The 60,948-nt window shown below is 38.2% G+C and overlaps 4 protein-coding genes across 5 annotated transcripts; 1 reads left to right on the forward strand and 3 right to left on the reverse strand.

The window, feature by feature from the left end:
- Window positions 1–2,539: 2,539 nt before the first annotated feature.
- LOC149753040 (uncharacterized) lies at window positions 2,540–7,438 on the forward strand. Its single transcript, XM_089924985.1, has 2 exons — window positions 2,540–2,817; window positions 3,410–7,438. The coding sequence occupies exon 2, from the start codon at window positions 6,136–6,138 to the stop codon at window positions 7,048–7,050; it is 915 nt and encodes a 304-aa protein (XP_089781111.1). The 5' UTR covers window positions 2,540–2,817; window positions 3,410–6,135; the 3' UTR covers window positions 7,051–7,438.
- A 5,366-nt stretch (window positions 7,439–12,804) lies between these two features.
- LOC103708037 (aluminum-activated malate transporter 2-like) lies at window positions 12,805–16,913 on the reverse strand. Its single transcript, XM_026805000.4, has 6 exons — window positions 16,514–16,913; window positions 14,791–14,931; window positions 14,382–14,654; window positions 13,905–14,017; window positions 13,566–13,709; window positions 12,805–13,408 (listed from the first exon to the last, which is right to left on the reverse strand). Exons 1-6 carry the CDS (start codon window positions 16,821–16,823, stop codon window positions 13,067–13,069), a joined length of 1,323 nt encoding a protein of 440 aa, XP_026660801.4. The 5' UTR covers window positions 16,824–16,913; the 3' UTR covers window positions 12,805–13,066.
- Window positions 16,914–33,190: 16,277 nt separating this feature from the next.
- Window positions 33,191–40,106, reverse strand: LOC103708012 (RING/U-box superfamily protein). Of its 2 annotated transcripts, XM_089924986.1 has the most exons (8): window positions 39,912–40,106; window positions 37,008–37,102; window positions 36,483–36,562; window positions 36,313–36,365; window positions 36,030–36,142; window positions 35,656–35,751; window positions 34,797–34,858; window positions 33,191–33,510 (listed from the first exon to the last, which is right to left on the reverse strand). In XM_089924986.1, exons 1-8 carry the CDS (start codon window positions 39,994–39,996, stop codon window positions 33,228–33,230), a joined length of 867 nt encoding a protein of 288 aa, XP_089781112.1. In that variant the 5' UTR covers window positions 39,997–40,106; the 3' UTR covers window positions 33,191–33,227. The 2 variants fall into 2 exon arrangements, with proteins under 2 accessions (XP_089781112.1, XP_008790986.3); XM_008792764.5 differs by lacking the exon at window positions 35,656–35,751 and having other exon boundaries at window positions 39,912–40,103.
- Window positions 40,107–42,859: 2,753 nt separating this feature from the next.
- On the reverse strand, window positions 42,860–47,848 carry LOC103708010 (protein trichome birefringence-like 11). The gene is made up of 4 exons (XM_008792762.5): window positions 46,917–47,848; window positions 44,652–45,041; window positions 44,205–44,363; window positions 42,860–43,737 (listed from the first exon to the last, which is right to left on the reverse strand). The coding sequence occupies exons 1-4, from the start codon at window positions 47,435–47,437 to the stop codon at window positions 43,347–43,349; spliced, it is 1,461 nt and encodes a 486-aa protein (XP_008790984.1). The 5' UTR covers window positions 47,438–47,848; the 3' UTR covers window positions 42,860–43,346.
- Window positions 47,849–60,948: the final 13,100 nt, after the last annotated feature.

Raw genomic sequence — 60,948 nt, forward strand, 5'->3', positions numbered from 1 at the left:
TGTTGAGAGAATATTTAAGTGTGTGCAGAGAAGACTTAAAAGAAAAAGGAAGAAAAAGAAAGAAAAAGAAGAAAAAGAAAACAGTAAGTGGCAGTTAGGTTAGTAAGCTTGGTACACATGTAATATAGTATGGCACATATTTAATTAGGTTAGGAAAGAAAAAGAAAGAAAAAGAAGAAACGAAAAGAAGAAAAAAAGGAAAATAATGAGTAAGTGGCAATTAGGTTAATAGGCTTGGTACACAAGTAATATAGTATAGCACATATTTAAGTAAGCTTGGCACACAATTAATCAATGTTTTAACACTTAATATAGCCTGGCACAGTTTTCTGTTTTGTGCACACAGTTTACTATTCCCTGCACATAGATATAGTTTTTGTACACAGTTTAGTTAAGCTATTTGATTTTGGTAGAATATTTCGAATCAGTTACGACGACGTGGTAGACACTTAATATAGGTTGTTCTTGTGAGCCAAAACTTATCCTAACATAGTGCATAATCGATTAAGCTTGAAACACACTTAATTAACTAATACACACACTTAATTAACCCCAAAACACAATTTTCTGTTCTATGCACATAGTTTACCGTTTCCTGCACACATGTATAGTTTCTCTGCGCACAGTTAAGTTAAACAATTTGATTTTTATAGAATATTTCGAATCAATTACAATGATGTGGTAAACACTTAATATAGGTTGTTCTTGTGAGCCAAGTCTTACCTTAGCGTGGCGCATAATCGATTAAACTTGAAACACACTTAACTAACGATGGTACATACTTAATTAACCTCGAAATACAGTTTTCTGTTATGTGCACACAGATTACTGTTTCCTATATATAGGTATGGTTTCTCTGCACACAGTTAAGTTAACTATGCTATATTACTTGTATACCAAGCTTACTAACCTAACTGTCACTCACTCATTATTTTCTTTCTTCTTTTCTTTCTTCTTCTTTTCTTCTCTTCTTTTTATTTCCTTCTCTTCTTTTTCTTTTCTTTTTATTCTTTTTTTTCCTTTTCTTTTCTTGATATTGATAGATACAGTGGAAAAAAGGATAAAAAAAAGAAGAAAAAGAAAAGAAAAAGAAGAAAAGAAAAAAAGAAGAAAAAGGAAAAAAAGAAGAAAAGAAAAAAAAGAAGAAAAAGGAAAAAAAGAAGAAAAAGGAAAGAAAAAGAAGAAAAAGAAGAAAAAGGAAAAAAAGAAGAAAAAGGAAAGACAAAGAAGAAAAAGGAAAGAAAAAGAAGAAAAGAAAAGAAAAAGAAAGAAAAGGAAAGAAAAAAAAGAAAAAGGAAAGAAAAAAGAACATAATTAAGTATTCTATGTGCACAATTAAGTCTTCCCTGCATACAGACTTAATTATATACAGAGAATACTTAACTGCGTACAGATAGCACTTAACCGTGTGCATCACACCGTTAAGTATTCTCTGTACAGAATTAAATCTTCTCTGCACACAGTTAAGTGTTCTCTGCATCACACAGTTAAGTGTGTACAGAGAATATTTAACTGTATGCATCATACAGTTAGGTGTTCTCTGTACACAATTAAATCTTATCTGTACACACTAAAATCTTCTTTGTACACAGTTAAGTGTTCTCTACATCACACAATTAAGTATGTGCAGAGAAGACTTAATTGTATACGAACAACATTTAATTGTGTGCATCACACAGTTAGGTGTTCTCTATACATAATTAAATCTTCTCTGCACATATTTAAATTTTCTCTGCATACAGTTAAGTGTTCTATACATTACACAGTTAAGTTAAATATTCTCCGTACACAATTAAGTCTTCTCTGCATATACACTTAAATCTTCTCTGCACACAGTTAACTGTTCTATGCATCACACAGTTAAGTTTTTTTTTCCTTTCCTTTTTCTTCTTCTTTTTTTCTTTTCTTTTTTTTCCTTTTTTTCTTTTTCTTTCCTTCTCTTCTTTTTCTTTCTTTTTCTTTTTCTTTCCTTTTTCTTCTTCTTGTTTCATTTCTTTTGCTTTCCTTTTTTTCTTTTTCTTTTCTTCTCTTCTTTTTCTTTCCTTTCCTTTTTCTTTCCTTCTCTGCACAGAATTAAGTATTCTCTGCATCACATAGTTAAGTATGTGCAGAAAAAACTTAATTGTATACAGAGAATACTTAATTGTGTGCATCATACAGTTAAGTGTTCTCTGCACACAATTAAGTCTTCTCTACACACATTTAAATCTTCTTTTTCTTTCTTTTTCTTTTGTTTTTTCTTTTTTTTCTTTTTTTCTTTTTTTTTTCTACTTTCTCCTCTCGTGAGCCCTACGACACCAAAATGGGGCTGTGCCATGGCGGCAGCGGGAGGGGGCCCGGCCGCAGTGTAATAACCCCAAATTTTTTTTTTTTATATATAAAAAGGGATAGAATAGTCCTTTAAAATTGATATAAGGGGTAAAATTGGAAGGAATCAAAAGATAATGGCATAGTTGTAGATGCATTGAAGTGGTAAGGGTAAAATTGGAAGGAATCAAAAGTTAATGGCATAACGGTAGATATGTTGAAGTGTTAGGGGCAAAATGGGAATTTAATAATATTAAACAAAGGGTGAATAGTGTTTTGATGTGATTTAATTGGAGGGTTTGAGCTGGTGAAACCGAGAGAAAGAGGGAGGGGGTTCTCAGGCGTGAAACAGAGGAAAGAAAGAAAGAAAAAGAGAAGAAGAAGAAGAAGAAAGAAGAAGAGGAAGGGGATTCAAGGAGGAAAGGGATCCCGGTTGCACTTCCAGCTGAAAGGAAAAACGTAGATCTCCTTCCCCTCTACGCAAGGACCTCGATTTCCAAAAAGAAAAAGGTAAATATCCATCTCTATCTAGTCTTTTGATGACATTAGGCTATACAAAGGGTGGATATAGTCTAGAGGGGTCGGATAAGGGTTGTAGAGGTGGTTAAAAGAAGAAGAATCGGATTTTGACAAATTTTTCCGGCACTACGGAAAAACTGTGTCGAAGTCCCAACTTCGGCAAATTATTTAGGGGGTCAAACGGCCTCCGATGATGATGCATGTTATCTCTTTGGAATCCTCTGTGAGTGTAGAATGTTAGGTAAAAATTTCATCAAATTTGGAGTCCTGAAAGTGGATCAAAACCGGGATGAAGTAACCCACTGTCAGTTCGGGTTACTGTTCATCCGGGTGGAAAATAAGGGATTTCATGCCATAATAGGGTATTAAGCCTAGATTAGGCTAAGGGAGACCTTGTACTCGTGCAAGGGAGTCCCTAATACACATAAATGATGAGTTAATTAATAGAAAAAGAAAAAGAGAAAGAAAAGAAAAGATTTAGGAAACGGGGGAGTTGAATCAATTAAAGTTCCCTATATTATAATTGGCACGTAGATTATAGCCCTTGATACAAGACTAAATGTATTGTAAATGCATGTCACAGTTGGGCAAGAAGCTAGGAAACAAGAGGAAGAAGTTCCCCACTGCCAGCTGTAGATTTTTGGAGGCGTATCAGGGCTGTGCCAGATTGACAGGTGAGTGGGAGTCATGTACTTTGCACCATGAGCATCCTTAATTCATTTTCATGAATGTCGCCAAGTGTGAATTGATTCCACTTGAGCATATTGATTGATATTGTAGTAGATTCCTCTATAATTTTGTTTCTCCATACTTGATTATCTTGTGCACGCATTTGAGGGAATATTGAGAGAAATTACGAGGGGTTGATGAGTAATCAAATTGATTCCGAATTGTGAAATGATTTCTTTTGTAAATTGATTTCATTTCCTCTATTTTAAAGACTTGTGAGTCGTAGCTTGATTATACTCCTTTATGAGTAATGAAATTGGATCTGAATTGTGAAATGATTTCTTTTGTAAATTGATTTCATTTCCTCTATTTCAAAGACTTGTACAACCCTTCTCATGGTATATTGAGTTGCATTGTACTCCCGTGATTCCTCACTCCCAACCCTAATGTTAGTTTATGATTGGGTCATGATCGAGTGAGTGGTAATCTTGATTATACTCCTTTTTAGTAGAGTATTGGGAGGGTGCATTATGGCATTTATGCATGGCTTGGCAGTATCTGCAGGACACCTATAGTCGATGGGGGTTGAACATCGGCCTTTGTGCACATAGTAGCCTTCTGGGTGGGCGGAGCCCAGTCCCTTCCTAGGGGGGGGACACGGCCCTAGGCGTAGGATCGGCCGGTCCTACGACTTATATTCTGCTTGCCGCCGGGCATAGTAAGACCCCGCGAGGTGCAGTATGGCTTTCCGCGGATGTAGAATTCCCGCGAGGTGCCGTTTAGTATGTAGATGTGAGATGGATTTCTGTTCTGGATACTGGCCAGCATTTATATGATCAGTGTGGTGTCTTATCCTGCATATGCATGTGACAGTAGGGAGTTGTTGCTGGTTCGCCTGGGGCGTAAAACCCACCTCCCGATAGCTGTCTAGCATTTATGTTATCAGTATGGTGTCTTATCCTGCATATGCATGTGACAGTAGGGAGTTGTTGCTGGTTCGCCTGGGGCGTAAAACCCACCTTCCGACAGCTGTCTAGTGATGATTTACATATTGGTGTGGTGTCATATTCGATGTATGCATATGGCAGTAGGGAGTTGTTGCTGGTTCGCCTGGGGCGTAAAACCCACCTCCCGATAGCTGTCTTGTTGATGATTCAGCCTATTGACACCTGATTTATATGATTCAGTACTATGACCTGTTGAACATATTCATGAGTAGCATATATGTTGACTTGATTATTCCATATATGCTTCAGATGAGTTGATATTGATTGTGGTGATATTGATGATTTACTCCATATTCTTTATGTTGAGTTCATGTTCATCTTGTTATTGATCTTGAGATTTCATCTCGAGCCATGATTATATTCTGTCTCATGTGCATAGTACTCTCTACTCCACTCACTGAGTATTTATATACTCACTCCCCAGTTTGGTGTTTTTGATTGCAGGGCAGGTATTGTATAGAGAAGAGCAGGATTAGTGGTTGCCTGCTAGCTGTGCCGCTCCATAGTATAGTATAGTATAATGTAGATAGAGGTTTATACCCTTTTGGTGTATTATAAACCTTCTATTGTATATAGTGTATAGTTACAGTCATAGATCCTGTTGTGGATATGGGTTTGACCATGGATGGAATTGGAACCAGATTTTTATACATATTAGTTATATGCCTGAGATAATGTATTGATATATATTGTCCAAGTTCATTATGTGACAGATTATGTGATTGCTGCTCTGACAGGTAGTGTTGTTGTATGTATTGAGATAATCCCGACAGGTCACTATAGAAAAAGTGATCATTTTGTGCATGTATCATGCCAAATTTTTCAAGATTTATTGATGATTGATAGGTAGTAGGGTTCTACGTGGTGGCTGGTGGCCTTATGCCTACCCGCACCCTAGGACCGTCGCGGCGGCCCGCCGGGAACGGGGCGGGGGTCGTGACAAAGCTTGGTATCAGAGCAAAGGTTAAGAAGAGTCCTGTCAGAGCAATAGGGTGAGTCAGGATTAAGTATAGGATTATACTATGGAGCATAGGATTTTTCTGTATATTAATTTATGAGTCATTTACAATTCAGTAAAATATATTATGACTCAGTGTGTAACGACCGTCCTTTCTTTTTAACTCTTTTAGAGACATATAAAGAATACCTCCAAGGAGAGGACCTACTCGTCCTGGAAAGAGGATGGAGCCAGATATAGCATTGGATGCGGGTTCCGCACATGTCGAGCCCCAAAGAGAAAAACCTCCTCCTGCTGATAGACGGAGGGTTGATGATCAAGGAGAGGTAGGAAGTAGAGATGCATTAATGGAACAGTTACTGGCGGAGAATCAGGCTCTGAGGGAGCAGATTGCTCGGGAGAAATCTCCTGCCCCGTCAGTAGTATCCATCCCACCTCCTGTACCTGTGCCAAGAAGTTTGGCCAGGCGAGCTCTAGATGATGAGGGGATTACTGTACAGGAATTTCTGAGGCTCAGAACCCCGGAGTTTAAGGGAGGAAGAAGGTGAAGAGCCTCAGAGATTCCTGGAGGAGACTGAAAAGATGATACGGAGACTGCCCTGTTTTGATGCAAGAGCTATAGAACTTGTAGGGCTTATAATGAAGGAAGATGCCTAGGACTGGTACCAGAGGCATATGGAGGACAGATTGTACAGTAGGAATCCTCCAACCTGGGAAGAGTTCAGGCAAGCAGTGATGGATGAGTTCTTGTCTCCAGCTGAGAGGCAGAATCGGGCTCTTCAGTTTGAGAGGCTGAAGCAGATGCCCGGAATGAGCGTATCTAAGTACGCTCGTGAGTTCACTAGATTGGGGAAGTATGCTCCTTACATCATCCCCACTGAAGCTGCCAGGATAGAAAGATTCAGGCGGGGTCTGATTTCCCCGCTTTATAATGCAGTACTGGCAGTAGAGGTCCCCACCTTATCTAGGCTGATTGATAAAGCAAAACAGTGGGAGACCAGAAACAAAGAGGAAAGAGCTGAAAGAGAACAGAGGAAAATGAGTATGGGGAAAGGGCAAAGCAGTAGAGATAGATCTGAGGGAGTAGATCTCTCGGAGGGCCCGATGGAGCAGTCTGTACGCTTAGCTCCACCTGTCCCACGTAAGAGGAAATGGAGGAAAAGAGGTCAATCACAAGATACTTTTCTACCATCAGTACCTCGTCCTCCAGTCACTATGGCCAGAACTGAATCTAGGTTCCAATCATGGCCAGTATGTGGCATATGTGGGAAGCAGCACCCTGGCAGATGCAGAATGGGTCAGGGAGTGTGCTACAGATGTGGACAGCCGGGTCATTTTGTCAGAGAATGCCCGCAGGGTGCCACCCAGCAGTTTGTGCCTTTGGCATCCTATCCTTCTGTGCAGATGGACAGGCCTAGTAGTAGGGAGCCTGTAGGCAGAGGTAGAGGTCAAGCACAAACATCACAGCAGAGTGCTGGACCATCTCAACTGTCAGCTCCAGTAGGCAGAGGGCAAGGAAGGGTGTTCACGGTAAATCCACAGGAGGCACAGACATCGAATGCAGCTATGACAGGTAATTTACTCTTTTAAATTCGAGGACGAATTTTATATAAGGGGGGGAGGATGTAATAACCCCAAATTTTTTTTTTTTATATATAAAAAGGGATAGAATAGTCCTTTAAAATTGATATAAGGGGTAAAATTGGAAGGAATCAAAAGATAATGGCATAGTTGTAGATGCATTGAAGTGGTAAGGGTAAAATTGGAAGGAATCAAAAGTTAATGGCATAACGGTAGATATGTTGAAGTGTTAGGGGCAAAATGGGAATTTAATAATATTAAACAAAGGGTGAATAGTGTTTTGATGTGATTTAATTGGAGGGTTTGAGCTGGTGAAACCGAGAGAAAGAGGGAGGGGGTTCTCAGGCGTGAAACAGAGGAAAGAAAGAAAGAAAAAGAGAAGAAGAAGAAGAAGAAAGAAGAAGAGGAAGGGGATTCAAGGAGGAAAGGGATCCCGGTTGCACTTCCAGCTGAAAGGAAAAACGTAGATCTCCTTCCCCTCTACGCAAGGACCTCGATTTCCAAAAAGAAAAAGGTAAATATCCATCCCTATCTAGTCTTTTGATGACATTAGGCTATACAAAGGGTGGATATAGTCTAGAGGGGTCGGATAAGGGTTGTAGAGGTGGTTAAAAGAAGAAGAATCGGATTTTGACAAATTTTTCCGGCACTACGGAAAAACTGTGTCGAAGTCCCAACTTCGGCAAATTATTTAGGGGGTCAAACGGCCTCCGATGATGATGCATGTTATCTCTTTGGAATCCTCTGTGAGTGTAGAATGTTAGGTAAAAATTTCATCAAATTTGGAGTCCTGAAAGTGGATCAAAACCGGGATGAAGTAACCCACTGTCAGTTCGGGTTACTGTTCATCCGGGTGGAAAATAAGGGATTTCATGCCATAATAGGGTATTAAGCCTAGATTAGGCTAAGGGAGACCTTGTACTCGTGCAAGGGAGTCCCTAATACACATAAATGATGAGTTAATTAATAGAAAAAGAAAAAGAGAAAGAAAAGAAAAGATTTAGGAAACGGGGGAGTTGAATCAATTAAAGTTCCCTATATTATAATTGGCACGTAGATTATAGCCCTTGATACAAGACTAAATGTATTGTAAATGCATGTCACAGTTGGGCAAGAAGCTAGGAAACAAGAGGAAGAAGTTCCCCACTGCCAGCTGTAGATTTTTGGAGGCGTATCAGGGCTGTGCCAGATTGACAGGTGAGTGGGAGTCATGTACTTTGCACCATGAGCATCCTTAATTCATTTTCATGAATGTCGCCAAGTGTGAATTGATTCCACTTGAGCATATTGATTGATATTGTAGTAGATTCCTCTATAATTTTGTTTCTCCATACTTGATTATCTTGTGCACGCATTTGAGGGAACATTGAGAGAAATTACGAGGGGTTGATGAGTAATCAAATTGATTCCGAATTATGAAATGATTTCTTTTGTAAATTGATTTCATTTCCTCTATTTTAAAGACTTGTGAGTCGTAGCTTGATTATACTCCTTTATGAGTAATGAAATTGGATCTGAATTGTGAAATGATTTCTTTTGTAAATTGATTTCATTTCCTCTATTTCAAAGACTTGTACAACCCTTCTCATGGTATATTGAGTTGCATTGTACTCCCGTGATTTCTCACTCCCAACCCTAATGTTAGTTTATGATTGGGTCATGATCGAGTGAGTGGTAATCTTGATTATACTCCTTTTTAGTAGAGTATTGGGAGGGTGCATTATGGCATTTATGCATGGCTTGGCAGTATCTGCAGGACACCTATAGTCGATGGGGGTTGAACATCGGCCTTTGTGCACATAGTAGCCTTCTGGGTGGGCGGAGCCCAGTCCCTTCCTAGGGGGGGGACACGGCCCTAGGCGTAGGATCGGCCGGTCCTACGACTTATATTCTGCTTGCCGCCGGGCATAGTAAGACCCCGCGAGGTGCAGTATGGCTTTCCGCGGATGTAGAATTCCCGCGAGGTGCCGTTTAGTATGTAGATGTGAGATGGATTTCTGTTCTGGATACTGGCCAGCATTTATATGATCAGTGTGGTGTCTTATCCTGCATATGCATGTGACAGTAGGGAGTTGTTGCTGGTTCGCCTGGGGCGTAAAACCCACCTCCCGATAGCTGTCTAGCATTTATGTTATCAGTATGGTGTCTTATCCTGCATATGCATGTGACAGTAGGGAGTTGTTGCTGGTTCGCCTGGGGCGTAAAACCCACCTTCCGACAGCTGTCTAGTGATGATTTACATATTGGTGTGGTGTCATATTCGATGTATGCATATGGCAGTAGGGAGTTGTTGCTGGTTCGCCTGGGGCGTAAAACCCACCTCCCGATAGCTGTCTTGTTGATGATTCAGCCTATTGACACCTGATTTATATGATTCAGTACTATGACCTGTTGAACATATTCATGAGTAGCATATATGTTGACTTGATTATTCCATATATGCTTCAGATGAGTTGATATTGATTGTGGTGATATTGATGATTTACTCCATATTCTTTATGTTGAGTTCATGTTCATCTTGTTATTGATCTTGAGATTTCATCTCGAGCCATGATTATATTCTGTCTCATGTGCATAGTACTCTCTACTCCACTCACTGAGTATTTATATACTCACTCCCCAGTTTGGTGTTTTTGATTGCAGGGCAGGTATTGTATAGAGAAGAGCAGGATTAGTGGTTGCCTGCTAGCTGTGCCGCTCCATAGTATAGTATAGTATAATGTAGATAGAGGTTTATACCCTTTTGGTGTATTATAAACCTTCTATTGTATATAGTGTATAGTTACAGTCATAGATCCTGTTGTGGATATGGGTTTGACCATGGATGGAATTGGAACCAGATTTTTATACATATTAGTTATATGCCTGAGATAATGTATTGATATATATTGTCCAAGTTCATTATGTGACAGATTATGTGATTGCTGCTCTGACAGGTAGTGTTGTTGTATGTATTGAGATAATCCCGACAGGTCACTATAGAAAAAGTGATCATTTTGTGCATGTATCATGCCAAATTTTTCAAGATTTATTGATGATTGATAGGTAGTAGGGTTCTACGTGGTGGCTGGTGGCCTTATGCCTACCCGCACCCTAGGACCGTCGCGGCGGCCCGCCGGGAACGGGGCGGGGGTCGTGACACGCAGCCACTTTATTTATTTATTTATTATTTATTACAATATATTATTTATTTATTTATTTATTTATTCGTTCATCACATATATATATATGTATTTATTTATTTATGGATTTATTTATCTATTTATTTTTTTTCTTTCTTTCTTTTTATTTTTTAATTTTCTTCTTTTTCTTTCCTTTTCTTCTTCTTTTTTCTTTCCTTTTCTTCTTTTTTCTTTTTTTCTTCTATATTTTCCTCCCGTGAGGCCGGTGGCGCCAAAAGGGGGCCGGGCCGTGGCGGCCGCGGAGGGGGTCCAGCCGCAGCAGCTTTATTTATTTATAATTATTTTATTTCATTAAAATATATTATTTATTTATTTATTTGTTCATTCATATATATATATATATATTGATGCATTTATTTATTTATTTATTTTTCTTTTCTTTCTTTTTTTCTTTTCTTTTTTCTTTTCTTTTCTTCTTTTTCTTTCCTTTTCTTTCCTTTTCTTCTTTTTTTTTCTTTTTTTTTTTTTTCTTCTCTTCTTCCCTTCTTCTTCTTTCTTCTTTCTTCTCCTCCCGCGAGCCGACGACGCCGGAAGGGGGGCCGGGGCGCAGCGGCCGCAGGAGGGGGCCGCGGGAGGCGAGGTCGCCGGCGGCGGCAGCCGCGGCTGGCCAGAGGAGAACACCTCTCCCCCCGCTAGGCCGGCGACTTCGGAAAGGGGCCGGGCCGTGGCGGACGTGGGAGGAGGGCGGGTTGCGGCCGGCGACGGCCGCAGGAGGGGGCTCGTAAGGGGCAGGGGCGGGGCCAATCCTAGCGGCGCGGCCGCGGGAGAGGGCTTGGGAGGGGGCGGGGCCGTGGGAGGGAGCGGGGCTGCAGGAGGGAGCTCGGGAGGGGGCGGGGCCGTGGGAGGGAGCGGGGCTGCAGGAGGGAGCTCGGGAGGGGGCGGGGTCGCAGGAGGGGGCTCGGGAGGAGGCGAGCCGGGACCGGCGGCGGCCGCAGGAGGAAGCTCGGGCGGCGGCGGGCCGTGGTCGGCGGTGGGGGGTCTTTTTCTTCTCCTTCTGGGAATGGGAGATGAGGAGGGCAGGGGCATTTTTGGCCTTTTTTAAAAAAATAAAAGGGGCTCAAGGACCGGAAATTAAACTTGGTAAAGATATTGGATGGAAAATTTTAAGACTGGTCAACCGGGACTTTTTGTTATAGCGGGGTCTTTTGGAGGGTGGGGAATTAATTACCCCCTTAAAATATTTACAAACATTTTGAGGGTTGCAGTGAAACTCGGCAACCCTATTCTTTGTGGGTGAGTTTGGATATTTCGATCAAAAAACATTGCTTGTGATGTAGACAATGATAGTTTCAGCATGAAATGTACATGATTTAGCTTTATTCAATTATGGGCATATGGTTTGCCTGAGTATTCAGTCCATAGTGTCTGAAATTGTGCAGTTCGATTCAGAGAACAAGGGTTAGCATAATTATGCACAAGTATAGCATGATTCAAGAGTAGTCTATGCGACAGCCTGCCATGATTTGAGTGCAGTATATCACTGGTTTAGGCTTAATATGACCATATAATATTATACACCTCTAACCTACACTCTTGGTGAATGTTGTAGTTTCACCACATCCAAAAGAAATATTATTAAAATAGATGAACTTTAATTGTTACTTATCAATAAAGCTTGTTTCTGCTTTCAATGATTGTCCAGTAGTTCATGAACTAATCATCAAACATAAAACCACTTGTCCCTAGATCTTGATCTCCTAGACCCTTGTTCATCTTTACATACTTGTCAATTTATTAGTCATGTACCAGTTTAGTTAACATGTTATCTTTTTTACAGGAGCTAAGCAAGGACCAACAAAACCACCCCACAGGCTTGATTTATTAGCATGTTATCTGTCTCAGACGTGCGTCTGGTTTTCATTATAGTATCATCATTCTGAAGCCCTTTACTAATTTCATTAGCCTCCTATCATGCACCATTTAACTGCAATATTTAAGATGCCTCTGTACGATCTAATTATTATGATGATCCATGTGTGAGCGTATATTTAATTCCACATCGGTTATTCGCCGAAAAAATTTTGAGTACTCATACGGAGCAAAAAAATTATTATATTTATATTCTTGCAAGGAAAGGAGGAAGATTTTTTCCCCCTCTTCTTTTTTTCTTTTTAAGAAGACGAGAGGGTAAGTGTGTCCGCAATAACAATAATAATAATAATAACAATAACAATAACAATAATAATAATAATAATGATAATAATAATAATAATAAGAAGAAGAAGAAGCAGAAGAAATTCCCTAAAGTGCCTGCTTCGGGCTTGTCACTCTTCCATACCAGCAGCCCCTCCCCCTCCACCTTTTTTTATCCCCTGCGCTTGAGCAAATTTATGCTTCCAATTACTCTTCCTTTCTTTCTATATCAAAATGCTTTAGTAACTCAAAAAGGCAGCTGAGTGACTTTTTCCGAGTCATTTTTGTGGGTCTCCATGTATTCTTGACTTCAGCTGGAAAAATAATCAGCTGTGGTCTCGGGGTCCATAAAACATTCTCATCTAGGTATGCACTGGTTTTCTTGAAAACAAAAAATGGAGAGAGACAGAGAGAGAGAGAGAGAGAGAGAGAGAGAGAGGGAGGGAGGAAGGGAGGAGAAAAAAAAATACACATTATATGTGGATTTTATTAATTATCATGTTACAAGTTTATTATAGAGTAGTTTTTGTAAATGTGAAGCTCGTTGATCCTTAAAAGTTCATCATATACTTGGAACAACAAAAAGTCGTCATACCAATATACTTTTACTGGCACCCGGTCTCGTTTATGTTTGGATGATAACTATATTAAACCTTGGGTATCATGGACTCATGTAATTCAAAATTAACTCCCCTTATACAATATATGAGTTATGTGTGAGAAAAACATGCAAGTTTTTCTAATTCATCTGCTTCTTTAACAATTTCCTCTATCTTGTCAGTAATCTCCAACAACAGAAACAAAATGCTTGTGCTTGAAATTCCACCACCCATACTGCCACTTCGGTTCATAAGATTTGCTAGCTTTGACACCAGCACAGTTGAGCATAATTCCGACCTTGTCATCTCAAATTTTGCTAAGATTGAGTCCCTTTGCTGACTCCGCTTCATATCGTAGATGTTGTGCCCAAGTTCTCTCAATGTGCTTGCAAGCAGTACACACGTCGCTTTGTAATAATCTCCGATGTCCATCATCGCACATGATTTTAAAGGCTAACACCAAAAATGAGATTAGTAAGTCACACTAGCATTTATTCTTCATGTAAGATTTAGGTGACCCATGAATAGGTAGTTTACTTGAAAACGGATGATAGAATTACATCAATTGGTCTACTAAATATGAATGAAGTAAAACTATATAACTTCTTACTTGTTGTTTAGATCGTAGACATCCTCTTAGTGATAGGATATAAGCTGCCAATTCCCGCAGCAACTCCCCAATTTGTAGGTACTTGTTCCAAGGATAGTAGAATCCAAACCGCCCGTGCCATGGTTCCCATTTTGCAAAATTGGCCTAAAACAAGATAAAACTATCGCAATTTAGAGTTGGAGAAATGTTTCGGTGCATGCTTTATGATCCTTATTTGTTGTCGTGACTTCGATTATCAAACACTTTTCGATCAAAACATAAAAGATGATTGTAGCGGAGAAACATTATGGGAAAAGACTAGGGGATTACTGTAATAGTCAATGGTTAGAAGTTGCTTACCAAAGTCTCATCACTAGACTTGGTGGATAGAACTGCTATGCAACTACTGTGAGGATTGGCCAGTTGAGTCCCCTTTTTCTCATCCAAGGGTTTTATGTTATCCTCCAAGCACTCTACATTAAAATAATAAATCTATAATCAGGGAATAAATTTTAAAATAGTATTTCTTTCTTCACAATGCAAAATCTTGATGCAACATAAACTGAAGAAGAGCAAAAAAATTGCAGACCAAATGACGAAACAAAAAAATTCTATATCGATCTACTTGGAATGTTAAAAAATGGAGAATCTTAAAGAAAAACCAGTATTTTAAAAAAATTTAAACATTAGTACTGATTCTCAAACAATTAGATATTGATTGCTGAAGTTTTTTTTTGCACACAGTTTTTGTATGTGATGATAATGAAATAACCATGCTTCATAATGTGATTATTTTTTAGGTAAGTCCTGTTAACAGGTCAGAGTCTGGTGACAAACCTTCTATTGAGCATGCAAGCTTATCAAACTTGGATGCCAATGAATTATGGAGCTCATCACCAGCCCAAATGGGAAAGATGAATAAGCCTATGACTATGCATATGGCAAAGCCCATGCATATCGACGAAAGCCGGTCGCTTGCTATTTTAAGGATTTGATCGCCTCTAATTCCAGTAACAGCAATCAAACTGAATGTAAGGATAAAAATCAATGCCCCATAGTCATACTTCTTCTTAAAGCTAGGAATCATCCGAGAATATGTGGCCATTCCACCTGAAACATGAAGACAAGGCTGTGATTCATATAGATCTCAAATGCTTAGACATATGCTTTGAAATGACATCATATAAAGGTTTGTAAATGATATGAATATGAGGTCTTTCAAAAATTCAAGAAAGAGGTTGCATACAGAAGATGAATACGGAGATCCCGATGACCATAGGTTTGCCAATTCCACCAATCTCTTGAGCCAAAAGAGCCACCAAAGAGCCAAGCCCTCCTCCTAGGGTAGTGCCTATCCCACGATTAATTCCCTTACCAATGGTCGCACCTGAAAAAAAAATGTAATCCTTTGGTTAGATTAGAAATTAATATTGCACCAACACTATGAATACAATGCTTTTAGCCATGGTGCAAAAAGTATTATTAATCGCCAAAAATTGTTCAATCTTAGATTGAATTTTTATTTCTAATTAATGGATAAATTTGTTATAATCATTGTTCAGGAGCAGCATTAATTAAACCAAATGAGCCAAAGGTGAGCACTGAGCACCATGCATCCCCCCACCCTGCTGCATAGCTACTGAACATCATACATCGATCCATATTTGAAGGAACATTTAGCAATATTAGGAGAGAGCTGGAAAAAGGATAATGTCTTTCTACTAAATGAAATGCTTCTTTCAGCCCTCGCTATCATTTTATCGAGACAAGAGCTCATGGTAGGCATAAAATTGAGGAGTGACAAGGTCTGGTTCTACTGTGTAGTGGAAACCTTTTCTCTGCTGCAGGAACTAGTGCAACCACAGCTGACTGGGATTCATATATAAGTGGGTTAGGATCACTTCAACCTCAAATGCACTAGCGGACTGCTTCAACCCACGTCAACTATCAAACACGAATTCTGAAGTCCACCTTCCATTGCACACTAAACTTATTTTTTCTACTTTCTAGTAATAAATTAATAAGAACCTTTTTACCCAGAGGAGAAAGGACAGTGTTTTGCTCGAAGGGTGCAGGAGAGGACAGTGATAGAGGCAAGAATAAAGTTAGGTTGGCATTATCAGAATGATGACAGAACATAATGAATTAGAAAACTCTCTTTCTCAAAAAAAAAAAAAAAAAGGAACCTAACATATTCATGATTCCAGTATCAGGTTCTTTGGTGTCAATATGTAGTGACCTCCACTATCTTATTTTGGGATTGTTGTCATCTAGGTCTAAGTTGGGATCATGAATGATTCACAGCAAGGAACGTTATTGTCTGATGATGCTGGATAGCCTCAATTCCTCTCCGACCCTTGTACAAAATCTTAACGACAGCGGTACATGTTTGGCTGAAATTGATAGATGGTAGTGATGGCAAGGGCGATGCATTTTAGCCCCACTAGCCAGCAAGAATAAAAGTTTCCACCAAATACACTTGCATGCCGCAAGCATGGGGTCTTCATGACGTGGATGGCATATCAAAGTTCAAAGCCACTGAACATGCATCCTACTCGATCAAACATTAGCTAGGATCTTTTGGTGATGTTCTCATTTCTTGTTTTTGTTGGCAGTAATGTTCAACGAGTAACAAATCAACTAGACTAAGCAGTAGATTCGATGCCAACTTATTATTCTTGCAATTGTTTTACAAGTTTTGGTAGCAAGACTTTTTTCGCTTTCCAAGTAGTGAAAGCAAAAGAGAATAGATAGAGGACGGGTTTTATATGTGCTCTTTTATTCATTTGTTTGTTTGAGGTTTTATGCAAACATATATATATGTTACCATCAAAATCCATCTCGGTGCGAAAATCTCATAGAGCTATAATTTGTCATCGTAAATGACAAGATTTCAGTATGAACCATATGTATGATACCAAATGATAATGCTCTTCCTAGAAGGCTACAGATTTCTTTGGCCAGTTTACCTGCTGTGAACTCAAAGACGACGACTACAGTCATGACCGCCCACATCGAATTGTCGCCGAGCCGATCATGGACGACCTCAAGCATGTAGAGGAGCGAGACCAGGACCAGGGCTAATCCAACCTTGGCGCCGTGTATCAGCCATCGAGCGTTTACTTGTGGAAGGAGAGGAAGAAGAGAGTGAAGCAAACTAACGAAGGAATAGTCCTGCCGTTGCTCGGGCTGCTGCTTTTGCTCATCGTGGGGAGGTGTTTCATCTTCGGCAATGGGGATCACAACTGAATTAGCTTTGGAGTCTGCTGGTGGAGACATCTTTGGACCAGTGCTTAATTTGTATCTTCTAGGGAACACATGGTGCTGGTTAAAGGAGTATTTATAGATGCGATGGGACTAGTTTTGAAGCCCTATTAAGTGAAGTCGACATCATAGCTTCTTGGCCCGCCACCTTTTTGGTCCACAGAATCAATGAGATATACAAAACCTTTTTGAACAATTGAAAGGGGATACCATAGTGGCTGCTACGAGAGAGCATGCTGCAAGGAAGGCCCGCACGCATGAGATTTCCACCTACATAAGTGCATTTGATGTGGGATCCATTTCTTGATCGCTTGCTTACTAAGTATATTGGCTGCAACGACAAAATGACCACTTTACTATTTTTATTTAGCAAAGGTAGGCAGGAAACATGCAGCAGATCATCCGTGCTCCATCTTACTGCAAAACCTCTGCAACCAGTTTGCAGCCATGCAGCCAAGATTGTCCTTGGCATACAGGAATGTGTTGAGAAAAATGTCATCAAGAAAGAAATAATGATGCCGTAAATTTATTTTCTCTCTTGATGTAATTAAATAGGATATCACACACTAAACAATAATAATCTCTGCAATCTACTCAAACAATTAACAGGCAAAATAATCAAGCAATCCACACACAAAAGGTAACACAATTTTTTGAACATAAAAAATCCTTCAGTGTGAAAAAAAAACTATGAAACCTAGTCCAACCAGAAACTTCCACTATTCTATGGAATTACATTAAATCCTCTCTAATTGAATTAAAGGCTGCACAAATATCAACAAAATTTAATCTTGGCTTCCACAATAAGAACATTCATCACTAATAAGCCGACAGTTTTCTTCTTATCCTTTTTTTTTAATTCAAATGAGGTGGGTCCTAAATGAGGAGGGACCGCACCAATAAATCTCTGCCTCTCAACTCATATGAGGGGTTCCACTATGCCTGCTTTCTCTCTACAAGCAATAATTTTTTTCATGGGCAAAGTTTTAGTCGTCATATCTGACCCATTATCGTCAGTATAATTTTTTTCAAGACACAGTAACTTCATTTCCAAAGCATCCCGAACCCAATGATATCTCACAATAATGTGTTTGGATCTCGAATGAAATGTTGGATGGCATTTTGACTGTCACAATAAAGTATATATTTCTCTTGCATGTGGCCCAACTCTTCTAGAAAATTTTTTATTCACAAAAATTCTTTACAAGCTTCTGTAACTGCAATATACTCGGCCTCTGTAGTAGACAAAGCGATACACTTTTGTAGCTTAAATTGCCATGACATTGCTCCCCCTGAAAAAATTATCAAGTACCCTAATGTAGACTTTCTAGAATCTATATAATATATGCATCTGTGTAACCATCTAACACAGGTTTACCATTACCAAAACATAAACAGACTCTAAAAGTGCCTATGAGATACTTGAGAATTCATTTAACAGTTGTCCAATACTTCTTACCAGGATTAGAAATAAAACCGACTTACAACCCCAATTGCATGAGCAATATTCGGCCTTGTGCAAACCAAAGCATACATCAAACTGCCAACTGCGGATGTATAAGGAATCTTTTTCATTTTTTCTTTATCTTTCTAACTTGTAGGATACTGCTTGTAACTTAACTTGAAGTGATCTGCAAGTAGAGAACAAGCTAGTTTGGACTTGCTCATTTTGAATCTTTCTAATACTTTTTTGATATATCTCTCTTGAGATAACCAAATCTTTTTTTTCTTCCTATCTGAGTAATTCTCATGCCAAGAATTTGTTTAGCTGGCCCCAAATCCTTCATGATAAAAAACTTATTTAACTTTCTTTTCAAGCTTTCAATATTCTTAGCATCATGGGCAACAATCAACATGTCATCCACATAAAGCAAGAGAATAATAAAATCTTCATTAGAGAATCTCTTTTTTGCTAAAGATCTCTTTATAATTAACACACAATGATCAGAAGCGATTTTACTATACCCATGGTCCATCATAAATAAATCAAACTTTTTATACCATTGCTGAGATGCCTGTTTGAGCCCATACAAACTCTTTTTTAATCTGCACACAAGATGCTCTTTGGCTTTAACTATGAACCGTTCTTGCTGCTCCATATAAATTTTTCATAAAAACTTTTATTTAATCTACACACGAGATACTCTTTGCCTTTAACTATGAACCCTTCTCGCTGCTCCATGTAAATTTCTTTCTCTAAATCACCATAGAGAAAGGCATTTTTTACGTCAAATTGTTCAATCTTCAAATTCATGCTTGCAGATAAACCAAGAATAACTCGGACTGAAGACATCTTGACCACAAGTGAGAAAATTTCTTCAATGTCTACCCTTTTTCTGACTAAAATTTTTATAACCAACCGTGCCTTGTACCTTAATTGTGAGCTCTTCTCTTCGGTCTTCATCTTGAATGCTTTCTTACCCTTAGGTAGTTCCATCAACTCAAATGTGCGGTTCTCATGCAAAGATTTTATCTCCTCCTACATAGCTTTTAACCACTTTCTTTTTTGTTTATGATTTAAAAACTCTTGGTAGCATTCTGGTTCTCTCCCATTAATAATCATCACATACTCATGAGCAAAATATCTCTGAGAAGTTTGGTGCTCTCTAGTAGATTTTCTCAACTGAAGCTCAATTGGTGGTTCTGGAGGGTCTTGCTAATTAATATACTCATCTGGCACATCATTGACAGGTGTGAGCTTATCAATTGTGTTACCATCATCTTCTTGTACATCTTTTCTAATGTTATCATCATCCATCACTGCACAAACATCAACAAAATTTAATATTAGCTTCCACAATAAAAAAACATTCATCATCAATAAGATGGATTTTAATAATAAATAGTAAAATAGAGGATGAATCTCACCACATCCAAACCATTCAATCTATAACTTTCAATGTCGGAAATAATATACTAAAATTTTAGCCAGATCTAAATAAAATCAACCATCCAATTGTCCAACAAAGTAGCACTTTTTCTTTTTCTTCTTCTCTATTTTTCTTTTCTTTCTCCCTCTTTCGTAGAACCCAGATTCCCGGTTTCTTTGCGATCACCTCACCCAAGCTGGCGGTTTCTTTCTTATCCTTTTTTTTAAAAATTCAAATGACGTGGGTCCCACATAAGAAGGGACCACACCAAGAGCGCATGATAAGGTTGCTATAGTGAGCACGTGATAGATCTTAAAACATGATTACATGGTTTGCGATAGCAATTGAAATCTAATCAGTCTGAATCCTTTGCAGGCCTGGCTGCAACAAGTTTTTACAACTTGAGTATGGAAGGCGGATAGCGTGAAGTCCCTGCTATCAGCCTGTTCGGTTCATCAAGGTCAGTGGTTTGGGAAGAAAACATAGCTAGTTATTAGGAGTGCAAACCAGTTGAGCAAAGTCTAGTAGCAGGCTGCTTAAAACTGGCCTACGATACGCATGATAATTAAGGATAATAGTTGAGCTCAATGTGCGCTCAAGCAAAGCTTCATATAGAGTATGCTCAAGTTTGGCTTATTTATTGTTTCAAACGAGCTTGGACAAGCTTCTTGTCAAACCAATGTAAGTTTTTATTCAATATTGCGTGCTCAAGATGTTCAAACTCGATCGGCTTGTTTATGAGCCAAGTCTTAGTACACGTTCGAGCTTAGATCATTTTCTGGCTGAATCGAATAAGAGTAAGACAATATACTGGGCAGTTTTGGGTGTTAAAACTAAGAGTTTACCCCTTTTGTAGCCTTGCTGCGCTGCAGGGCGTTCGCTCTTAAATAAAGTCTTTTAACTCTCAAAGTTAAGCTAGGTGGTGGGTTCTCTGCGAACCTAAAATGTGGGGCCGTCCTCTCTTGGAAATTAATTAGTTTCCAGCCACTTCGTCAAGATGCAATGATCTAGACCGAACTTTATATTGGTTTTTTATGTCTAGATGCAATGCTCCTCAAATCTTTCTGGTTCCTAGTATAGTGCCGTTAAAGGTTAAAAGGTTTGTGGTTCGTACATGACGCGATCACTAGCTAAAAATATAAATTTGCTCAAATCTAATTACAGACATCATGATCGGCTCATGTTTGGCTATAATAGAGTCGCGTTGTGGTGTCCCCTAGTCCATATAGACCATAAAATGGATCCGCTTGATATCATTTGTAACAATCCAGAACTCTAATTAAAAAAGCTAGCCGAAAGATATTTTTTGCATTCCTTAGCCCTATATAAGTATCCAAAATTGGCCCATAGCCGATGTGGAACAAAACATATGCCCACATGGGTGCTCACATATTCTTCGTCGCTTAAGTCCTAGATCCTTGCTAAGCTCAAGGTTCAAATCTATTCAAATCCAATCTCAAATACCACGATCAACCTGTAGTTAACTCAAACAGGCCGTATTGCAGTATCCTCTAATCAACATAGGCAATGAGCTGGGTCTGCTTTGATACCATTTGTAACAACTCAAGACCTCATCCAAAAGAGCTAGCCAAGAGTTATTATTTAGCTTTAAGTAGCAACATATATCCTCCATTTTTTGAAAGCGAAACTAATAGTTGGTTGTATGATTTTTAAGGATCCAACATATCAATAGTTGGCTATGATTTAGCTATTCTTTAATTTCCTTCTGTATGTAATAGAAGTTGTAGTTGTAAGTAGAAATTATGTTTGCAATTGTCTATTTAGTTAATTGACTTGCTATTGTGATTGTAATTGCAAAAAATACTATTTTCTATTTGGATATTAATAAGAGACAATCGTAGATATAGTTGACCAAGTAAGTGGTGTCCATGGACGCATGCATGTGTGATTAATTTGTGATAATAGCAGTTGCATGATAATTTGATGTTATATCATCCAATTATTATGCATTTTATAGTATGATATCTTAATCTTATCTTATAAAAACGATGGCGCCTGTCGTAGTATTGCTATAATACATATCATGGCATCTTTGGTTATGACATCAAATGATTTTATCTAATTGTTATTATAATATTGTAATACTTTAGAGTTCATGGTAGAATCAATACTATATGCTATACATATCGCCAATATTGTACTTACCATCATATTATATTAGAATATATTGTATCATAGGTTGTATAGTGTTATTATAGTTGCATTATATAATGATGTAATATGATGGCAGCAACATGTCGTTTATCATTATATTTTTACATTAAATTATAGATATGTGATCATATTATAATTTTACATAATTTGTGGTATATATTTTTATATTATATTAATATTCAACTCAATTCCAATAGAAATTATAGTGGATGGTTAGCTAGTACTCACTTGCAGCCAACTTTAGTCGCGAACAATGATGCAGCAAAAGATCAAAAATTTTAATTTAGCTATCTGCAGCTGAAATGACTTTGAGCCAGGCAATCAAATATCCACGAATACTTGTACCATACAAGTCACTCATAGCAAATTAGCTTGCAACTCGTTTAGTTACCGTCAACCAAATTGCCCCTAAAAATATTAGCAGCAACATGCAGCGAATCCAATTGCAACTGATGTGCTCACATCTTGCCCTTCTTTTTGAAGGTCTAGTGCGATACTTAGAATGCATCACATACTTGGTGGTGAACTACGTTCCGTGTAAGGCACAAAAATGGACCGGAAACAAGGCATATTAATTCCTACACTCCTACTACTCCCACAAAGGATATCTTTTAGAAAAACCACTCCCCGTTATCTTAGAAAAAACCAGCAATGGCAATGATGGTAAGCAACCATTCCATTTCTGTGGAGATGAAGATAAGATAAGCAGTCAGAGACCACAGCACGAAGAAAAAGCAGGATGATAAAAATATGATAACCGAGCAATATAATGGAAGGTCTGAAAGGGAATGACACCACCTACCCTTCCTTCGCGTGGGAAAGTGCGTGGTGACGCTCCAGCTTAGCCAGTTAATGAGACCTTCCTCAGATCTTGGCCAACACCCAACCAATCTCACCACCTTCTCCTGTCGGTCCATGGAAGCCCCACTCTTTGCCTTTGGCCATCCTTGCACCAACGCCAGAATAACTCATAAATGACGCCAAAGTAGAGGTGGCGACATACGGTCGTTTTGGTGGCCATCCAAGTGGAGCGTATCATGGATTGAGTGGGTAGGAGGCCACCAGAACGGACGAAATGGCCGTGGTACGAAGACCACTAGAGAGAGACAGAGAGAGAGAGAGCAAGGATCCGTGTCACGGAAGGAATCCGTACGCGTTCTTTTCTTCTCACTTTTCTTAATGCTGCTATTTATTTGTTTTGGCTAATCACCACCACCTTGTGGGCGTTATTGCGTCCACTGTGGCCTGTTCGGTCAGCGGAAATGCAATATAGTCTTATGTATTCTTTAATTCGAAGCCACAAGGGAATCATGTTTAATCCTTCGCAGTCATTCATCTGCTTAATTTCTTGTTAGTTTATATTAAGATATTCTACAAGAGAGTTGATAGTGGAGAGTTTTTACTTTTAGATTAAATTGTTAGTGGAGTAGGATAGAAATTTTTCTTTCAGAGCACTCCTCGATCGTAAGGATCTTTTTGGAAGGGCACTAGCATGTAGAAAAATATGAACTAATTAATGTTTCATATAAAACACGGCCAATACAGAAGAGAACCAGTAACAGAAGGTCTTTTTGGTGCTAAATGGCGAAATGCAGGAGGAAGAGAGAGAATGGGAGTTCAAGGATATCGGTTTATCTTTTAATATGTGCAGACTGCTTTACAAAGCTCCATACTGAATAAAACCACTCACATCAGTCACTACAGAAGCCTCCTACAGTAGGACATCAAGGTTTTTAGCACCAAACCTTTGATGTTGAAGTGGTGGTGGAGACTGCTACTGGAAGGAAGTTTATCTTGGAAATGTTTTGTCGAACTTAAATACTATATAGAAAAAGAGTTGGATGGTCAAGCTCTTCCCCAAGCAACATTGCTTCACCTGCATGGAAGAGTGTTCTGAAGGCAAAAGAGATTTTTTTTTTCACCAAGCATAAATGTGAAGGTTGGGTATGGGGCTGACGCTATATTTTGGACAGATTCTTGTGGCTAGGGAATCAACTCCTCCTACTATTAAGCTCCATCAGTTAGTAGAGAATTATGCAAGGGATGAGAACAGTCAGCTTTCTATTTGGCCCAAGTTGAGGAGGAGCAAGATGAGGCTGCTGATTTGGTTAGCATCCAACAGCCTGTGCTTCTGAATGAGGGAATAGACAGGGTGACTAGGATATGGGATCTTCCATGTGAAAGGTTTCTATGATTTTTTTTTTTTTCCCCCCACTGCGGAGGGATCCGTTCCTCCTATTTTTTATGCTACTTGGAGGAGTGCAATTCTGAAGAAGCTTAGAGATATTGGGAGGCTGTTGTTGATTAAAAAGCTATTAACAGTGGAGAATCAAACAAAGAGGAACTGGAACTTGCCTTTGAGATGTGCTCTGTGCTGAGCATTAGAAAATCGTGGGCTATTTGTTCATCAGTTGGAGAATGATGGCAGGTTCTAAGCATTTCTGGCATTTGCTTAGGATTGTCCAAGAGACTAAAGGAAACCTGTGAACTATGGCAAATTTGGAGCCTGAAGGATGTTAAAAAGGTCAAGGGGAAGGATGTGTGTCACGCTCCGGTCCAACAGCACGAGCTGAGCATGTGATGAACAGCCACATATCTCATAGTACTTAGCACCTTGAGACATGCAAGACCTACCTGAAATTCTTAAGTCAAGAATATAGAACTTCCAAGCAAGAGTTACTACAATCACAAACAACTAGTGATAAAATTTATGGTGGCGATAAACCTAAGCACAATAAGCCTAATGGCAACATCCTGTAATTTCAAAAGAATCAAAGTGAGATTAACCATCTACAATATACTCATTAAACATTGTCTCCAAATTAACCTATACTCCTAGCTACTTCTTCACACTTGAAAGATAACAAAAAAATAAATAAATAAAGTAATAAGCTAATAGCCCAGTAAGGTGCCTCTTAACACTTCTAGCTGAGTCAAGCATATAAATAAAATACTTAGATAAATACCTATCTCTATGATACTATCTCATAAAAAAAATAGTTTGGAATAAAAATAATCCGATCAAGGAGAAGAAAGATTTTCTTCAACCCGCTCCACTCGAATCTCTCTAAAACTAACTAGAAGAAGATAGAAGAATTTCAAAAGTAGAGCTTTTGTTCTATTTTCTTTCATTAATCATTAAAAAAATGAGGTACATAGCCTCTATTTATGATGTAAGGTCTGTTCTAACACAATTTGAGTCGGATTCTTCTTTCTAAACCTAGTAGGACTCTGTAAGACTCTTTTTTCTAAAATAGACATCTCTCTTAAAAATATTTTAGAAAACGCAAAAAGCCTCGAGAAGGTAGATCTCGACTTTTACATTAACTCTATCTTCTATCGCTCCGTCTGATTTTTCTCGGATAGAGAACTATGCCCAGTCAAAGTCTTACCCAAAAAAAAAAACTTTTAGTTTGATCATATTCAACCTTCTAGATAGTTGGCCCAAAATTATAGATCTCGAAAAGATACCTAATTTTTTTAAAAAAAATATCTTAATCGGGCATCGTATGACCAAATTATAGCCTCTGGAAGTTTGGCTTGCGACTCGGCTTCTCGATGTGATTAGAGGTGCAAATAGGTCAGGTTATGAGTAACCCAACCCAACTCGGTTTCTTGTTTGAGTCCTAATTTTTCGGGTCTACCGCTACAATTTTTGACCCAATGGGTCATTCAGGTTGGGTGGGTTCATGTATAACCTAGACCGAACCCAAAAAATTTGGATCCAGTTTGGGTCTGGATCGGTTCCGGTTCGGATCAACTCATCTATAGCTTTCGAACTTATTTGCACTCCTGTGGGCCCAAATAATGTTACACATTCGGATCGGATCGGGTCGGATCAGGTCGTCGTATTGAAAATATAAAATTATCCAAATTTCAAATAGGTCGAGTCAGAATTCAGTAAATTCGGACCCAACCCAAAGAATGAAACATGTCCAATTTTAGGATGGAACCTGACCTAGCCCCACAGGTCCTCCAAAATAGGTCGGGTCAGGTCAAGTGGGTCAGGTCGGCTCAGGTCATAGGCCAACCCGACCCATTTGCAGCCTTAGATATGGCAAATTTCGCTCCTGAATCCTATCTTGCCCCGCTCTTAATGGTTAAAGTGGTCCACATCAAGTTTGAGTATCCTCCTAGATCAAAGATCCCCCTATTTAGGAGATTTAGCGCTCACTAAATTAGAACTTAATGTGAGAAGACACCTGCTTCAGTGACTCGGGGTTGAACCTCCTAGCTTTTCTTAAAGATGGTTTTAGCCCGGCTCTTCTTCTCTCTCGAGTCTCGGCGAACCACTTACCCTGCTCCTACATCTGGAATTTATAGTAGGGTTGCTCTTTGCTGTCATTTCTTGTCGATGATGACTATGGCGACTCCTCGATCTTGATCTTAGTAGATCGATCAATAGAACCAAAGAATGAGAGCTTGGTTTCTCATAAATAACATCAGATTTTTGTACCTCTATCACAAACTTGTTGCAGGTATTAACAAGTCGTTTCGCTTAGGCAGCAATTGCATGGTCAATGTTACCTTGTGTTTTGGAGGCATTGATCATGAAATTTGTTGCCCAAGATGGCAATCCAAGAGGAAAAGTGAATTGAATTTTTTAAAACTTTTTATAAACTTAAACAATTCTTAATTAAAACTAATCTATAATTTATGCACAGCAAAATGAATGATAAATAAATACAGAAGATAAGAACAAGCACAAACAAAGCAAACACCAAGATTTTATAGTAGTTTATAGCCAAACTCAGGTCCTACATCCACTTCTCAAGGCTTTCCCCTTGGAAATTTTACTATAATCTATAAACAAGATTATAGCTTAGTTATTTTTTGGGCTCACAATCAAACCCAGCTGATTTTCTCTGACAATCAACCAAAATCAAGTTGTTTTGCTGGTACAACTAAACAAATCCCAAGTTCCAACCCTTAGGAACTCCATGCTGATTTTCAAGCTCAGCAAAACTTAGTCGATTTTCTAGGGCAGTCGGCCGCAACCTAGCTGTTTCATAGGTACAGCCAAACCTTACAAGCCAACTGATTTTTCACAGTGTCAGCTATACCTTAGACGAGATTTTCTAATCTCATGTAAAAAAAAAGGATAGAAAATACATACAATATAACCTCTGCAAAGGTTGGATTGATATCGTTGAAGTTCAAGTTTGATTGCTTTGAAAGTTGGGATCTTGGTGAGTAGAGTTCAACACTTCCCTTTTCCCTTTCTCGCTTGCTCTTGAAGTTGCGATGAAACTTGAAGATTGGAAGTTAGCTTTCTCTCAATACTTAAAAGTTCTCTTTAAAATGGATGGAGGAGTTAAATGGTCACGTCTTAGATTGATCCTCAAGTTGAAGCTCAAGATGTGGTAATAGACTTGTATTCCTTTTCTTTTACTTATCCACTCACTTTTCTTGATCCCCTCTCTTCTTCTTATCTTCTTTGGGTGTTTCCATGCATTTATATCCTCAACAACTGGTTGAAAGATGTTTTTAGCCATTAGAGAAGCTAAAATAGATGGTGGGAGTGAATATAAACGTACTGATTTCGCAAAAAACTTGTTGTTAATATTGTCAGGCACAGACGAGTTGACTTAATTCTTTTAGGGATCGACTCGTGATCGTCAGGGGTCGACTTGTGAAAGGACTATTTTAAACTACTTTCTATTTCCTTTCTGTGATATTCAGGGATCGACTCGTTTATGCTGGGGCGACTCGTCCATTATTGAAACTCTCAAAAACTCTTCAAAAAATTTTGCCATGCTTCTCTAACATCTCAAACTCATTGAGCTCCCTATACAATAAATTAACCACTCCGAAAATACAAAATCATTAGTATCATAATCAAATAATTTGTCCTCATCAAAATCAATCTATTGGATCAACAAAGTTTTTTCCATCCTTTGCAAGATGATACTTCTTGAAATTCTAGTAAAAGAATATATCTCGATCCCAAAGGACGGGCTCTCAAGGATAACCTGGCAAACATCTAAAAAAACTACTTCAAAAAATACCTCATCAATATACCTCTCGATTATGGCGAATTTGAGGTACACTACTTAATGATCCTCAATTCAACGTCCTTCTAAATCCAACCAAAAAAGTAGGGACATGGATAAGGCTTAATCTACAACCCCAGCTTTTAAATCAGATTTTTAGAGATGAGGTTCTTCTAGCTTCCAAGATCTATAATAGCCTCAATGATGCTCTGCTTCAACTGGATCTTCAGGCGGAAGAATTTCTCTCACACCTCTAAATCTACTTCAATTGTTATCTCGGTTTTCTCGCCATCAAGCTTAATTTAAAGTCTGCTTGCTCAAGCTTGGGCAAGCTCAACTTCTACAATATTGAGAAGTGAATTTTTCTTCTTTTTAGAATCCTTATCCTTCTACGTCTTCCTCTTCGACTGCAGCTCGGGATGAAGTTTCCAACACTTCTTCTTGGTATGTCCACGGAGGTTACAATGATTACAATAAATTTTTTGACACGTATTGGCATGCTTCTTACCTTGCTTCTTCTCTTGGCATGGATTTTTACCATTTTTCTAAACTTATCACCCTTTTTGCCTTCCCTAGGCCGATTCTTCTCCTCAATCACCATGGCCTTTATGCTGGCTTCGCTGATGTCTTCAAGTTTAAAGAGTTTCAGTGCCTTTCATATGCCCTCGTGGAGACCTCCAACATACTTCATAAAAATTGCATGATCGTCGATGGAGATTTCGAAAAAGATTACTTGCTTATGAAACTCGATAGTGTAGTCTTGGACAGACTGATCAGACATCTATCGCAGGTACTCTTATATAATCCACAGATCCTTCTCATGGTCAATTAGGTAGAATTACTTTTTGATTAAGCTCTTGAATTTATTCCATATTAGATTTAAAACATCCTTGTTCCTCATGTACGAATTCCACCAAATAAAAGTATGGCTAGAAAGCTTGAGATGAGCAAAAGGTACCTTCTGAATATTGTGTATCCATAAATAGTAAGGTATGTCTCTAAATGGTCTAGCCAGTTATCTGGCTTTTCCACATCAACAACCCCATCATATACAGAAATCTCAATTCGAGACTCAACTCTAAACGGTTGAAGAGAGAAATTTTTTGTACCCGTAGGTTGCTTATCCTCATCCTCCTTGCTTAATGGTGGATCTTCATCTTAAGCCATAGGAGATAACTTTGCAATAAAAGTTACTAGTACTTCTGCTAAAAGTATTGCTAATCTCGGGACAATCTCAGTGAGTTGGGCAATCTTCTTCTCTAGTTGTATGAGACATTTTTTCGTCTCATCATCACCCATTAAGGAAGAACTAGCAGTCATACTCGCCTTTTTCCTTCGATGTACTTGAAGTATGGATAGTTCTTCTCCTAATTGCTTGTATTGCTCACGTATCTGGACCATGAGAATTAAAACAAACCACTAAACTGCCAGGGAAGAAAGCAAATTAAGGATATTGAGAGGAGAAAGCACACAAGTGGATTAGTATTTCTACAAATTGAACTTTGAAATAGAATTTAAAAAAAAAAAATCTTCAGGGTCCTCCTACCAAGAAAATACTCTCATTGCCACCTATCATAAAAAGATTGATCCTTCATGCTACAAACTTGTTATATACTTGACTAATTCCTAAGTCACACCAATCCTTTCTTGCCCATATGGCATAGTTTTCTTCCTTTTTCTTTTCCTAGTGCCATTGCTAGATGTGTAGCATTACTCTTTAACAAAGCAAAAGGTACGAGAAATTGGAGCTACCAATGTGACAATAGATCTTGGTATTCTTCATAAGCACAAAATTTATCATCATTCATAAGAAAAAATGAATTTGAACTTCTGTAATCACAAAATGAACTAGGGATTGCCCTAGCTGTTACACCTCTCTACTTAACAATCATAAGTTTTAGTTGGAATCTCCGAGTGGTACATTCTCAAGTGTGTGAAGTCAAGAATTATAATATATATGGATATCTAAAAAAAATGAAATCACAAAACAAAAGGACATGAAAGAAATAATAAATAATTCCTATTTAAGCTGGCACAGCCAAATAATTTCAGAATGTATTAACAATAACTTCATATCCAAAGCAACTTTTAACTTGATTTCATCTACTTAATGAAATCAAAGTGGATCCAATCCACATCTTAGCATGGGCAACTGGTATATACTTTTTGTTTTTCCATGAAATTAACAATTTGCTCGTGAAGATGTTCCCTGTGGATCCAATCCACATCTTAGTATGTCAAAAGATAGTGGACGACATAGATGGATGGGCAACTATCTGGCCTCGAATTGACAAGATACTTGGGATCGCATCTCTTTGCATGACACCAACAGGGAAAAAAAGAGCCACATTGAGCATGGTGCAGTGATAGTGATTACCACCAAATTGTCCATATAATGAGGGAAGTAAAAGACTAGACACCACATTTGATGTCCAAAATTTAAAGTTGATTTGCTTTACTATCAATCAAGCCAGCGTTGCTGACTTAATATTTGCTTGGTGACATTTTGACACATTATCAGATAGTCTCTCTGGCTACCATGTATCTATATATGAGGAAGTACAATGAACCATGCAACTAGTAGTCTGTTAATCAAAATATTTTTTTAACAAAGTCGTCGAGAGGAAACCAAGTTCATATAGCATGATAATATTGAATTTTGTTGCTTATCTTAAATCATGTAGATGTAATGGAGCCTGCATGTAGACTTGGCCAATGTGGTGGAATATGAGAAGGCATGTAGACTTGTTCTTGAAATCACTATCGACAAAAGGGTTTCCCGACACTCACTTGATGTAAACCCATCAAATCAGAGGCTATGAGCTTTTCTTATTCATCCATGGCAATGATGAATGCTCACACTATTGACTATGGAAGGGAAATAGGAGCAAAGTTTCTTCTCATAGTCGAAAGACAAATTGAACAGAATTAATAGGAGCAAAGTCTGCGCACTAATTGAAGAGACAATAGGAGTAGAGTTTTTTCTCATAGTCAAAAGACAAATTGCTGGCAACCAGACAGCTCTTTTATGTTCTTCACTAGGGCCATTGAATCTGATCTTAAATTTGTAAATGTACTTTAACTAATCACAATTTTATTAGGTAGCAAAGCAGCAAGATCACAAATTCTGGTTTCCTACGTGTGTAGATTATCTGCCTTGTCCTGCTGCCAATGCAGTTTAAAAAAAGCTGTGAGTTTGGAATTTCTCAGCTTGTAACAATAACACAGAAGTTTATGTATGTATGTATGTATGTATAAATATATATGTAAATTACCTGTAAATAACAAAGTGTCTTAGATGTCTCTCACTTGGAAGCTATTATAGAGATATGCAAGGCACCTCATATCTTATATCAACTTGTTGAGAATTTTGTTTTGACAAGAAATGGGAAGAACAAATCGCAAGGATAATGATGCTAGGCATGCTAAATTTTGCTTTGGTTCTCATGATTCGACTTTCCAATTAGTAATATGAATCGGCCAACCACATCTTGGTGCTATAGGCTTTGCTGATGTTCCGGATATCAGAACTATATCAAACCTTTTGCCAGGGTAATCCAAGTTATCCACACAGCGACAAATCAAAACTACATCACACCTTGACAGCATTGAGTGGTATGTGATTTGTGCATCATGGCAGGCCTACAAAAAGAAGACTAGATGAGCCTTTGCTGGATGATTACAAATGGCAGCATGCCAGCATGAAACGTCTCCAAGGGAAGCATAAAGTTGATGGGATTATTCAAAAAGTTGTTTGGATAAAGATTTTGGAGATATTTATCCAAAGATATTACACAGCTGGTCATCATCCGACCCATCACTGTGGTCCACGAAGGCCACCACCACCCTGATTGGTGCAATTCCAAGTTGCTCCACACAAAAAACCAGCTAGGGTTGGGGATGGGTTGAGGTTTGGTATTTGAAATGATGTTTTCTTTGAAGTAAATACTTTTAAATGATGCTGAGGTGAAAGAGGAGGGCAATAAATCACCAAACCTAGTGTCCAACTCTTTCAAACTTGTAATCTTGGGTTTTAATTTAGAAATTATAAACCTGGTCTCTTTCTATTTTGGTGGTGTTGGATTATGGAAGATGTTGGTTATTTGAATATAAACGGCTAGTTTTAGCTTGATCTTTCTCTGCTTTGCTTTTTTGTATTATGTTTTAAAAGATTTGGGCATTGTTCTCTTTGCAAAAGGAGTGATTAAAAATTATTTTGAGAGCATTACACAAGAATCCATGTCTTTCTTTCATGATCCTATTGTATCACACCCAAATTTTAAGAATAAACACCAATGAGGACTCTACTGAGAATTGAGAGAGGCTAGGCCTAAAAAATTTAAAAAAAATGGTAATGAAAAGGGGAGAGGCCTAATGGGGAGAGATTTGAAGGTCATATATGTTATTACTCATATATATAGATGTGATTGCAATCATACATCTTTGCCCTCAGGTTTACTTCCGTACTTTATTATTAACTATATCTTTTGAAGTCCATGCTCTGTGCTGTCTTCAAACAAGGTACAAGTCAATTATTTGTGTTTTATAAATGCATTATAAAGCACTGTACTCTAGTTTTCTTGTATGTCCTTTTTTTTTGTCATATGGTAAAGCATTAACCATCATGAGGTTTAGATAAAAATAAAAGATCTTGAAGTTGGATAAGGCTTGTCTATTTGGAGATGGAAATAAATTTTTAAGAAAAAATTAATTTTTCATCTCAAAATAAAAATGAATTTGAAGAGGCAAGAAATTCATTATTAGAATATATAATTTCTTTTGAAGAGAGGAGGGGGGAGGGGGGGATTATTCATCTGACATTGCCCTTTGACCCAACCAGAATCAAACCCCTATCTCTTTGCTTAAGTGGATAGCATCTAAACATGTACGATCCAATTTCAATTAGAGATAGTTTTTCATAAAGATGAAATCTACATCAGGCTAGTCTTAAACTAAAGATAAAGTAGGCTGGATAGAATCAGTTCATGTTCATTCCAACTTTAACCCAACCACCAATTACTTTTGGTAAATCTCCCATTTCAATAGAATAGGTCTAAGTCTAGCTAGCTTGCAATCATATATTAACTTTAACTGTAGTAAAAGTTCTCGTGATTTTTCTTATAGTTTGTGAAAAGCCAAATAGAAATTACCATAGCTAGGTAGTAGCATCCTTTTTTTTTTACATTTCTTTCATATCATTAGTCCAAATATCCAAACAGAACATGAAGAGAGAATTGCTCGGCAGACGTAATAGATCTCTCTCTCTCTCTCTCTCTCTCTCTCTCTCTCTCTTCTAATATTTATGGGTTATGTTCGCATTTCTCAAAGATGCAAGCAAAGAAAATTATGCAAGTAAACCTACTTCAACTATGACAAATTCGTCAATCAGTTTTCTCTGCATCCTCATCAAGAAGATGCAAGTAACGATATTCATCACAGAATTCTTCACTGGTCTCTCTTGTTTCACCAGACAACAAACCCAAACGCTGCTTACAAACTTTATCGTAGGCTTCGATATTTAGACCTGAAGCCAAGAACAGTTCTAACTCACTGAAGAAACGCTCTGTGTATCCCAGAAGAAATGGCCTAGCAGCATCAGAAAGTAAGCCCCTGAACTCTTCGCGCTTCTGCTCAGGCATGGCCTTGATGCCCTCCTGTTCTTCTCTGCAATAATTAATCGATTGATGATAGTTTGATGATAGTGAGTATACAAGCAATAAAAATAGGGAATCCAAACTGAAAAACCTCCATGAGAAAACAGAGAAAACTGCTGGTATATCTTTATTTCCATCGGCAAACTAATATGAGAGATGTGGCAACATTGAAGCTTATCATTGACTAATAATTCCCCCCTTCCCCTCACTCCCACCCCCCACCCTTCTCCTCCTCCCTGAGCAGTCTGCTAAAAGAGAAAAAAGATAAAAGATTAAAAAAAAAAAAAAACACCACTGATCCAGAAGGTAATTCACCTGAAATGAAATGAGATCTACTGCAATTTATGAGGTGTGATCAAGAAAAGGTGAATTTTGTATTCGAACAGACATGGGGCGGAAGAAAGTATTGAGGCTCATAATACTATAAGGATACCACCCAAAAGATGGCAGATCATAAGAGGCCAATAACATAGGTATTCTGGTTCAGGAAAATAAAAACTGTAGCCTGACAGAAATAGGTTCTGTACACATGATCTCCAAATTAGCGGATCAAGAGAGGAATGAGATAGCAATGTAATATGTAAATCCCCTTACAGAGTACTTTACAAATCATTTTCAATGGTAGATTGTTCAAGTGTGGAAGATCACATTTGGTTTCTAAATAAAGTTTCTTCTGAAGGTTCAGAGTCATTGAATTTTCCAACAAGGAATTTCTTAAATTTTTGTACCAATTGGTACTGCATGTAATATTATACCTTAGTTCTGCCAAGGAAAATTGATTAGTCAATGCAATATAATTTGGCAGGGCCTCAGGTTTGCCATGCTTACCGAGTTACCATAGCTTCCCATGGAAAATCAATCTTAACTGACGGTTGGATCTATGATTTTAAGATCGCATAGTATGGAAATGAAAAATATTTACTAGTTGGTACATGGATGAACAGCTGAAGCATTTATTTGCCCTTTCAATACCATGGCTCATTGTTATATGGAAATGAAAAACATTTGCTACTTGGTACATGGCTGAACAGCTGAAGCATTTATCTGCCCTTTCAATAGCAATGGCTTGTTGTAATGGATTTTGAGGAGCAGTTGCGGATGCATGAGATCAGTATTACAGAAATTCAAGATACACTTCACCAATAAATAAATATTTATTGGGAAAAACTAAGTGCAATTAAATACTAATACTTTATGAAAGAAACTCTATTTTTTCTACTTCAACAGTCTTGATTGAGAGCATAAGAACCAGAACTCAATGATAGCTTCATGTCCAGAGGAAATTGAGGAATTTACCTTCTCAAGAAAGACTCGATGACACCATGAATATGATGCAGAATGATGTCAACGTTCTCCTCCTACATGCAACAGAGATTGCTTCTTGATGAAATAGGTGTGTGACCAATATGACATATGATGAGATAAGCATGCTACAACAGAGTTATCCAGATGTTTTCTTAGGGAAATTCAGGAACAAATGAAACTACAAAAAGCAACCCACATATCTCAGTCCACTGGGAGATTTATTCAGCATGAAGATGAAGCATCGCTTATAGGATGAATAACCTCAAATGTAGGGGTACAAGAATAATACAATGGCAATTAACTTCAAATTTCTGCATTCTAAATAATTATGGATGTGGTGAAATGTCATACCTACAAAGTTTTGCCAGAACATAATTTCCCCAGTTGCTGCTTGTATATACATTATGGTATTAATTTAACCCGATGCCCCAATATTGAAGAAATTGTACAAGAAAATACTAGACTTCCATTTCTATTGTTATGATTAGTTTGAAATATCGTAATATGATGATTCTAGCTTAATCAGTTGTGAAGCATTTGTTGGTTATTTGCACTGGTTAACTTTTTCTTTTAGAACTGTAATCACTAACCAATTACTGCAGGATTTTAAATATTTGGAAGCATGGGTTTAACATATTCAGCCCCCTCCCTTCCCTCCCCAGCTTGCCTGCCAAAATGAAAAAAGTTGTGCATCTATTGCTTTCTTGAGTGAAGAGGGACTGTACCCCAAGAGCTATTAAATTCTAGGCAGGCTGATACATTCACCTCTTTGTCTAGACTCTTTTCCATGTTTGGAGGACCATCGATGCATGCTCCTTTACGGCACAAGTTTAAAATACACAAAAAATACCTCTTGCAAATCAGGCAATAGTCCAGCAGTTGCACACCTCCTCCATTTGGAGGAAATTCCAGGTACAGATCTTGGGAGGTTCCCCAATTGTTTGACCTGGGAAAATTATCCCATCATTTCTTTGAATGATTGGTGGTGTCCACACTACCATTCTCGATATACATGTTAAATGGACTTTGCTTTCCTAGTAATTTCGCCCCAGTTTATTAAATTGACATCAACTTTAGAGCCCGTTCTAGATATTTCTCAAGATTCAATAGGATTATACCATCAATCCATAGATTCGACCCCAAACAGATGAGACAGGTGCAGTTAGATTAGCACCTTTAGCACCTAAAGAAACAAAGATGGAAGCAACAAGCCCTAAAATATACCTGTGTAAGAGTCTGAATTTCCCTTCTCAACCAGTTTTGAAGCCAGATGTTTTTCTGACGATATTTATGGCGCTTCCAATATTGTTGCACATCAAATATATTGTTTGCGATTCCTGGTCCAATTTGTTATCTTACAACATAAACCAAAATGCAAATGAAACGAACCAAATAAAATAGTAGTGTACAAATGAATAAGAAAACGAACAGGGAGGCAACAGATACACATACTTATGTAATGTATCTGTGTATATGTAAATATGTGTTCTGTGTATGAACACCATACCTGCCTCACGTTTATAAAATTGCCGTCTGAACTCATGAACATTTGAAAGATGACTGCATATTATGAACAAATATAATATTAATATAATGACTACAATACAAGGAAACAGAAATGGACCTTTCAATTGCTAACCAGCAAAGAAAGAGAATGGTTAAAGATCATCCACAAACCTCTTTCTATGATCCTGGTTTACATAATGCCGCTGAAAGGATTCACCATCAAAACAATGGACTATAGAAAAGTTTTCTGTCTGCACGTTTTATAACAAGAATGGTAAAAGTCATAATTACATACGGACATCACTACTGTATATCTATCAGCATGGACTAGGTATCTAAGTATCATATTAGTAATAAATCAGGTCATGGTGATTCGTGTTTGTGGAAAAAATTCTAAAATACACAGGCAACAATTACTCACTCTGTCTATGAGTAATGAAGAAACTAGTGTTAAATTGTATCCTTTCCAGATTTCTCTCCATCAAAGAGATGCATTCTTGACCAACAATTTCCTTTGGTACTAAAAGTACCACATAATATAGTGTATGTTATCAAGAAATTTACTTGTAGAATGCTAGTATTCTTGCTTGTATATGTCCTTGTTGGAGGACATATTATTTTTAACCGTTAGCCACAATCAATAACGGATGAATCATATTTAATCACAAAAGGTGCAAGTCATCACTATCAGCTGACCTTGCAAAGAGGACATCTGATTGAAGATATTGGCTGGGAATGCTTGTTAGCCACCAATCTTAACCACTGAGCAATACACTGGTAGCAAAATGCATCTGTGAAGTGGCAAGAAAGTCAAAAACAGTAAAGATAAGCTTTATAGTATATTGGAATATAGCTATTTCATACTTAAATGGAAATGAAGCTTTCGACCATTAAAGAATTTACTTTCTGAGAAACAATAGAAGGAAACGTAGGGATTAACATGTCCTAACACTTCAGAATATAGATTTTCCTTCTGAAGAATACTAAACAATATTCGATGCCCATATATTTTTTACTGCTAGTGCTAACCAATTCCGCTATATCTACAGTTGTGGATTTATTTTTTTTTATTTCCTAAAGGGATACTTTAGTCACTTCACTGCATACAAAATACTCAAACCAAACATTACATCACAAGCAACAAAAATTTTTAAGCCATCATGTTGTCCCTCAATGATATACTAAATACTTCATACATTTCAATATACTCTACACAAAGGTAAGCAAGACGGAAAAGCAAAATTTTCCTTGCTGTGTTACAGATTAGCAATTTGGCCTTAACATGAGAAGTATATTCTAACAATCTTAGCTTTCCCTTAACATCATGGCTGGTCAGGAAAGAATAGGAATCAAATTACCAACAATGAAGATGATCCAATTGTAAGCAAGGCCTTAAGCTATTACTGCATCATGGGTTTGTCTATAAGGTTGAAAAATCAGTAATTACGCATGACTACTGAATAGTAATTATTTTGCCTTCCGTTTCTCATTTTCTTTGAATATTTCTCTACATCTATTATCCTCCTGATCACTACCACCAATTCTCTCACTCATTTACTTCCAGTGTTGCAGATAAAAGACGTTTCAGTATCTATAAAACTCAGTGTCAAAACCATGCTATTCTGACTGTTTAACTAGGCTCTGGCAATATAGATTTTCACTTATCTCTACGTACCACAGAACATCATTTCATTAACTCTTTTTCCTTATTTCTAGCTTCAAGGAAGCTACCTTCTTGTTGCAACTCTTCTCTGACTTCCCTCTGATCTTCTCTGATGAATTTAAACCAATTCTGTTTATAGAATTCTTCATATATTTTCTCCTAAAGCTGCCTGCAGAAAAACTTTTTACTAGCATATTGTGCTCTAATTTGAATGGAAGTGCCCACCAGTTCAAACATTTGGCCAAACTCAACTTAAAGACCTAGCGAACAAGATGCAAGAATTTATCTCAAGTGGCCTTAGAACAAAGATATTGTAGATCTTTCGGTGCACCGACACTACACTAGCCTTCTCGACCTCATTATCCTAATTGATTACCTTTATTTTCTTTCCATTCTGATAGTTTCTTTGTATGAAACTATATGGTAGGACAATAATACTGCTTCTTTTTACTCCCTTTTCCATTATTTCAAAAAATAACACCATGCCCTGAGTAAATCTGAGGGCCATTATCAAGAACGCACAAGAAATTCTCTTGATGACACTGCTTTGACATGTAGAACCAATTTGGCTCTAAAAAGAGTTTAAAGCATCCAGTAATATCATCATTTCTCCTAATATATGTAATCAAACTTTCATATTTCGGTTTCATTTAACCTACTATAAAGCATGCTTTGTTCCTGTTACATTACTTTTGGAACAAGGAGCAAGCTTTGTGCCATCTTGAATAGATGAAGAGAAGAAAGGGGATTTGGCTTGTAAATAAGGTTTTCCTCATATCCAAAAGAGGCTAACCAAAACTATCGGCATGCTGATTTAATAGGTAGGCTTCTGATCTCATGATTCATGAGGAATTTTGTTGAAACATTTATCCTTCCTCTTCAACAGATTACTAGATTCCCCTCAGTTAATATTGCAGAATAACTCTATAGGAATACAAAAGAAACTCCATATAACCCTCCCCTGACATTGTCCAGAGATCTCAGTCTCTATACCCAATGACATTATCTCTATATTTATAACTTAACCAGCAATCCTATTCATGGCTATATATGCTAGCATATATATGAAAGTATAACCCTGCAAAAATTTGAGAACATTACGACTTGCTGGGCAGCCCACAACCAATTGTCACCTTCTGCAGTTCTGCAAATTGGTTGGGCAACAAAGGAGCTTGCAACGGAACCTAGAGATCCAGTTACCTGAACAGCCAAATCTTAACTTATTTAATTACATAGTACACATAGTACAAGTTCAACTCCTTAATTTTTCCTTGCTTCCTTACTGAAAGAGCTCAAATTCTTCATGAATGGCTGGGTTCATTTGCAGCCTTCCATATTATGGTTTCATCAATCTTATTTTCTCCTTGTTGTAAACCTTACAAGGACAAACACTTACACAGTTCTGGAAAACTTACAAGATATGTCTGCAAATTACCAATATTAAGTTACTAGGCAAACAAATATTATATTTTCAAACCAACAGGATAACAAAATCTTCTACAGCTCCTAGTGAATTGGTTAACAACAAAAGAAAATAAGAAAGAAAAAGAAATTAAAAAAAAAAAGGTGAGGAAGATGAAGTTCATAAGATTCAAGGACAAGAACTACAGCAAAGCATATTCATTCCTTGATGCGCTTGCATGTCAATTGCCACATTCTTAATTAACTATCATGCAATCTTCAGTTAACCCTGGATGCAAAGGTTCGCATATAGTGATTCATCGCATCTTTTTGATATATCAAAGATCATTTGTTCACCAAAATCGAAAAAGGTAGTAGTAATTGAGATTATTTGAAGAAACTCAACCCAACACAGGAGGTAATTAGAGGCACATGCAGTAAACCCAAAAAATTAAAAAGAAAAGTAGCAGGAAGGTAGGAAAAGACCTATTAGATTGGATAGAGGCAGGAAATCGAGGCAAGATGGAGAGACTTACGGAAACATTGATCTAAATAGGCCTCATCCTTCACGGGTTCAAGACATATCGGACAATCTTTGCGGCTGCCGGACGAGGAGGCCATCCGGAGAGAGAGAGAGAGACAGCATCAAAATCTCAGGAGAAGGGCAGGTTAAACATCGGCCGGTGGCAGTGGATCCGGCGACGAAGTAAGCCGAATACCACCCAAAATAAGCCCAATATGGGCCATTCTGGTGTCTTATTATGGGCTTAGATAATGTGCGTCACGACCCATGATTTTATCTTAAAAAATAACGAAATATACTATTTAGATTTTTTAGCCTTCTATAAATACTCAATATCTATCCAGTATATAGCCGATGTGGAACTAAACACACGCCTATACAGATTTTCACAGATTAGGCACTAACATGCTTTTTATATGAAATTGTCTAAGATTTATGTGCTTATTTATGGTCTATGCTTTTTCATTAAATTATTTAAAATTTATTTGCTATACTATTTGTTTAATCTAAGAAAATTCTTGAATTTTCACTAAAATGGCTTCATTATGACAATAATTAAAATTCACTTTCTATATAATATTTTTTGATTTAAATATTTTAAATTTTGCTATAAACAATAAATTATAATAAATTTAGACTATGGAAGATGTGGGACCCTTATTTTACATTCCTAGATTTCTCCTTTAGAAGTCCAACTACATTGCAATTCATCTTCTATTAGTTTGAGGCTTTTACTGGAATATAATTGGATTCTTTTTGGAAATGAAAATTTAAAAATTCTACCACTTTATATAGTTTAAGAATGTGTTCGTCTCATTTGAGGGTGCCAACTACTGCCCAAGTGTTTTAAGGACTTGAATGCAAGGCCTACCCTCGCTCTAATTTTGGCTAGAATTTGTATCCTGAGGAGGAGATAGATGTGTCCTTGGCCTATTTCCATGACACCCAAGGACTTTTATAAGCTCTTAGATAATTTCCAGGCTATCAAAGTTCCAACATGTAATAAAGGACAAATAAGAGAGCTGTGGCCAATGATCAATCTCTCTTCTTTACACGCTATTCTCCAACTGTAGAATCCATTATTGTTCAGAAATAGGCATAGTCTGCATGCATTTCTTGTTGAAATTCAAATAAAAGTTGACCCAACCTGACCCCACCCTATTATTGCTTGTACATGTACTAGTGGGCATGGTGATGACCACTATCATAACACCAATTAGAGAACTTATGCGAGAGTAGTACTTGTATCGTGGCCCTCTTTATGCTAGTAGCAAAAAAATAAGAAATTTGAGACTTGTATGTCCACATGAGCCATTTAATGTAATTTTTTTTTCTTTTTACGAAACAAAATATGATAAAAAAAATAAGAGGCATTGGTAGCTATGATTCAAGTTTGGATTATTCGAAGCCACAACAATGTGGCAATAGATGAGGAATAAAAGAGAGACAAAAAAATATATCCCCTATTTGCAATAACATATGATCATTAATGTATAATTTCATAACCTAACCCATATTCTGAAGTCAATTTAAGTTTTAGTTTGCAACCTTTGCAAAACTAAGAGGTAAAAGAAAAAATTGATAAAAAATGAAGAGATTTCCTCCAGAGGGGGGATAAAAGCTGTAATGGAGTTCATTGATTAGCAAGTTGGGATGGAGTTGATTGCATGGGTCTAGAGGGGGGCCCTTAAAACCCTACCCAACCCAACATATTCTGTGTCTATTTTGTACATACCTCAACTTGTAAATATTATCATCAATCAAAACAAGCCGGATGGATAGTCCTCCATTTTTAATCAAAAAAACCTTTGCAAACTAAAGTGTGCATAAAGAAATGCATAAATATGAAATTAAACAAGGGACTAAATTTTAAATAGCATAACATGTTCAGATTAATGGCATGGTAAACTTGTCGTGAAGTCAATTGAGATGGCATACTAAATCCTAAAGATTATTCAATACCAAAGGTGGGCAGACACAAAGGATTTTTCCCCACCGGCATTAGTCATAAAAAACCGAACCAGTGACCAACCCGGCCATGAACCTAACCCATTAGGTCATGATCCAACCATCTGGTCAATCGGTCGGACTAGATTATAATTAAAAATAATAAATTTAGAATATTAAATACTACTTTCAAACACATTGATCTACGTGATACACCATTCTTCTATTGCAGCACAAGTAGAAAAAAATCATGATTCATTTAATTTTCAGAAATACAAGTAAAGTTGTATATATGTAGGAAAATATATAAAATGTATTGACATCTTTTTTTATATTTTAAATGGTAAAGTATTAAAGTATCGAAATGCATAAATTAATATACATATATTTTCTTTAATTTTGCATCAAGACATCCTCTCGATAACATAGACATAGTTGGTCATTTCATAAACTATCAAGACCTAATTGTTGTAATGGTGGTTAAGAGGTTATTGTACAAACCAATAGTCATGGGTTTGATATCTGATTCAATTGCCTTTTTTCCAAAAATTTTCTTTACTGGTTCACTGCATGCCACCCATCCAGAACAAGGAGAGGTTCTGATCTTTAAATTCCAACTCCAAGATGCTGAGCTTGGAATTTTTAAATCAAAGGATCCCAATTCCTACAGAGCAACCTTTTTTTCCAAGAAATAAGATCAAATCAGACTGAAAGGCAAACAGAGATCACCTTAAGATTTCATCAACACTATTCTTATTTGAGTCACATTTTATCAGCATTTCAAGCTTCTCACAAGAAAATGTCTGCCGACATTTACACTCCGGATTATCGTGTCCATCTCACAGCATGCAAGGCCGAGACATCAAACTCGAAGCTGCCATCAGGCTAACCAGCAGCTGCTAGTGATTTTGGCTTCATAGGGACAAAGTTGCAACCTGACAACCATATAACCAAGGTCCTACCTAAGATATGTTCATGCCAAGCCAACAAACCATTGATATGCACAGCAACCAATTTCAACCAACAAACACTCCACTTTATGATCTGAAAAAAGTTCATACAAAATTATTTTCTTCATGTTGCTACAAATTAAAATTGATGGAGCAAAATTAATATAAAAAAGGGGGAAAAAGGTAGATGCAACACCTCACCAGGAGATTCAAAAGCAGAAGGCTTAGCTGCAATACAGACTTTCCAAAAATCCTGCTGCTGTATACAATTCTCAGTCCTATATAGAGATTGATGCCATTTATCTAATAAAAAATCGCAGACATCAACTTTTCTATTTACAAAGTTAATTTTGTTGATCACCTATGCTTCTATATTTGCTATATTTGTAGCCTGTATCAACAATTCTCATAACAATCCGGCATTGGCCCTCAAGAATGATATGCCACCACCCACAAGAGGCTTCAACCCGGGAAACCTGGAAAGGTTTCCATTAAGCACTTTCTCGCAGTACTGCGATGCAAATTAATCTGCAATGATGAGCTTAGCACCTTTACGAATCCAGCTTTACCCTGGTGTTGCCCAAAGCAGAAGCATTTTGATAGATCATGGATTCCCGTTCCAAAAAGAGCGCATACAGCAGCTCATTCCATGCATCAGGGACCCCCGGTAAGCACCAGTGACTGCAGTCCTGCCTGTGGAGAGGGGCAGGACCTGATGGACCAAGGTAAAATATGGATAAATGGCCATCTCTCCTTCGAGCAGTCATCTGGGTGACATTCAGCACATCCAACTCTAGCACCCGAGTCCCAGCAAAATTCTCCGAAGTCGCATTTCTAAATGGTTTCAGCAGATGATCCCAGTCTTTCAGGGACATTGGCGAAGAACTCAACTCTGGAAATTTCTCCAAGTGACAGCTTCCTCCTGTCTTCCAGTCTCCACCTCTGTGAAATAAAATACATAAGCAAACAAAAAGTTTATATGGGAACACTGAATCTGTTCCGCATACATGTGCCTGCTAAACTTAATTTTTTTCATGAGAACAAATAGTCTAATTAACTGAGAACTTGGTTTAGAAAGCTGCTGCAATTTGATAAACTGGATATATCAGCAGAAAAATACAGCATCAATTCGTTATTTAAATAGTTTGACCTATTCTACAGGTCTCAATTACCCAAATAAAGAACTGCAGTGAAATGTAGTGTCCTATAGGTAATTTATATCCACTGATTTAGAGACTTTCAAACAACCATGGCACTTGAAAAATTATTTGAGGAGACGAAAGCCCTGACAGACAAATTGAATGATGAAAAAATGGATATATGATGGAGAATTATAAGCACAAGTCAATGAACGCTTCCAAAATAAAATTTAAAGGGAGAAGAAACCTGAAATAATCAGGTACACAAACCTGAAATGGACAGGAGCATACGTGCGGAAGATGACCTGGGTCTTGTTCCTATTGACCTCTCGGTCAATCCAGTCAAACAATGTCTTTATGGCTCTTTGATATGCAGTATCCACACTCATGTTCATCTTTACCTCCTCTCCTTCTTGGAAATAACACCCTCTGAATATAGAAAAAAAGATTCCAGAAGTCAAGCCCATTGATACTATTTTCCACTTCCACTTATTAAAGAAGGAACACACTTTTTATCCAGTGAAAATGAGGGAAAGGAAATGATAATGGTGGCTTCAATCTGTTGATCCTCACATAATCCAGCCCCATTACTTACCACATTCACTCCTTTCCCTCAGTTTCCTATTTACTGAAACATGGCCTTAGTGGCCCCATCACAATACATTATGAAGAATCTACAAAAGGGAATGCAGTTGTAAGTTGTAACCATGCAATTACCCTCTGACAGTCTTCTCATAGTTCCACCAGTGCCCGGTGTTAAAGATCAGCACATCAGCATCCCTCCACTGGGTGGACATCCAATCCATGATGTCCAATTTAAGCGTGGTCTTCACCTTCTCCATCACTCCAGCTGGGGGGCGGCTCTGGAGCACCAAAAATGGGGCTCTATAATACTCCACAGTGCAGTTGTAGTCCCTGAATCTGAAAACCAAGAAACCCTTGTGCTTCGTAATTGGGCTGCCATTCACTTCGTAGATCGAGCTCTTGTCAGGAACAGCCATAGAAAGCATGCAGAGAAGAGACTCCCATTGGTTCCTCCCAATTGAGTCACCCACAAATACCAGTCGTCTGTTTCGTAGCTTCTCAAGCATCTTCTTGGCATCGAATCTTCAGCAAAAGAATAGAAGGAAAAAAGATTAGGAAATGCAAATCATATCTTCAGCACTTTTCTAAAACTAATTGAGAAAGCAAAGTTCATAAATTGTGTTTATTGCACCAATGCCTCTCCTTGTTTTGCTTAAATTATTAAATACTACCCCTTCAATGAAACGGAAATATTAAACCAACATATTAAAATAAATAAAGAATGTTAAAAAATGATTGAAATAGGGTACCTTGATAATGCTACAAATTTGTGGATTTGTTCTTAAAACGAGAGAAGATACAGTTAAAGTTAAAGAGCAATGTACTAATTGCTCGCTTCCAAAATGTAAACCCTTATCACTGTCTACGAATAACCTAATTTTACTATGCTACACCCAGAAATATCACAGAAAAAGATGGATTGTTATCTGATGCATAAGTCTAAAGAGAAGCAGCAATCACATAACCTACTTTTTTTCCAAGAGTATTTCAATTGGAAAGGGATCTCTGTCGTAAGAGGACAAATTAAACAGTGAACAGGAGCAAAGGCTACCCACAAACATCCAAAAGTTCACGAGCAAAGGCATCCAACCACATTAGAAAATAGGAGAGTATTATAGCTGAAACCCAGCTCACATGATGGGGTGGGACTCAAAAAAAAGAGGAACTAATGAAAGCTGACCCATCCACCATGGGTGATCATTACAAGGAGTGTTAGTAACAATTGCTATTGGACATTAAGCCAAAACAAACAGAAAAAATAATCATTAAAGAGAAGACTCACAGACTTAAAGGGGAAAAAAAATGGAGAAAATGCAAAATTTCAAAAACTAAAAGTATGAAATATGATCAAACAGACCCACATATGTCCAAAGAAATTTGGAAGTCTCAAGATTCCACAAATATGTCCAAAGAACAAAAGCAGACCCCAGATAGAAGGGAACCAGGACATGGTTATCAAATTAACTATCCACCTCCACCTTTGGGAGTGTAACATTAATGTTATACCCACCGACAGTCAGCGGAAGCATTTAAAAAGCAGAGCTAGACTTCCCAAACGCCTTTAAAATCCATGTTCAAAAAAAAAGGGGGAAAACTTGATCTAAAAATACGATCTACATAAATATAAGTAACATTTTGAACAATCGCAAGATTTGAAAGATCCGTCTGCATAGAAACAGCGAAATGGAATCGGAATAGCAGGAATAGGGAGGAAGACTAAGTAAGCCAAGAAATATATTAAAAATATAGTATTTTGAGTAGTAATAATGAATTGCAGCATTGAGAGAATTTAAAATAACAAAGAAGGAGAAGAAGAGCAGCTTGATTAATTAGAAACTTTTAAAATTTTAATAGAACCTGCTGAGAGAATAAAATCAAGACTTTCAAAGAATGTAAGGTGGAATCATGAATCCCAAATACCCTTTCTTTTGGTGGAAGAATCCCACAATCCTTTCAATCAATTATAAAAGCAACAACTTGTAATAAAAGAACAGAACAAGTTTGAAACAATTCAGTAATTTATTTTTTTTAAAGAAAGGTATACAAATAAAAGAAGAATCTTTGAACCAGGATTTCAAATTTAAAACACAAGAACAGTCCAACAACCCCAGCAAAATGAAAATTAAAATCCAAAGGAACAACCTAATCACAAGCTATATGTCCCCAAACCATACACCAAGCACAAAAAAAAGGGAAAAAAACATTTTTTTGAACCGGAAATGAAGAGGTAGATCACCAAAACCTCGTCCCCTGCCCAAAAGCTCAGAATCTAATTCCAAAAAAAGAAAAGAAAAGAAGGGAGAGAAAAAAGAGAGCTTTAGAACAACAGAACAAACAAAAAGAGATAAAAAAGAGAGAGAAAGGTAGAGAGAATTTGGAGAGGAATAGGATTAGAACCTGGGTAGATCGCACCGCGCCGGCTGCCACCGCCACTTGGTGTAGAACCGATCCCTCCTCCCATTCTCCGAGCACCGAAACCCCTCATCCAAGAACCCGCAATCCCTGGACTCATAAAGCGGATACCTTTCGTCCCAAACCCACTCCCCCTCGAACCAATCGCACTCCCCTCCTCCTTCTCCTCCTCCTCCGCCGCCGCCGCTCCGGCCAATCTCCACCCCCAGTCCCCAGACTCCCTTCACTCCACCGCCGCCGGCGCCAGCAGCCGCCCGGACGGGCCATACCAGGCCGCCGCGGCTCGAGTAGAAGTAGAAGATAAGAAGCAAGAAGACGGCGGTGAAGGCGAGGAAGCCGAGCACACCCACCTGCTCGAAGGGCTTCACACGCCGCCGGAGCGCCTCCATGCCGCGGCCACCCTCCTCCACCCCGCCGCCGTCCCTCCTCTTCGCCGGCGATCTCGGCATCGGCGGCGACACGTTCCTCGTCGACAAGGCCGAGACAGAGACCGAGATCATCACCATTAAAAGAGCCTCCTTTTTCCCTTCTCCACGAACTTTTCCTTTTATAGCTAATACTCGTGAAGAACAGCTTTTGAAGAGCGATGGAATATATGGAACGAAATTATCGATAGATTTAAAGTTGGAAAAGGCATCAGCAAGAAGGAAGCAATGGAAAAGGAAATCGGTGAATTTTAAAATATTTTTAAATTTAAAACCTAGAATCGTAATTTACTATTACTTGGGTTTGAGAACTGAATCGAAGAGAAAAAGAAAAAAAAAATGCCTAGTATAACGAGTAAGGGGTAGGAGGGAGGAAGAGAGGGGATGGCGAAACGCGAGGAAGCGAAAGGGAAAGTAAAATTTCTTTCCTTCTTTCTTCTTATTTATTCAGATTTGCATCATTTATTAACTAAGTAGTGGCATTTTGGAGGCAGGGCAGTGAGTGGTTTTAAGGCCTTTTAGAGAGAGAAAAGGTGGGGGGGACTGGGAGTTCCACTTTTACTGTGAGAGAGAGAAGGTGATGAGTAAAAAAACAGTAAATAGAAATGATAAAAAGAGAATTCAAGAATCTTGTCTCTCTTTTTTTTTTCTTTTTGCTCTGGACTGTTAATTTAGTAACTGTTCCTAGGCGAAGAAATAAGAATAAAACAAGTAGTGAAATAAATAAAATAATAAGATAATAGAGAAGAGTCAGATATTTTGATTAAGTTTTTGGGGTTAAAGTAGGATGACACCGAGACGAAATCTAGGCTGATGCGGTGCTGTCGGAAGGGAGGAGGATGATGATAGGTTAGTGTAACGCTCCCGGGCACGGCAAAAGCGACGCAAAAGTTGACCCGTGTCACGTTCGTACGGTCTCCATCGGCCTCAGTTTAATATCGTGAAATTTATGTGTTTTTCTTTTAATCAAGATGGGCGAGAGAGAGAGGGTGGGTGGAAGACGTGGGGACGAGGTGGGGGGATTTCGGTCCGAGGACGTGGGTACGTGGGTGAATGCCGCCAACTGACGTGTGCGATTTGTGGGGGGCATGAACGCGCGTTACATTATCAATCACCAAAATTAATATTGTCTACAAGATTAGTTGAATATTAAACAAAGTTTAAATTATAATTATAACAGTTTCTAGTCTGGAAAGAGTAATAGTTAATGTTGTTGAAAAACTATTGTCTAGAAACTGCTGCATTATTACTTTATAATAGTATTATAAAAAATAATTTATTAAAATAAATTCGAAAGATTGAAAAGAGCTTGTCTGGATCAAGTCGTGTGGCATACACTGTCCTAAGAACGTGATTCACCTTCTACGTACGAGTTTGCAGCGATCTCGTTCTTAAGGTACAACAACCTGGCTCAGCCTGATCCTTCTCTAACGAGTATGATCGTTGGGAGACTTGATCCAACTGACTTCTTCAGTTGTCAAGAAAATAAAAAAATATAGAATTGGAAAGTTGAAAATAAAAGAACTTTGTCTGTGGAAGAAATTCTCGGAAGATAGAGTACTAGTGAGAGAGAGAATTGGATTGGATTAAGATTAATCCTGAAGGAGTCTATTTATAGACTCTATCTGGAAGACCGAAGAGACACAATGGTTCCGAAGATAAGTAATGTTTCGAATATGCCGTATCTTTTCGGAAGCTAACATTCTCTTCTGAAGAGTCACAACTCTTTTCGGAAGCCAACATTCTCTTCCAAAGAGTCACAACTCTTCTAAAAAAGGCGTCTCACAAAAGAGTATTTTAAAATATTTAAAACAATTAAAGGTTAGGGAATAAAAAAAATTAATTTTTTTAAAAAAATTAAAACTCCAACAATCCTCCCACAAAATATTTAAATTTTTGAAAAAAATAAAATATAATATCTAGGCAACTTGTATTATGCAATGAATGAGGTGTCCCGTAGAGTTGAACCTCACTTAATATTAAGGAACTATAGTGGATTAGACCTTGAACTAAGTCCTTTAACTCAAATTTCTGCTTATCACACACACAGTACGGATCAATTGGGTCTTTATGCGATTAGTGTCATTCAAAGGCTTTGTGTTAGTACCTTGATTTTTCACGAGAAGTTTATTAGGGTTAGCCCAAACCCCTAGCCGCAACATGTACGACACTTCTCAAGTAAGTCCTCCAAGGATATTTGTGACCTAATACCCTGCAGATTTCCTATCCTTAACTTATTAAGAATATAACTCAACCTTTTTCAATATATATTTTTGTCACTATAAGAGCACCCATCATAGAGATCGAAGGAGATATACTCCACAAAATGTGCTATGACACGATCACTCAATCAGTTTTATTTCTACCACATTTGAATCTCCTTCACGGAAGCTCTAATCACAAAGGTTGGGTATCCACTGTCGATAGTGGGCTTAAGCTCCATCCCCCTCAATGAATCTAGAACTCCACTCCTAGATAAACTCTTGGTTAAATTATCTGCCAAGTTTTTTTCAAAATTGATAAATTCCAAGAAAATGACATTACTATTTTTGAGTTGTCTTACAAATTTATGACGAATTCGGATACATCGGCTCATTTTTTTGTTATTACACTTTGATTTGTAAGGTTTTGAGTTAGATGCAATAAAGAATAATATTATCAATAAAATTAAACAACCACACTAAAAAATATAACAAGTAATGTAACTTTATAATTTCTATACGTTTTTCAAAGCAGTAGTGTATATTTTGGGAATAACTAATAATATGCATAGTTTTTAAAAGCAATAATAATTTTTGCACAGCTTTTACAAGTTTAAAAGTTTTCTGCATAAATTTTAAAGCTGTAGAAAATTCTGCACAGAAATCAAAGATTGCAAAAAATAAATTGTATAGACTTTAATGCTGTAGAAAATTTGTATGGATTTTAAAGCTGAAGTAATTTTCTACATGGATTTTTAATCTACAGAAAATTTTTGCACAGACTTTAAAGTTGCAGAAAAAAATCTGCAAATATTTTAAATCTGCAGAATTTTTATGTATGATTTTTAAAGTTGCAAAATATCTATTTGCACAATTTTCAGAGTAATATGATTTTCTAAAATGACTAATTTTTTTAAAGAAACTTTTTTTACAGCTTTCTAATTTTATACAATTAAACCAAATTTAGTCCTATGCAATTGAACTAAATTTGATAAACGATCTAATAGTAATTTCTAGTATGATCAAAATCACATTCTTAGACTATTGAAAAACTATTGCCTAGAAACTGCTATATCGTTATGTTATAATAGTATTATAAAAGAATAATTTACTAAAATAAATTTAAAAGATTGAAAAGAGCTTGCGTGGATCGAAGTGTGTGATATACATTGTCCTAAGAATGTGATTCGCCTCTACGTGCTGGTTTGTAGCGATCTCACCTTCAAGGTAGAACAACCTGACTCAGTCTGATCCTCTTCTAACGAGCATGATCGTTGGAAGGCTTGACTTAACTGACTCCTTCAATTGCCCAAAAAATAAAAGAATGTAGAAAGTAGAAAGTTAAAAATAAAATAACTCTGTCTATGAAAGAAACTCTCGGAAGACAGAATACTAGTGAGAGAGAGATTGGATTGGATTAGGATTAATCTTGAAGGAGTCTATTGATAGACTCTATCCGGAAGACCGAAGAGACGCGATTGTTCCGAAGATATTTAGTGTTTCGGAAACATCGTATCTTTTTGGAAGCCAACGTTCTCTTCCGAAGAGTCATAACTTTTTTCAAAAGTTCTCTTATGAAGGGTCACAACTCTTTTCGGAAGACAACATTCTCTTCCAAGTTACTTAAAAGTTATTTATTGTTTGGTAACTACATTTCTAAAGTGTTGTAAAACTTTAATATGTATTTATTAAGCAAACTGAGAAGGTACTTTTGGTTTGACAAAATGATCATAAAGGACATTACATAGTATTATATAGCAGAGCATAATAAAATATAATATATATCAATACATAAATTATAATATATTATAATATTACTATAATATATTATAAATATTATTCAAATATAGTTAATATAATATCGTATACTATAATATAATAATCTAACATAATTTGATATTATATAGCATAATATATCAATATATTATGATATAATATAATATAATATTTTTAATATAAAATATTATAATAATTATTATTATTTATTAATATTTATTAATATAATATTTTTAAAAAGTAATTTTTGGAAAAAAAATATAAAGGCATACAATCATACTTGCAAAAGTTAGATTTTACGATTTTTTTTTCTTTCCAATATTTTTTTATTCATATTTTTTTTATACGCAATAAGATATTATATACTGGTTTAAATAAACCACTGAATTTCAAAAATTGCTGGATACTATCTACGAGCAATCCAACATGAAGAGAGATGCACCACTCTGACAACTTGCAAGGCCCTTATAAGCTAAGCTAGCACAATCTCATGATAACATCTATAATGTCCTGCGCTTGAGATTCTTGAGCTTTAATTTTTTCTTTTTTTTGGCGAACAGGATCGCTCGTGCGTTGTGGAACAGGTATCTCATAATCATGAAGCTGACGTGGAGGCATCGTTGCCTATATAGTTTTCCTATATTGATCAGCACCATTGTAAGCTTTCTACTTAATTTGTTGGTTGATCGCTTCGCTGTAAATCTTTTCTTTTTTAAAAACAAAATCTTGAAAGTGCATTTGTGTGGCTTTGAATCTAAAAAGTAGCACAAAACATGTACCTATAACGATCCAGCCATCAATTGATGTAGCACTTTTGGCTATTGATGTATGTTCATGGGCTAGTCATTTGATGGGCGATAGACCACGAGATTTGTTATTAGATGGTTATATTTTATATTTTTGCTATTTTTTTCTAAATAATAATTTTCTTATCCAATGAACAATAATATCAGTCCCTACCCTTTTGATTTTCTGAAGCTGAATTTCAATGGCAGCATTTTAGAAGGCGGCGGTTAATGTGATATGGATTTTGTGATCAGAGATCAGAAGCTCAGGCTGATTGCAGCAGAGGGATGACATATTTTTGATGAGTCTGTCCTAGTGGCGGAACTGCGAGCGGCGTAGGAAGGCCTCGTTTATGCCAGAGTGCACTTGGGGGATCGGCAGATTCTGTTGGAGGGTGATTCGGCCACAGTGATTGAGTGGATCAGATGTGGGCATGCCAGGCTAGATCTACACCCTCTAGTTTGGTATATTTGTCACATGTTGGAGAGTCTCGACTCATTTGGGGTCGTACATGTACTTCGGAAGGTAAATAGTGCGGCAGACTAGGTCGGCTTCTTCGCAGCACATCATTCGAGGGCCTTCTCTTGGAATGGCACTAACTCCATTCCGCAGGGACTAGCCCATGTTTTGTGTTTTGATTTCTCATGGCGTACTTATACCAGAATGTCGTGAGACTCGGTGCACCCAAAAAAAAAAAAAAAACAATAACATCTATAAATGCCCATTATAGACCATTATTTTTGTCATAACATTTAATTATATATGATTATTATAACAGCCGTTATTTTATACATGAATAAGTCAATCAAATTCTCAGGCAACCAATGGCACTCATTATTGTTTTAGTGATGGTTAACTACTTTAATTAAAATATATCCACATGTTTTTATTATATAGTTTTTTTATGTTCATTCTTTTTGTAATTTCTATTGTACTCGTTTGTTTCTAGATCAGTGGATCTTACAACTTTTCAAACCAATATTACTCAACCAAAATAATCTGTGAGCGTATGTATGAATATATATATATATATATATATATATATATGCGCGCGGTTTTAACTACTTGCTCTTGATGGAATTTATTGAGCAAAACATTTTACGATTATTTAAATCCTTTTTCTATTAGGAAACTTTAGGATAAAACCAAACCAATTCAACTTCAGTTGGATCCTAATGCTTGTTGGTTGGGTTCTAGAGTTTAAAGATTTGGTACTCGTCAGGATTTGACCACTTCATGGCTTGCCACTAATTTGGAACCAACAAGATGCAGTATGAGATACCTCAGCTCTCGCCCACGTCTCCCACCTACCTTTTTTTTTGAATTTTTTTTTACCGTCATTCAACTTTTTGTTCTCCTGATGCGGTTGTGCTTGGTGTTTAGGAACCCATGAGCAATATTCCACAGAAAGCAAGGTGTCGGCAGGAACAAAGGAGGGTAGTCCCTCAGTGACCACCAACCGCGGTGGGTCCCGGTAATCCTTAAAGCCCACCATTATGTTATCTATTGAAAGCCCACCAACCTCACCTTTGAATCATTCTCGAGGGAGAATGCGAAGGGAAAGCAAGAGATCTCTTTGCTCCATTGATTGGATAAATAGAATCCAATTAACTCCACCCCCATGTCACGCGTGCGCCTCCAAATAGGTGTTGCATGTACCCTGGACCCCACATCATTTGCATCTCACTCCATCCCTTTCTTTTTCTCCTGTCTCCTCTTTCTTCTTGTTCAAGACCATTGGCTTAGTTCTAATTCGAATGTCCAAATGTAGTTTTAAATTATAACAACTCAATATCTCACCCAAAATGACTGGCCGGAAGATATTATTTGAGTTGCTCGATCCTGTATAAGTACTCAAGATCTACCCATCAAATAACCGATGTGGGATTAAATACATGCCCGCACGGATCCTTACATAAACATTCCCTAGTTTTTTGATCATGCATCGCTTTATTTATTTTTACTATTATTGGTATCATGCTATCATCCTTATCGTTATTTGTTACTGTTATCTTGTTCTGATTCTTGTAGGCTTGAATTGTGAATATGAATATGAACAAAAGAAAGGAGTCTGAGGAGTTATGAGGAAGACTGAGCCAAGGAAAGGGATGGGCCAAGTCTTTGCTCCCTGTCAGAAATTGTCATTTCTTTTTGGAAGGCTGGATTGGATTCTACAAGGATATAATTTATTTATGTGACTCAAGCTTAGATTATCTTATCTAATAACAAGTTATGGCCATGTCAAAATAAACATGACATCACTTCAACTTGAACTCTCTCTCTCTCTCTCTCTCTCTCTCTCTCTCTCTCTCTATATATATATATATATATATATAGCTGACAGGCAAGTCACACATTTCATAATATATCTAGTTCCATTGGCATATTCCTTTTCCCACCGAGATGGAAGAAACCACTGCTAGAGACCATCAGATTAGTTCTTCTTGTTCTTATTTTCTCCGTTTCTTTCCTTCATGTTCTTTTTTTTCTTCATTACCTTGAAATCTGCATCAATATAATAGGATACGATATTTGATTCATGATTACAATTGGATACCATATTTTCCCGTCTTCCCCACCAAATTTGCTCCACCTAAATAATTTTTTTTTCCAATAAAGTGATTGCTCTTTTTACCATTGAACTTTAGGATCAGGGTTGTATCTTTCGCACAAAAGGAGGATATACCTTTCTTTTCATATCCACCAGTGGATCATCCATTACATAGTTCTCAAAGCACTCCAAATACTATACTTCTGACCGGGCTACCTTCTATGCTGTTCAGTATTCCGGAGAGGTCCTTTGGACACATGAGGGGGCTCCCCTGCTTATGCTTTATCACTTTCTTTCACTTGATTCTGTAGGTTGCACTTATGCTAAAGTAGTGTGAGCAATTATTGTATCAAAAAAAAAACACTATAATTCATACACCTGCCCAGATCTCAAAATGACCGGCGGATGATCCAACAACGGATTCGTGTAGAGAAAGATGAATACTTCTTTTCACATGAAAATATACTCATGACCTTGAACTTTAGTATAGATGATACGACCTCCCGTGGTAGGGTTCAATTTTATAGGTATTAATCTTCGAACGTTTCGGTCTGCATTACTCAATTCTCTCGGTACCACAAGTTTTAGACTCGGTCTGCCTAGAGATTTGAGCTTTGGCCAACATGGAGGGGGTGAAGGCTTGTCCCACCTTCAATGATAATACTATGGGGTTGGGGATGTGTTGCCCAGATAGAAAACCCAAGAGGGTGGGTGAATTGGGTTTTAAAATAATTATTACAATTAAATGGTTTGTGAAATACTAATTAATACCTTTTGCAAGTTGATTAATTAGATGCTATGTGCAGTGAATGAAATGAAAGTAAGAGACACAAAGGCAATCACAAACACAATGATTTTATAGTGGTTCGGAGCTAACCCTTGCTCCTACGTCCACTCCCCAAGCCTCACTTGGGAATTCACTATAACCCCTCGGATTACAGCCGGTTGTTTTACAAGCTCACAACCTAACTTGTTGTTTTGCGAGATCACAACAAACTCGGTCGATTTTCCCAGGCTCACCGACTAGAACCACCCGATTGTTTTTCCAGGCTCACAATCAAACCCTTACACGTTGGTTTCAACCTAGGCTCACCAACAAACCTTTACACCCTTGATTCAATCCCCTGATTGAATCAAGTAAGGAACAAACGGTTTGAACAAAGACAAACAGAAAAATAGAGTTTCTAAACAAGCAGATATACAACGATATAAATAAGAGAGAAGTTAAGAGCCCTCAAACAAATTTATGAAGATGTAAGGGAGGACTTCTGGAACTCGGGGTCTCCTCTTGAATGTCTTGAAGACTTGAAGACTTGAAGACTGAAGGAGACTCCTTTAATGCTGGGAAGAGTTGGTTGAATGGAGTTAATGGCCCTCTTCCTTCTTTTCCTTTGAAATCTTTTGGTAGATGAAGATTTCTTGTTTTCTTTGAATGGAATGTCGCTTCACTACTTTGCTACAGTTCTCTGTGGCTATTTAAGCCATTCCCCACGGAAACTAGCCGTTAGACACAATCTTCTAGCCGTTCTGCACATTCTGCACATCCTGACAATGTTTCCGTTGGGATCGGAGTCGACTCGCGCGATCTGGAGTCGACTCGGCTGCAGCAGGAGTCGACTCATGCTTTTCTGGAGTCGGCTCGGCAACTGTTCCGGATTTGAATTAAAGTGCTCTTCTCGACTGGGAGTCGACTCGACTTAACCCGGAGTCGACTCCTCAAAGTCTGGAGCTGACCTGACACTTTTGGAGTCGACTCATTCCAAGGAATCCATAGATGTATTCTTCAACTTTGCTCACTCGAGTCGACTCGGAAATTCTGGGAGTCGACTCGGCGCTCAGAGTTCGAACTTCCGATCTTCTGTCTTTTGACTCGTGCCGTCCTAGAGTCGACTCGAACTGTTTCGGAGTCGACTCGGCTCTCAGTATCCAAAAAACAGTCTTCTGTCTTTTTTGGGGTAGCGCTGCCTTGGAGTCGACTCGGACTTTGCGGGAGTCGACTCGGCTCTCAGTGTCCAAAAGTTGCTCTCTGACTTTTGCCTTGTATCACACTGGGAGTCGACTCTCGCTTCCTTTGGAGTCGACCTGCCAACTATCGAAGTCGACTCGAGTTCCTCAGGAGTCGACTCGGCTCTCAGGGTCCAAAATAACTTCTCTGTCTTTCTGTCTGTAACTCCCTGGAGTCGACTCGTGCTACCCTGGAGTCGACTCGGCAGTATCGGAGTCGACTCGCGTTCTTCAGGAGTCGACTCGTTGACAGGTTTTGAGTTGGATCTTTCTGTTCGTCTGTCTGTTCTCAGTCGGAGTCGACTTGTAATGTATAGGAGTCGACTCGAGCCTGTGCCAGTGCTTCTGATACGCTTGGAGTCGACTCGTAATCTCCCGGAGTCGACTCGAGTCTCAGACTTCGGTTCATATTGACTTCTTAACTTATCCAAAATGTCTTGAACCAAATCTAGAGACACTTAACCATAAATTTACAAGAATTTCACTGAAACACTAGATTGAATTCATTAGTAAACATAAGATATACTCAAATGCTTTGAGCTCATCAAAATAAAATAGGGTTATAATCAATCACTCCACAATCTCCCTCTTTTTGATGATGACAAAACATTGAGTATATGTAAAGTGAATTGCTCAACAAACAAGGAGATTTATAGTAAAATTTTAAAATGAATTCAAGTGTCTAGTTATTTTAATTTATCCAAAACTAAAAGGTGTGAAACAGTAAATTTTGAAGTTAAAGCTCCTCCTTTCATTTGGAATTATATAAGCCTTCATGTCATGCAATCAATTGTTTGGCTTATATATATTTAATGATTTTGCTTTCTTAAAAATTCAGATTCTCCCCCTTAACACATGCATTCAACTTTGTTTTGATTCTCAGAATTTTCTTTTAGTGCATTGAAGCTTTTGAACTTAAATTTTTGGTTTTTAGAGGAAAAATCTGCCAATTTGTTCTTGAGTATGATTCAGCTAATCTCCGAATATCCCTTGAATAGATTCTGGAGATTACTCCGTTAGGAGCCCCAACAGAGAGATAATGAGCCTCGAGGTATCGAATCCACTAAGAACAAATTATTGTGTGTTTTAAAAGTTTGCTTTTTATTGATTTTCATTGATTCCCTTTACATGTCTATTCAATATATTTTCTTTCCCTTTTTGTCATCATAGCAAAAAGGAAGAAAGCACACCACACAAGCAATTAGAGATTAAATTTGCACAGTATTGAAGAAAATTGTCTACTCATTGTATTGATGTATATGTAGGTACACTTGTGAATACAAAGAGTAAAGCAATAAATACATGTCAAAATGAAACAACAGGCTAGGGTTTCTTCGAGGAGGATGTGGCTCCCTTGGTCAGTCTTGATTGTTCCATGAGTAGACTGACCCCATCAGTGACGTTCCCTAGCTGTGTGATGATCGCCGAGGTGGCCCTACTGTTCATCGTGGAAAGCTCAGTCAGAGTCTCCTGGAGTTTGTCCAACTTGGCGATCAACACATTCGCCAGTCGCTCGGCCCCCTGACTCTGAGTGCCCATGTCATGTCGGATGTCATCTCACATCTTCCGTGTGTTGCTTGTGACATCGCTCATGTTGGAGAATTGGGCTTGTATAAGGCTTCTGACATTGAAGATCTCCTCCCTCAGATGAGCCATCATCTCGGTCACGGCTGATAAGGAGGGAACTAATGCAGAAGAGGGGGCAGTGGCTGGACCTCGGAGCTCCCTCAGTAGGTCGTCCCGAAGATTCCGTACAATCTCCTGCCGCAACTCCCGGAGCTGCTCAGGAGAGATCCGGACCTCTGTCGGCTGAGTGGGTGGTGCTGAAGAGGAGGGTCCGGCTGAGGTGGATGGTGCTGAGGTGGAGGGATAGGTGGAAAAGTCAGAATCAGGATCAGGACTGGGGGAGCGTCTAGTAGTAGGTGTGGAAGAGGATTTCCTGACCCAGACTCCCTCTACCTTATCAAAACCCATCCTGTGAAGGATTCCCTTACCCATGCGATCTGTGTATCGCAGTGCGCGAGAGGGTTCCCCCTCAGAAATGGGGATCTCAGACTCCCTAAAAATCAAAGTGTATAGCATCCCATATGGAAGGGTGAGCCTAGGTTTGTCTACTGGCTCACATAGGTATTTGTAGAGTATCTTGGGAAAGTTAATAGGGGTGTCTTGAAGAATATAATACATGAGGGCTAGGTCCCTCTCGGACACAAAGTCAAAACAGCCGGTTTTAGGAAATAGGGTCCTGGATATAATACTCAGGAGGAGCTGCATCTCAACAGAAAGTGAATTAGCGGACACCTCATCTAGTGGGGACTGGGGTGGACTCCCTAATATGGCCGTAAGGGCCTCAGTCCTATCGTCCGGGTGTGTAGGAAATACCCCTACTTGGGGAAGATGTAGGATTTGTGCTATAAAATCCTCAGAAATGAATAGAGGGACACTCGCTACGGTTCCCTGTATTCCACTATTGCCCCTAGACACAGTCCCATAGAACTCCCTGACTAGCCCTAGGTAAGTGGGGAGATCTAGTGAGCAAAAGAACTCTAGTCCTTGGGCCCTCAACCTATCTCCTATAGTGAAGCCTTCCCGGGAGAGATAGTCGAAGTTGACATATCTTCCGGTGGAGACCGCCTTCCCGGCGCACGGGCGCGAGGGAACCGGCCTCGGCGGAGAACGAACCGGAGGTTGTGGCCTCACGGGATCGTTCCGAGCCTTGGACCGTCGCTCGGCGCCGCTCGCGGGTTGGGGCCTCTTCCGGCTTGGGACAACCATCTTACGGGGCATGTTTGACCTAGGGATGGGGTAAAACCCTAATGGACGGAAGAACCTCGACGGAAAAACCCTAACGGAGGTCGGAGACGATGTCGGAGACGGCTCTAGGGTTTTGTGAACAGTGGAGGCGGTGAATAGAAGTGTTGATTAAACGCTTGGATTAGGGTTAAAACCTCGGATCCCGACCGTGAGTCGACTCCAGTAAGTCGCGAGTCGACTCGACCTCGAGTCGACTCCAAAATATGCGCGAGTCGACTCCCCCTATGCTCCCATCGACCTCGAGTCGACTCCCATCTGTGTGCGAGTCGACTCCACCTCATGAGCTGGTGCAAAAATAAAACTGCTCTCCCAAGTGCAGGAGAATCGCACAAGTAATATAACTCGGGAGTCCGAGGTCGATTCCTCAGGGAACGATCTATGGATTCTTAGCGTAATCTTTCGATGTAATTTTTAGTTGATCTTTAGAAATTAAAAACAGAGAATAATATGTGATTAAACAACGTTCAAGAATATAGAGAAGGCTAGGGATCCGGAATCCTCCTTAACAATATTACTTTCAATAAATAAACTCGGCGATTCTTGATTAAAGATTAATAAGATAGAGTAGTTCTAATCATGGAGTATACAATCTGAAAACATGAATTCAACATCTAAGTATTTATCGTGCCGGTTACGTCTACGACAAATCAAAAATCGAAACAATCCATGCATCTATATATATATAAACCATAAAAGATCTATCAAATAAATATTCAAGAATTCAAAACATACCAATAGATATAAAACAATTAGAATAAAAGATTAGAGTATACTTGATGAAAGCAACATGACAAGGATTCATCCATCACCCTTTGCCAAAAGGACTTTAGCCTTCCATTAAAAACATCAACATCCCTCCCTTACTCACTCTCTATTTTTTTTTTCTTCTTTTTATTTTCGGAAACAGGGCATCCCCTGTTTCCTTTCTTTCTTTTTTTTCGTTTGAAACCTCTGCAGCAGCCCGACGCCCTCCTCTGTTTCTCCTCTTCGATGGCCCCCCCCCTCTTTCGGATCAGAGGTCTCCTCATATAGATCCCCAGAGCCCGTGGAATCGATGATTCCACTGATTGCGCGTGGGGAGGAGCTGACGGCAAGGATCGTGCGTTGCGGACGGCTGGGCTGATGCTGGTGCGGACGATGCGCGAACGTTGCGACGCTTCACGGGTTGCTGGTGGTGTTCTGGGATGCAGACGCGCAGATGGATGGGTAGAAGCTCACGAACGGCTGGAAGGGAGGAAGAATCGGGCGCTGATCTCGGCTGGGAGGTGATCGCGGATGGCCGGAAGATCGTTGCGAGAGGGTCATGGACGCTGGCGGAAGAAGAGGGCGTTGATCACGGATGCTTCGCGGACGGCTGTGGAGGAAGCAGATGCTTGGGAGGCGATCACGGCTGGATCCGGTGCTGAGAATTACGGGGAAAGAAGATGATGCGGGAGAATCGTGGAAGGCTGCAGGGGGCGCTG

Source organism: Phoenix dactylifera, chromosome 8 (assembly GCF_051530095.1).
Source record: "Phoenix dactylifera cultivar Ajwa chromosome 8, Ajwa_hap1_PhDact_Kaust_v1.1, whole genome shotgun sequence".
Classification (NCBI taxonomy): Eukaryota; Viridiplantae; Streptophyta; class Magnoliopsida; order Arecales; family Arecaceae; genus Phoenix; species Phoenix dactylifera.

What these genes read in the sequence shown, in the direction of transcription:
- LOC103708012 (XM_089924986.1), bottom strand. Translation starts at nt 39,996, where the DNA reads ATGGCCTCCTCGTCCGGCAGCCGCAAAGATTGTCCGATATGTCTTGAA. An exon ending in ATTTTATAAACGTGAGGCAG is followed by an intron (nt 36,143 to 36,312) that starts GTATGGTGTTCA and finishes AAATTGGACCAG; the next exon opens with GAATCGCAAACAATATATTT. An exon ending in ATCGAGTCTTTCTTGAGAAG is followed by an intron (nt 33,511 to 34,796) that starts GTAAATTCCTCA and finishes TAATTATTGCAG; the next exon opens with AGAAGAACAGGAGGGCATCA.
- LOC149753040 (XM_089924985.1), top strand. Translation starts at nt 6,136, where the DNA reads ATGGAGGACAGATTGTACAGTAGGAATCCTCCAACCTGGGAAGAGTTC.
- LOC103708037 (XM_026805000.4), bottom strand. Translation starts at nt 16,823, where the DNA reads ATGTCTCCACCAGCAGACTCCAAAGCTAATTCAGTTGTGATCCCCATT. An exon ending in CGTCTTTGAGTTCACAGCAG is followed by an intron (nt 14,932 to 16,513) that starts GTAAACTGGCCA and finishes TTTTTTTTTCAG; the next exon opens with GTGCGACCATTGGTAAGGGA. An exon ending in GCTTGCATGCTCAATAGAAG is followed by an intron (nt 14,018 to 14,381) that starts GTTTGTCACCAG and finishes ATTTTAATGTAG; the next exon opens with AGTGCTTGGAGGATAACATA.
- LOC103708010 (XM_008792762.5), bottom strand. Translation starts at nt 47,437, where the DNA reads ATGGTGATGATCTCGGTCTCTGTCTCGGCCTTGTCGACGAGGAACGTG. An exon ending in TATGAGAAGACTGTCAGAGG is followed by an intron (nt 44,364 to 44,651) that starts GTAATTGCATGG and finishes TTCTATATTCAG; the next exon opens with AGGGTGTTATTTCCAAGAAG. An exon ending in TATGCTCCTGTCCATTTCAG is followed by an intron (nt 43,738 to 44,204) that starts GTTTGTGTACCT and finishes TTTATTTCACAG; the next exon opens with AGGTGGAGACTGGAAGACAG.